At 43.6% G+C, this 72,089-nt stretch overlaps 1 protein-coding gene across 1 annotated transcript; it reads left to right on the top strand.

Annotated features, from left to right (window-relative positions):
- Nucleotides 1-32,182: 32,182 nt before the first annotated feature.
- mpeg1.1 (macrophage expressed 1, tandem duplicate 1) lies at nt 32,183-35,986 on the top strand. Its single transcript, XM_060931906.1, has 2 exons — nt 32,183-32,660; nt 33,725-35,986. Exons 1-2 carry the CDS (start codon nt 32,211-32,213, stop codon nt 35,432-35,434), a joined length of 2,160 nt encoding a protein of 719 aa, XP_060787889.1. The 5' UTR covers nt 32,183-32,210; the 3' UTR covers nt 35,435-35,986.
- The last annotated feature ends 36,103 nt before the right edge of the window (nt 35,987-72,089 follow it).

Below are 72,089 nucleotides of genomic sequence, written 5' to 3'. Positions count from 1 at the left end.
ATTGTTGATTTTTCTTAAGGAACAGATTTTTTTTTCATCGTGTTTGGATTGAAGCGGTTCTTTTTCTCACATACTCAGGATGAAACACTGACATGAACCAAACAAATCAAGACCTTGTCTGTCACCAGTCACGTGGTTTTCTGCTAAACGATACATGCCTTGGAGCAGGGCTTTGTCTGACATGCCCCCTTATACTCAATACACGCTAACATACAGTGGTGCTTGAAAGTTTGTGAACCCTTTAGAATTTTCTATCTTTCTGCATAAATATGACCTAAAATATCATCAGATGTTCACACAAGTCCTAAAAGTAGATAAAGAGAACCCAGTTAAACAAATTAGACAAAAATATACTTGGTCATTTATTTATGGAGGAAAATGATCCAATATTACATGTCTGTGAGTGGCAAAAGTATGTGAACCTTTGTTTTCGGTATCTGGTGTGACCCCCTTGTGCAGCAATAACTGCAACTAAACCTTTCCGGTAACTGTTGATCAGTTCTGCACACCGGCTTGGAGGAATTTTAGCCCATTCCTCCATACAGAACAGCTTCAACTCTGGGATGTTGGTGGGTTTCCTCACATGAACTGCTCACTTCAGGTCCTTCTACAACATTTCGATTGGATTAAGGTCAGGACTTTGACTTGGCCATTCCAAAACATAAATCATCTAATAATGAGCAATCAGTGCATCACTGTCACAATTTCCTATTATTTATTGCTTAAATCTAGAAAGGCAAAATGCTACAGTTTTGGGTTCATATGATGGAATTCATGTGGGTTTTTTTTTCTGCTCTGGGTATATTGTATGAGCATCTGCTAAATGCCATTAATGTAATGTAATAGTATCCATTAAAACATACTCATGATCAATAAAAATTCACTGTCAAAATTGTCTGTGAAATTTACAGTGAAACACTGTTAAACAGCAACAGTAAAGAAACTGTAAATGGGAAAATGGAGGAAAAAACATTTCTGAAACATCAAAACACCTTAAAAATGAATAAAAAAACAATCCTGTTCTTTTTACTGTAGCAATTTGTAAACGTGTGTGTGTTTGTGTGTATTATCCCCAATCCAATGCACAATGGCCAGTTCTGCATGCAGGTTTTCATTTAACCAAACAGGAGCTGCACCTGATTCCACCTGTTTAATCAGCTGCTCTTGTCTGACCCCTGCATGCCTTTTTGAGTATTTTTGTTTTGGAGGGTTTTTTTTTCCATCCATAATCTTAACAGCTACTTCAGCTAATAATTATTATTTGGATCTTGCACCTTCGGTACTGGAAATAAATTAAGCATTTTTTTCGTACCAGAGTATTAGCTTATTAAAAAGTTGTTGCTTTGTTGTAGTTAAAAGGAATAAACTGTATATTTTTTATCACTACAAACTGACACTAATGAAGCAGGTTTTTTTTAACCAAGTAATCAATAGATCACATCAGTGCATCATTTTTGTACAAATTTCATGTTGCACTTTTTTTGTTCCTTTGTCTGTATTTACTGTTTGCTTTTCTCTTAAACAGTTATATGATGTTTTGTGGGGCGGCACGGTGGTGTAGTGGTTAGCGCTGTCGCCTCACAGCAAGAAGGTTCGGATTCGAGCCCCATGGCCGACGAGGGCCTTTCTGTGCGGAGTTTGCATGTTCTCTCCATGTCTGCGTGGGTTTCTTCCGGGTGCTCCGGTTTCGTCCAAAGACATGCAGGTTAGGTTAACTGGTGATTCTAAATTGACCGTAGGTATGAATGTGAGTGTGAATGGTTGTCTGTGTCTATGTGTCAGCCCTGTGATGACCTGGCGACTTGTCCAGGGTGTACCCCGCCTTTCGCCCGTAGTCAGCTGGGATAGGCTCCAGCTTGCCTGCGACCCTGTAGAACAGGATAAAGCGGCTAGAGATAATGAGATGATGTTTTGTTTCTCTTCGTTCTCCATCGCTATGATTCAACAATAACCAGTTCCAGGTGACAGATGATGATCCACCTGCTTTAGGAGATGATCTTGTAAGCACTTGAATCCATTCACAGTCTTTATCTTTATCAAGATCTTACTTTCACTATATTTATGAGTTTTGTCTTGCTTAAGCTGCCTGGTTTTATTATAAATTGAACCGATTATTTTTAAAACACATAATCTCCAAGGTTCATTCAGAAACTATCGATATGTGCAAAATGTTTTGGTATATTAGAAAATATTGTAGAAAGGAAATGGAAACTGGTTATTCAAGCTCTCCTGAACTTAGTTTCTTCCTTGTGGTGTGTTAGTTTGTAAGTTTCACTTGTAAACTAGTAAATTGGCCAACATGCTGCAGTCACTTGTGAGAATTGACTCTTAACAGTAAAATTCTATCCATCAGTTTATATGGCATTACAACAACACTAGATTATTAATTATACAGATTTAACAGTTCAGACTGTTGGCTGAATTGTGAGAGGAAAACAGTATAATTCCTTCAAGACATCAAGGTTTCAACTGAAGGTGTATTTCTACATTGTAATTCCAGTCCATGTGAAACCAATGCTTATAGTGTGTTTATAAGAAAGAGACCCTTGAGACATGGATGTTGAACAAAATTAAAGATAATTTATTTATTATTTAAAAGTAAAACAAAACCTGCAATAAAGCTGTTATAAACATAAAATAACCTAGACATTTATGAGATATTAGTATATTTTATACAACAGGGAATGCTCAAATCTGATTGGGTAGTTCCAGCTGTAATGATAGGTTAATATTAATGTGCTCCTTTTAATATGTTATTGTTAACAGCATAGACTTGTATGGTGGACATAATCTAAAACGAATAATAAACAGATTCAAAAATTGATTTTTGTTTAACAAAGTAATTCTCATACTCTGTGATGTGACTAATTTTTTTTAGCAGACTAAATTTAACATTTATGGATCTTTGTTTTACATGCTCTGAGTCTCTGTTACACTTTCTGAAATCTAACTCTAAATAGTTAAAACATGCAATGTGTCATTCATTAACAAATTAAATATTATCATTGGAAAATCACTGTGTTTTAAGAGGATTAACACACTCTAGACCATGGAGGGGGTGGGGTGGGGCATGCATTACTTTTGTAGAACAAGTTTTTGAAAATTGTCTTGTGTGTTAGTCCTTAAAATTAAACTCCTTAATCTTAAAAATATATATACTGTATATCTATACATATTTATGTGAGCACATAAATATACCATACTTTAGTACTTGGGGAGACCAGGGACAGTTGTAATATTTTTCTGAATTTTTCTCAAATCAAAACCATTTACACTTGAATAGCTATTCATTTAAAAAAAGATTATTTATCATTCACATTATTGTGACTATTATTTTTTAAAAATAAGGATTACCTTTTTTAACACTAAATGACAGAGGGGAAGCATTCAAATTATAATGTGAGTAAATTATTTAATGAGTAGAACACATCCTCAAAAAAGTTTAAAAATGAAATCAAAATTTATGCATTTGAGGACAACATTAGGAACATGGGAAATGCATTCGAGGACAACATTAGCAACAGAACAGCACAAAATTCACAACGAGAGAGAGAGAGAGAGGGAATTGACGCTAAGTTCAGAATCATTCAGAGTCATAGTTGTGGCAAGTGTAATGGTCACTTCCATCTGTGCAGTCCTTGTGTGCCCAATCTTTACAGGACCAGCACTGGAGCCAGACCTCCCTTGACCTATAGCTCTCAAGGCATAAAATGCAGAACTCCACTTCATCAGATGAGTCCTGAATTTTCTACTTCTTGTTGGGTTTGCTTTTTTCCGTCAATGAAATTAATTTTTCTTTTTGCTTTCAACTTGCTTTTCTCAGCCTGCAGTTGTTGTTTCATAGGAGTATCTGTCAGGACAGTGGCTTTTCTTCTTTTTTTCCCCTTTGTGGTCTGCTTTCTTCATCCAACTTTTGGATGTGGATGGATGGATGGATGGATGGATGGATACACGTAAAAAGGTATCCAAGGTATCCATGATGGCTCTGGCTCAGGCATCACACATGCTTTGACAGGGGAGAATGCTGCAGTTGGTGAGGAAGAAGAAGAAGAAACCTTTATTTGTCACATGCACACTTCAAGCACAGTGAAATTCATCCTCTGCATTTAACCCATCTGAAGCAGTGAACACACGCGCGCGCACACACACACACACACACACACACACACACTCAGAGCAGTGGGCAGCCACACCAGAGCGCCCAGGGAGCAGTCAGGGGTCAGGTACCTTGCTGAAGGGCACCTCAGCCCAAGGCCGCCCCATGTCAACCTAACTGCATATCTTTGGATTGTGGGGGAAACTGGAGCACCTGGAGGAAACCCACGCAGACACAGGGAGAACATGCAAACTCCACACAGAAAGGCCCTCGCCAGTCACTGGGTTCGAACCCGGAACCTTCTTGCTGTGAGGCGACCGTGCTAACCACTACACCACCATGCTGCCCACCACCGGCCAGCACCCAGTGGATACCACTGTTTCCACTGTGGGTGCTGGAGCTGCATTCACTGCAGTGGAAGATGGGACCTCTGGTGTCACTACTGGCAGTGGGCAATGTATGACTTGTGATGGTGCAAAGTCACAAGGCATGTGAACCCTCCATCCATCCATTATCTGTAGCCACTTATCCTGTTTACAGGGTTGCAGGCAAGCTGGAGCCTATCCCAGCTGACTATGGGTGAGAGGCGGGGTACCCCCTGGACAAGTCACTAGGTTATCGCAGGGCATGTGAACCCTGCCTGAATATTAGATGGTGATGCAGCCAGGGGAAGGACACTCTTCACAATGCTCGGCAGAGCATAAATGGTCATTGTGACTCCTAGATAAGCTTTCATCCAGCTGTCACAACAGTTTTTGATGAGTCTCTTCAGTGGCCCATGAACACTGCAATCTAATGGCTGCAGCTTATGGGAACAGTATGTGAGTGTGTAGGTGGGGGGATGAGAAGAGGATGACCCCGTGGCTCTTGCAAAAATCAATCCCCAGAATGGTGGGAGGAATGATTGTATGGAATTAGCAGTACTTTTGACTCCAGTGAGGACTTGGTGTGAGTCTGGAAGTGCTTGAGGAAGACCAAAAAGTCTTTCTCTTGCATCCATCCAGACCCATTTACTGTACAGCCAGGAGGGCCATTGTTGATAAAGTAAAGTTCGAACCTTTTGCAGGGGAATATGAAGAATGGTGGGATGAAATTCCCCAAAGCATTTACAGCATATGCAAGTGTAATGAGAGCAACCCATTCTTCAGACGTCACTGCGCTGACTTGTTTGACTCCCTTTCTGGCTGTAATTTTTCCAGAATTTTGGACAGTGGTGATTCCTGTCTCGTCCATATTCCAGATGTCTTGTGCGGCAAATCTGTGTTTGGTTGGGACAGCAGACAGGTTGTCAAAAATTTGTTGACATTTGTTTTATTGAAGCTAGCTTGTGAGAGGCTAGTAGCGTGAGGGCTTCATATAGAAAAAGTAGGGTGCCTTTTCAAAAATGCTGTAAACCAGTCAGCTCCAGCCATCCCGTTCTCTGCCCAGGTTTCAGGATAGTTTCAGTTGTAGGCAAATTTCTGTACCTAAAATTAATAAATTATTGTGAATTAGTTGAGTACAAGATAAATCTACATATAGATTTTTATGTAGATTTACAAATCTACATAACCCAAAGTATACATCAACTGTCTGTATCAAGTAGTTTCTCAGAAAGATTTCCTGCTCTGTGGAAAAAAAAAACAAAACTTGGGATTCCAGTACCCTACCTTAGGAAATGATTTGGATCCCTGGTTTGCCAGCCTCTGTTTCTTCTTGTAAAAGAGGTACAGGGTCACATGGCAAATGCCATATGATTTGGCCACTCCTCTGACTGATTTGTCCTGTTTTATGTCATCTGAAGCCCTCTCCAGCAAAGGAAGAGATACTCTCCTGTCTTTCTTCCTCTTTCTGATATTTGTCATTCTGTAAGTAAATACATGTTTCCACTGCATGCAACTGATTATAATTAACTTAGCATGTAATATAGTTTATGTCGGCCTTTAGGTTTTTAAAATATTAATGAAAGTATTTCAAGGAAGGTTGTAATAAAATGCTACAACTGTCCCCACACTCCCAGCCATGCTTTTACCTCATGTGACTTTGCTTGACTGCTAGCTTGACACATAGAGTGGTGCTTGAAAGTTTGTGAACCCTTTAGAATTTTCTATATTTCTGCATAAATATGACCTAAAACATCATCAGATTTTCACACAAGTCCTAAAAGTAGATAAAGAGAACCCAGTTAAACAAATGAGACAAAAATATAATACTTGGTCATTTATTTGTTTAGGAAAATGATCCAATATTACATATCTGTGAGTGGCAAAAGTATGTGAACATCTAGGATTAGCAGTTAATTTGAAGGTGAAATTAGAGTCAGGTGTTTTCAGTCAATGGGATGACAATCAGGTGTGAGTGGGCACCCTGTTTTATTTAAAGAACAGGGATCTATCAAAGTCTGATCTTCACAACACATGTTTGTGGAAGTGTATCATGGCACGAATAAAGGAGATTTCTGAGGACCTCAGAAAAAGCATTGTTGATGCTCATCAGGCTGGAAAAGGTTACAAAACCATCTCTAAAGAGTTTGGACTCCACCAATCCACAGTCAGTCAGATTGTGTACAAATGGAGGAAATTCAAGACCATTGTTACTCTCCCCAGGAGTGGTCGACCAACAAAGATCATTCCAAGAGCAAGGCGTGTAATAGTAGGTGAGGTCACAAAGGACCCCAGGGTAACTTCTAAGTAACTGAAGGCCTCGCTCACATTGGCTAATGTTAATGTTCATGAGTCCACCATCAGGAGAACACTGAACAACAACAGTGTGCATGGCAGGGTTGCAAGGAGAAAGCCACTGCTCTCCAAAAAGAACATTGTTGCTCGTCTGCAGTTTGCTAAAGATCATGTGGACAAGCCAGAAGGCTATTGGAAAAATGTTTTGTGGATGGATGAGACCAAAATAGAACTTTTTGGTTTAAATGAGAAGCGTTATGTTTGGAGAAAGGAAAACACTGCATTCCAACAGAAGAACCTTATCCCATCTGTGAAACATGATGGTGGTAGTATCATGGTATTATCCCATCTGTGAAACATGGTGGTGGTAGTATCATGGTTTGGGGCTGTTTTGCTGCATCTGGGCCGGGATGGCTTGCCATCATTGATGGAACAATGCATTCTGAATTATACCAGCGAATTCTAAAGGAAAATGTCAGGACATCTGTCCATGAACTGAATCTCAAGAGAAGGTGGGTCATGCAGCAAGACAATGACCCTAAGCACACAAGTCGTTCTACCAAAGAATGGTTAAAGAAGAATAAAGTTAATGTTTTGGAATGGCAAGTCAAAGTCCTGACCTTAGTCCAATCAAAATGTTGTGGAAGGACCTGAAGCGAGCAGTTCATGTGAGGAAACCCACCAACATCCCAGAGTTGAAGCTGTTCTGTACAGAGGAATGGGCTAAAATTCCTCCAAGCCGGTGTGCAGGACTGATCAACAGTTACCGGAAATGTTTAATTGTAATTATTGCTGCACAAGGGGGTCACACCAGATACTGAAAGCAAAGGTTCACATACTTTTGCCACTCACAGATATGTAATATTGGATCATTTTCCTCAATAAATAAATGACCAAGTATAATATTTTTTGTCTAATTTCTTTAACTGGGTTCTCTTTATCTACTTTTAGGACTTGTGTGAAAATCTGATGATGTTTTAGGTCATATTTATGCAGAAACAGAAAATTCTAAAGGGTTCACAAACTTTCAAGCACCACTGTATTAGCCATTTAAAGTGCACCTGACACCAAAAAACATGTTAATTTGTTAATTTCCGCCATATTGAGTTGAATAAAATGAAAGATTTACTTCACACATCGCGCGACAGAATAGTAACAAACATCGTTTTGAATGGCCCGCCACGCAGATAAATCGATATCACAGCGAGCCAACCCATGGCCGAGGAAGAAGGCGGATATGACGTCACATGCAGAACCACTGACAGACATTTTCTCAGCTTCTCGTTGTTCACCAGTGCTTTTGCAAGTGAATATTTTTGTGCCTGACTTGTGGATTTTGGTGAATATGCCTGCTCGTTGTGTGGCTGGGTTTTCTCCAACACCAGGGAAGCCGGGTATAGTCTGTATACCTTTCCCAAGGATCCCATCAGATGCGAAGAGTGGGCAAAACAAGTGTGCCGGACACGGGACATGTGGACTCCCAATGACAGGTGGGCCTCTGACAGACTTGTGACACTTGTTTGATTAGCTGTTGATTGATGATTTTTTGGTGTAGATATCCATCTTGTAATGAGATATTTACTACTAAATAATAGCAATAGATGAATTTGTTCATGATTCAAAGTTCTGCCACAGTTCCGCTGCAATACCGTGTTGGCTGGACCTTATAGGCCTAACATGCAATTGAATTTCATCAGTTCATAGAAGTTTTTATTTTTATCAAATAAAAATGTGAGAAAATGGCCCAAATCTAAAAGACCATGAACTTTCAAGAGAGAATATTTTTTTAAAAGGAAATAAGTGCAGTAACATTGTCAATGATTGTCAATTTTATATGATAGAATTATTTTATCCTGTTATGAAAAATAACATTTTGTATTATGAATATTCATAATAACACAATAGTTCGCAAATTTACTGAATCTTCAAATCATCAATCTTCAAATTTGACGTGAATCAAAGGGTTTGTATGCAAACCTAAGGCGATTTTTGGTAATTATATCAATGAAAACCAGTCCAATGCATACAAATAGGATGTTGTTGTATACTGTAAGATATGGGCAATCTTACTACTTGCATGGATATTTCACAATATTGTCTCTTGAGAGAAATGTTGAGAGAATTCAACATACTAACTCTGTTTAACAGGAAGTGATTAACACAAACAAGTGAAATGACCTAATCATTATCACGTTGCCATTGATGGCAGGATGTGTAAGGCAAACAAATCCCGCTCAGGCAGCAGCCGGGATGTGTACCTTACCAACCCCACTGTCAATGGCAACTAGGAAATTGTTGCAGAATAATACAGAATAATACTGACTTGCTACTTGTGTTACAAATTTATTATTATTATAATAAATGTTCAATCACTCAGTCATAAACTCTGTACTACACAGTACATCTATATCCTAGGTAAGTTTTTAGATGCTTGGTTACAGTAATAGGGGAGAGGCCTGGATTTATGCACCAGTCCACGTCAAGACCCAGTGTGTGTGTGTGTGTGTGTGTGTGTGGGGTGGCGTAGACCGGGCAAGGGGTCATTCCCTGCCTAATCCCCACCCCCACCCCCGCGCTTTCCTCCCTCATCCTTCATGCCCCCCCCGAGGACTAGATCTATTATTATTATATTACCATTCAGTGCTTTGGAGCCTCCCGATGTCAGCTGGGATCACAACGTCCTCTGCATTGGTCCCGTCATCATCGTCTGTGTCCGAGTCGGAAATCTTGCTTTCTGCAGGCAAATCGTCCAGATACGGCTCAAAACGATAAGGAAAAATGCCACCCACTGCTTCGTCTTCATGTAACCTGACATGTCCAGTGTCAACCTCAAAAAGGGCCTCAGTTTCTGAAGACTGATCAGAAAATCACTCTGTTTTGTTGGCCATAGCTGTATAGAAGGCCAAGCAGTCATTCTGCATATGACGTCACGGCAAATATGGCGGCCACTGACAGCGGCTTGGTGCTTGGCCAGATTGATGCAGCTGCGCACAAAGAGTTTTGTTTTGTTGGTGGTTAGTTCTATCATGAAAGTGATCAGTGGTGTTTGTAGTTTTATTACAGAAACCTATTTTAGAACATAATTTTGCTGTCAGGTGCACTTTAAATTTTTAGCTTGTTTGTGATTCTAACAATACTTGTTTGGATTGGATAATACTTGTTTGGATCTCAGGACAGTGTCCAAAAAAATACATCTGATAGAAAAGTGAAATTTCCACCTCAAAAAATAAAATAAAATAAAATTATAAATAAATACTTTTGCTGGCAACTTTCTCTGGGTGTTTCAAATGTGCCTCTTTTTTTGTAACCAGGAAGACAGTCTAACTTAGCAGAGTGTACCACTCTAGCTTGTTTCTGATTGGAGGAATTCAAGGTGTTACAACTGTCACTTGTTACAACTGTTCCTGGTCTCCCCTACTTTATGCATAAATTTGATTACTATTCATTTATAATATTCATTATACTAATGCATGTCATAAATACACATCCTACTATAAAAAGCCAATACATTTAACAATAACTAGATGTATATAAACCTACAGAATAATTTATTTAAATAACTACTATAACTGTTTTATTCTAAAATATATTTTTTAGATTAAAAAAAGGATAAATTTGCATAGACACTTTCGTGAGCACACTGAGAGATTAAAGTCATAAAGTGACCGTAATCACTCATGATGTTGGAATGGCCTTGTATGGCATACCAACCAGGGAGGGAAAAGCTATCACGTGTTTCCTCTGAGGCATGTGAAGCCAGCCAATAGCATCTTTTCAAACTGTAAACCTATCTAACAGGGAAACCCAGAAAAACTAGTACAAAAGGAATTCTAAACGGCTGTAAAAAGTATGATTTAAGAGAAGAAAGGAGATGATGGGAGTCTATCACCAACTTTGGAGGACAGGTTATCTGTAGCTCCCACCACAGAAAAAAGGATTCGAAAGTATCGAGATGATTCTCATCGGCCCTCATAGTGAAAGGGGATGAAATACAGTGGGGCAAAAAAGTATTTAGTCAGCTGCCAATTGTGCAAGTTCTCCCACTTAAAAAGATGAGAGAGGCTTGTAATTTTCATCATAGGTACACTTCAACTATGAGAAACAGAATGGGAGGAAAGAATCCAGGAAATCACATTGTAGGATTTTTAATGAATTAATTGGTAAATTCCTCGGTAAAATAAGTATTTGGTCACCTACAAACAAGCAAGATTTCTGGCTCTCACAGGCCTGTAACAACTTCTTTAAGAGGCTCCTCTGTCCTCCACTCGTTACCTGTATTAATGGCACCTGTTTGAACTCGTTATCAGTATAAAAGACACCTGTCCACAACCTCAAACAGTCACACTCCAAACTCCACTATGGCCAAGACCAAAGAGCTGTCAAAGGACACCAGAAACAAAATTGTAGACCTGCACCAGGCTGGGAAGACTGAATCTGCAATAGGTAAGCAGCTTGGTGTGAAGAAATCAACTGTGGGAGCAATTATTAGAAAATGGAAGACATACAAGACCACTGATAATCTCCCTCGATCTGGGGCTCCACACAAGATCTCACCCCGTGGGGTCAAAATGATCACAAGAACGGTAAGTAAAAATCCCAGAACCACACGGGGGGACCTAGTGAATGACCTGCAGAGAGCTGGGACCAAAGTAACAAAGGCTACCATCAGTAACACACTATGCCGCCAGGGACTCAAATCCTGCAGTGCCAGACTTGTCCCCCTGCTTAAGCCAGTACATGTCCAGGCCCGTCTGAAGTTTGCTAGAGAGCATTTGGATGATTCAGAAGAGGATTGGGAGAATGTCATATGGTCAGATGAAACCAAAATAGAACTTTTTGGTAAAAACTCAACTTGTCGTTTTTGGAGGAGAAAGAATGCTGAGTTGCATCCAAAGAACACCATACCTACTGTGAAGCACAGGGGTGGAAACATCATGCTTTGGGGCTGTTTTTCTGCAAAGGGACCAGGACGACTGATCCGTGTAAAGGAAAGAATGAATGGGGCCATGTATCGTGAGATTTTGAGTGAAAACCTCCTTCCATCAGCAAGGGCATTGAAGATGAAACATGGCTGGGTCTTTCAGCATGACAATGATCCCAAACACACCGCCCGGGCAACGAAGGAGTGGCTTTGTAAGAAGCATTTCAAGGTCCTGGAGTGGCCTCGCCAGTCTCCAGATCTCAACCCCATAGAAAATCTTTGGAGGGAGTTGAAAGTCCGTGTTGCCCAGTGACAGCCCCAAAACATCACTGCTCTAGAGGAGATCTGCATGGAGGAATGGGCCAAAATACCAGCAACAGTGTGTGAAAACCTTGTGAAGACTTACAGAAAACGTTTGACCTCTGTCATTGCCAACAAAGGGTATATAACAAAGTACTGAGATGAACTTTTGTTATTGACCAAATACTTATTTTCCACCATAATTTGCAAATAAATTCTTTAAAAATCAGACAATGTGATTTTCTGTTTTTTTTTTTCTCATTTTGTCTCTCATAGTTGAGGTATACCTATGATGAAAATTACAGGCCTCTCTCATCTTTTTAAGTGGGAGAACTTGCACAATTGGTGACTGACTAAGTACTTTTTTGCCCCACTGTACCACAGAAAAAAATAGCATTCCTGGAGCCGAAGAATGAAACACTTACCATAACCTCCTTACCATGAATCCTTATTAAGCCTGGAACATAAGGCTGATCAAAAATGTCGTTTGTGTTAATTTGTATGTGAAGAGGAGTAGTAGATGGGGACGGGGTCCTTGAAGTGCATGGCCTCCTTCAAGGGGTCCTTGAAGTTGTGTTTTATATATGTACTGTGTATATATATATATATATATATATATATATATATATATATATATATATATATATATATATATATAAAAACACAACTAACATAAGACATAAACTATAGTTGTCACTTTCACCGCAACAAATTCTGCGGTGGAAATGACATGCTAACATTTTTTTTTGCACTATATTAGCATACTCCTTTGCCATGCTATGCCACTTTTGGTGTTAACACATAATGTATCCAAAATACATAAAAATGCTATTTTTTTCACTTATTTTACATAGTTTTACAGATTTGGGATTGATGCACAATAAAAATACTCTGTTTGCAGGTAATAGTTACCTGGATTTTTCTCTTTTTTTGATCACCATGTCTCTCATATTTCACCTCAACCTTGCTCTTCACTGACACTATTGTTTCCTTGGTAACCACATAAACTATTTTTAAGATGGCTCTGGTTGTTTAAAATAGTTGGCTGTGGTGGAAATGACTGATAATTGTGGGACACTTGTTTTATTTTAAAAATAGTTTAAAAATTAGCTCATGGATTAGAAATTGAAATTGTATGTGCTTATTTTATGCTTTCTTAAGACAAGTTTTGTGATGATTTTTAACATTTTAAGATTGCATTTTAAGTCTGGGTCTGGGACAAGCATAAAACAGCAAAATTAATTGATAAAAGGCACATGAAGAGCAGTAAAAATATACGTACAAGCATGATTAGATGTCTATTAGGATGTTGTGCTGTGAGCATCATAAAATTAAATGATTAAAATAAAAATCTGGTAGTTTTGGTGAAAAACACTGGGACTTAAAAGTGCCCTGAGTTGTAGAAAGACCCATTTATGCAGAAATATTGAAAATTTTAAAGGGTTCACAAACATTCATGCACCATTGTATGTGCTCTTTATGAAAGTGGTAGATCTTGTTGGTCTGGTTGGGGAACTTTAGAAACTTGTTGTTTAGAGCCATGTACAGGTTCGTCATACATTTCCAGAAACTAAACAAGATAATTGACATTATGCAGACCATGTCTTATCGTCAAGGATATGTGCAAGGTGAAATTATGTGAGAATCTTCATAATATTTGACAATTGCTAAAATTTATATCAGTACTGCTTTGCGGATGTGTTCAGAATCAAGTTTATTGCCAAGTATGTTCTCACGTACTAAGAAAAAAAAACTAAGAAACCTTTATTCGTCACATGCACACTTCAAGCACAGTGAAATTCATCCTCTGCATTTAACCCATCTGAAGCAGTGAACACACACACTCAGAGCAGTGGGCAGCCACACCAGAGCACCCGGGGAGCAGTCAGGGGTTCAGTACCTTGCTCAAGGGCACCTCAGCCCAAGGCCACCCCACATCAACCTCACTGCATGTCTTTGGATTGAGGGGGAAACCGGAGCACCCGGAAGAAATCCACACAGACACAGGGAGAACATGCAAACTCCACACAGAAAGGCCCTTACCGGCCGCTGGGTTCGAACCCGGAACCTTCTTGCTGCGAGGCAACTGTACTAACCACTACACCACCGTGCCGCCCATACAAGGAGTTTGCTTTGGTGGTTGATACTTGAACAGTTAAAATAGAAGAATTTAGCAAAGTAGCTATATACATAGAATAAAAAATAGAGGAATCTGAAATATACAAATTTGAAAATGGACGTATTTAAGGGGTATGCACATGAGTTGAAGTCCAAGCTGTACAGTATGCCCTGGAATGTGCAAAGATAAGTCACATGATGAAGATGGAGAAGAGACGTGATAAGAATGTGTGAGGGGAAGAGATATGTGTAATGGACTAAGTCAATAACCAGTGTGTTATTACAGTATTACAGTACAGTGTGTGCTAGAATGTGCAATAAAGGTTCACAGAATAGAGATGTATTACATGACCTTGAAATGTGCAAAATTGCAGTTCAGAGACAAGGTGCATTAATGTTACAGATTGGAAGTGTGAGCTTAGAATCAGTGGGGGTCTCTGACCTTATTGACAAGGCCAGCTGCAGTGGGGGGAAAAGCTGGCCTTATGGTGTGAGGTTTTGGTTCTAATGGGCCGCAACTTCCTACCAGAGGGGAGTGATTTCAAATGTTTGTGTCCAGGGTGAGAGAGGTCGGCCACAATCCTTTCAGCTCTCCTCAGGGTCCTGGGCTCGTAGAGATGGAAGGTGGCAGCCAATTGTCCTCTCAGCAGAACAAATGATGCACTGCAGTCTTCCCTTGTACCTGGCAGTGGCAGCAGTGTACCAGATGGTGCTAGAGGAGGTGAGGATGGACTCAATGATGGTGGTGTAAAAGTGCACCATCATTGTCTTTGGCAGATCAAACTTCTTCAACTGCCACAGGAAGTACATCCTCTGCTGTGCTTTCTTGGTGAGAGAGCAGGTATTTGTCTCCCACTAGGTCCTGAGTGATTATAGTGCCCAGGAAGTGGAAATACTCCACAGAGATTACTGGGGAGTCAAACAGGATGTTGGGGGGATCCAGTGCTGATGGTTCAGTGAAGTCAGTGTTCTAATCAGGAGTCAGAGATGTGTTTCCCCAGCTTCACATACTGCTTCCTGTCAGACAGGAAGTCAGTGATCCACCTGCAGGTGGAATCAGGCACGCGCAGCTGGGAGAGCTTGTCCTGCAGAAGAGCTGGGCTGATAGTGTTGAAGGCAGAACTGAAATCCACAAACAGGATCTTAGCATAGGTTCCTGGGGAGTCCAGGTGCTGGAGGATGAAGTGAAGAGCCATATTGACAGCATCATCTGCAGATCTGTTGGGTCTGTAGGCAAACTGCATGGGGTCCAGGAGCAGGTCAGTGATGGCTTTGGGATGGTAAAGCACAAGGCGCTGGAAGGATTTCATAACCACAGAAGTCAGGGCAATAGGTCTGTAGTCATTCAATCAAGTCAAGTCAAGTCACGTTTATTTGTATAGCACTTTTAACAATAAACATTGTCGCAAAGCAGCTTTACAGAATTTGAACGACTTAAAATATGAGCTAATTTTATCCCTAATCTAGCCCCAATGAGCACGCCTGTGGTGACAGTGGCAAGGAAAAACTCCCTCAGACGACCTGAGGAAGAAACCTCGAGAGGAACCAGACTCAAAAGGGAACCCATCCCCATTTGGGCAACAACAGACAACATGACTATAACATTAACAGTCCTAACATAAAGTCAGCTTCGTTGATGCTATAAACCCCCCACTGACGGAAACCCGAGCGCAAAACCGTTCACGACAACCACAGTCCCAAAGTCAGCAAGTCAACTGTAGTCCTAAAGTCAGCAAGTCAACTGCAGTCCCCAGCCACAAAAGCACCACTGCAAGAGTCCAGAGCGTCCTCCAGGTGCGACCAGTCTACCAGTTTTCTGGAAGACCTCTCATACTCCCGCACCAGTCGAAGGGTTCTCATCCCAAAGTGCGTGTCATTAGGACACAATTGGGGGTCATTAGGACCTTGCAACACAGGGCTCAGAACATCCCTACAACGGTAGAGAGAAAAGAGAAGGAGCAGAATCACATCAAGAAAGCACTTCAGAACTGCGGGTATCCCAACTGGTCTTTCTTCAAGAGCAGAAAAAGGAACATAACGGACAAGGAGGATAACAGGAACAAACACAAGAACATTGTCATTCCCTACATTTCTGGTCTATCTGAGAAACTCAGGAGGATCTTCTACAAACACAACATTCCAGTACATTTCAGACCCAGTAACACCCTGAAGCAGAAACTGGTCCACCCTAAGGACAGAATAGCCAGACACAAACAGGACAACGTAGTGTATGCAATTCAGTGCAGTGAGGAATGCATGGACTCATATATTGGGGAAACAAAACAACCGCTTCACAGGCGCATGGCTCAACACAGGAGAGCCAGTTCCACAGGCCAAGACTCTGCTGTCTACCTTCATCTTAACAACAAAGGACACTCATTTCAGGATTGCAATGTACGCATTTTAGCCAGAGATTATCGTTGGGATGAACAAGGAGTTAAAGAAGCCATTTTTGTCAACCTGGAACTGAACAGAGGTGGGGGTCTAAGGCTACATCCACAAGACAACGGCAACAAGATTTTATTTAAAAAAATATCGCATCCACATGGGCAACGGATCAGTAAAATATCAGGTACATATGGCAACGCAACGCTTGCTGAAAACGATGCAATACACATGCCACACCTCTACGTGCACTGTAAGACGGTCCCATCGGAGACACCAGAACAATAGAAGAAGTAGGACGCATGCGCATAAACCCCTTCTTCTACCCGCACTCACAGGAACAAGCACACAACAACAAGAAGATGGCTGCAACTACGCGAGGAAATCGTGCCTTCTGTGTGTAGAAATTAGTTTTATTAGTGTGCATAGTTTTATATAACTTTATTTTCTTATTGTGTGTGAACATTTTGAAAAGCATTTTTATATAATTTATATAACTTTATTGTGTGTGAACATTTTGAAAAGCAGTCTTATCCAATAAAAAAAAGAAATTCAAGAAATGGTTCAGTTACTTGTTTATTTAAAAGAAAAGCTGTATACAAAAGTGAATGCAATGCAGTGGTTCATACAAAACAGTGAGAGTGCTGCTTGTTCTAGTCATGTGGTTGTGATGTCATCATAAACAAATCCGTTCTACTCATCCAGACGACTTCGCAATGGCGCCGTTGCCAGATTTTTCCACTCTGGAACCTGTTCTCGTTTTGGGGCACCCAAAACGCCGGTGCCGTGTGGACGCCAGGCCGAAATGATAAACAATTTTATCAGATTCACCTGAATCCGTTGCCGTGTGGACAGCCTCTAAGACATCATTTATCAGCCACCTACAATGCAGTCCTTGGCACACTTCCCAGACAACTGAGGCCCTGTCCACACAGCAATGGATTCAGGTGACTCCGATACAATTGCTTATCGTTTAGGCCTGGCGTCCACACCGCACCGGCGTTTTGGGTGCCCAAAACGCAATCTTTTTGAGAACGGGTTCCAGAGTGGAAAGATCTGGCAATGTTGCCGTTGCGAAGTCGTCTGGATGAGTAGAACGGATTTGTTTACGATGACGTCGCAACCACATGACTGTGAGTGCTTCACGCCGGGTAGAAGTGTAACGAACTCGATGCAAGTTGTCAACAAATCCTATAACTTGGTTCATGAAATGTGCTTACAAAATATTTTCACTGTGAATATTTATTGTGTAATGGTGCAAAGTGAGAGAGAGAGAGCAAATAGCCCTTAGGGCAGAGTCAATCCCGCCAGCAAAAATAGGGAAAAAAAGGAGCGATCTCACCTCTTCAGATGTTGGTTTAAGTCCTACAATACATTCCTCAAAAAGGGCGTAGAACAACAAATTAATCCATCAACGTGTAGCATTCAATTTATTCTGGACCATTAAAGACGCCGCCTTCCGCGTAGAATCATACGTCATCCTCGCTGCCATATTGGATAGGTCAAAGCGGAGAATAAAGATGGCTCATTGATGTGCTGCGTTTAACTGTACCAACAGGTTTACCATCCAAACGAGATCACATGGGATTACCTTTCACAGGTGAGACTGGAAAAATACTTTTCATTGTATTTGGTCATTATAATGTAATTTTACGAACAGATTTTCCTGACTTTGTGGCTAATATGAAGTCTCGCTCATAATAGTTTATGCGCATGCATCCTTACTTCTTCTATTGTTCTGGTGTCTCCGAAGGGACCGTCTTACAGTGCCTCTAGAGGTGTGGCATGTGTATTGCATCATTTTCAGCAAGCGTTGCGTTGCCATATGGACCTGATATTTTACTGATCGTTGCCCATTTGGACGCGATATATTTTTAAATAACATCTCGTTGCCATTGTCATATGGATGTAGCCTGAATGCACACCAAAACCCAGCTGTTTTCAGTGGCTCACAGGAGGACAGAGAGAATCAGCATTCCATTGATCACCCTAATGACTCTCGAGGCCATTCACATCCAGCCCCCAGTGACCCACACCAACAGGATGACTGAACGACACCTTAGATGAGCTTTTCATCCATGAGAGGATAAATACCTGATACTCCCTATTAGGCTACATCCACATGACAACAGCAACAAGATGTTATTTAAAAATATATCGCGTCCAAATGGGCAACGATCAGTAAAATATCAGGTCCATATGGCAACGCAACGCTTGCTGAAAACGATGCAATACACATGCCACACCTCTAGGGGCGCTGTAAGACGGTCCCTTTGGAGACACCAGAATAATAGAAGAAGTAAGGACACGTGCATAAACTATTATGCGCGAGACTTCATATTAGCCACAAAGTCAAGAAAATCTGTTCGTAAAATTACATTATAATGACCAAATACAATGAAAAGTATTTTTCCAGTCTCACCTGTGAAAGGTAATCCCATGTGATCTCGTTTGGACAGCAAACCTGTTGGTACAGTTAAACGCAGCTAATCTTTATTCTCCGCTTTGACCTATCCAATATGGCGGCGGGGATGACGTATGATTCTACGCGGAAGGTGGCGTCTTTAATGGTCCGGAATAAATTGAATGCTACACGTTGATGGATTAATTTGTTGTTTCTCACCTGTGAAAGGTAATCCCATGTGATCTCGTTTGGATGGTAAACCTGTTGGTACAGTTAAACGCAGCACATGAATCTTTATTCTCCGCTTTGACCTATCCAATATGGCGGCGAGGATGACGTATGATTCTACGCAGAAGGCGGCGTCTTTAATGGTCCGGAATAAATTGAATGCTACACATTGATGGATTCATTTGCTCTTCTACGCCCTTTTTGAGGAATGTATTGTCGGACTTAAACCAACATCTGAAGAGGTGAGATCGCTCCTTTTTTTCTTTATTTTTGCTGGCGGGATTGACTCTGCCCTAAGGGCAGAGTCTCTCTCTCTCTCTCTCTCTCTCTCTCTCTCACTTTGCACCATTACACAATAAATATTCACAGTGAAAATATTTTGTAAGCGTGTTTCATGAACCAAGTTATAGGATTTGTTGACAACTTGCATCGAGTTCGTTACACTTCTACCTGGCATGAAGCACTCACAGTCATGTGGTTGTGACGTCATCGTAAACAAATCCGTTCTACTCATCCAGACGACTTCACAACGGCAACGTTGCCAGATCTTTCCACTCTGGAACCTGTTCTCAAAAAGATTGCGTTTTGGGCACCCAAAACGCCGGTGCGGTGTGGACACCAGGCCTAAACGATAAGCAATTGTATCGGAGTCACCTGAATCCGTTGCTGTGTGGACAGGGCCTTAGTCAGACAGAACTGAAGAAGCCTTTCGGATGAGAGGTGAAACATCAAGAATCTTCAAGCAAGTCCAGTTGCTCTCTTTTACCACCCACAGTCACGGGGGATGTTATCAGGACAGTCCTATTGAGTGTGTTTACATGCACATAGAGAAAATCGAATTTCTGCCGTAGCTCGACTGAAATCGATGTTCTAAATGCCATGGATGCACCTTAGCTCGGCTGAAATCGAAACGAACTGGATTTCTCGTAATCGAGCTACGCGACCTAGATTATGCGATTGTAGCCGAGCTACTTAGTGCATGTAACCCTATCGAGCTACGTAGTCGAGCTACTTACTTCCCTTCCGGAAGTGATGAGTGACGAGACCCAAGCGGGAAACACAACAGCCTCGGTCGGCATGACAACAGTAGTAGTAGCGAGCAGCAGAAGAGGTCAGGAGGAACAAGGACACAAAAAACAAAAACAATTGAACTTTTTGTGTGTTTATTAAGACATATGTGGCCACTGCTATAACAAAAGTGACTACGCCACTCTCAGTTTCAAGGATGAGAGAACCCTACAATAAGGCACCTGGATTTACTTCCCCACAACAGTTCAACATAAATAACTGAAATACAACTGTCATATAAAAAGCTTTTATTTTCTTTTAATTTCTCTTTTTAATTTAAAAAGAGACTACTCATGGGCACTAGGCTCTCAACCACGTAGACAGAGGGTAAGGTGACAATGTGCCTATTGGCAACAGGAATGTGCAAATAGCAAAAATAAATAATGTATGGTATAAATAGTATAGGTGTTCATGAGAGGAAAACCAAAAGACAATACACAGCAAACGTATTAATCAACAAGGCACAAGAAAAAAATAAACAAAAAAATACAAAACCACAAACCCAAAAAAAGAAAAAAGTTACTGCCACGTGGGCACAGTCTAATTTGTTAAATATTAACACACACACCTGCACACACGTACTACTCTAAGAATATTTGTTTTCCCCCAACGATAGCCTAAATACTACTAAAAGGATGGAACTACAGCCCATAGGCTGCACACTTTAAATGCACAAACCTAATACCTAGTCACGACACACAGGATCACCAAAGCTCAATTTCCTAATTGCCCAGAGTATTAAACCAACAAAAAGAAAATTGATTAAAACTCAATAAGGAAAAAAACAGTGGTGCCCCATCTACCGTTGCTGTGGCACCAATGGTGATGACGATGTGTTCCTGCATGTTTTTAACAAGAAGGATGCCATTAGGAAAATACTATGGTTACCCACTTACATAAAAAAAAAAACATTGACCACTCCCACATAGTGCAGGGCACCGTAGTACTTTCACGAAATATATTACAAAACAAAGGCAACATTACCTCCCGCTTGGACAGCTACACAGAAATGAATTTTACTCATAGAAGGTCAGGTTCCAGCTGGGTCCACCCCATCAGTAATACTGTGATAAATTTAATAATTAAAATCAACAACAAGAAAACATTGTTTAAATTTGGCTAAAGTCAGACATGACGTTACCTTCCGTTTGCTCGTCAAATCGCATGAGCTGTTACCCACACACAGGCTTCCAGCTGTAGGCCACTGGCAATACTGTGATTAAATTAAGCGAGGTCAATAAACTTGCAAACATTTACATGAAACAAATGCATGGACCGAATGCAAACAGACGCAACTTTACCTTCCGTTTGCTTGTCCAGGCACTGAAGTCACTACACACACAACCAGCTGGGCTCACACCACCAGCTTCTTTGTAAAAAAGACAAAAATAACAACCACGGAGAGGAGACACAACATATACCACCGCAGGTGCTCAGCATCAACTCAGCGTCTCTTCCCAGGTGAGCTAAAGTCGTGACGTTTTAAACTCTACATGAGACCAACAGGGAAAACAAGAGGCCAGCTGCCGTATCAAAATAAAAGTGCAGTGCTCCCATAGGCTACATTCACCCCCACATTGGAAGGGAACTATCCCGGTGACCCACCCTCTCTATACTGACCCACTACAACTACGCCAGTCTAAGATTTCCCCCCCAACGGGTGAGCTGCCGCCCCTAACCCCTCCCCAATCCCCACTGCAGTCACAGACCATGGTAATCGATGGGGGTTAGAGTGATGGCCCCGTTGTGCTCTGGACGACCGTCGAAGAATGGCCTCGACTGGGATGTCACTCCCCACAGGCCGTCTCCCTAAGGTCTGTGGCAACAAGACTGGGATCTGCAAGGGCTCACTGGGCTGGCCTGTGCTGAGGGCAGGTGATGTGTCCTGTTGTAGGATCGGGCCTCCTAGGTTGCCATCCATCCTGAAGGGGTTGGTCCTTGTCACAAGGTTTGGGGCACTGGGCTCAACAGACCCCTGACCTTGAGGCTGACCTTGCGATGAGCAACAACTCCGTATCCTCTTCGGAGTCGACTTCCTGGTTGGACACACCTGGCTCGGTGTGCATTTCTATCGCACTTGGGTCCGCCTCCGATTCAGGACAAAAGTCAGTTGGGGAGACCCGTAACTCCGTCCGATGGATGTTCTTCACTGGTCCCTCACCATCTAAGGGACTGATGGCATAGACTCTTCCCTCATCATCTAAGCACCTCACCACTTTATATTTAACTGGACCCCATACATCCTGGATCTTATTGCGGCCTTGCACATAATTGCGTCGATAAACAACTGTTCCAGGAGGAAGAAACTCGGCATTGGCCTGGGGCTGTTGGACCGCTCTTTTGACTGCAGCCTCTTCCAGGTGGCGCCCTGCGAGATCATATGCCACCCGGAGGCGTTCTTGGTGTTCTTGCACCCAGTCCTCTATTGAACCCTCCTCAGCACAATCCTCTTGAAAGCCTAGCAAGGCATCCACAGGCAGAAAAGGTTTGCGCCCAAACATGAGCTCGTAGGGAGAGTACCCGGTAGAAGAATGCACTGTAGTGTTTTAAGCAAAAACTACTTGAGGTAAGTGTTTTGGCCACTGTCTCTTCTTCACCGCTGGGAGAGTACGCAGAAGATTGTGCAGGGTGCGGTTGAACCGCTCGGATTGTCCATTCCCCTGAGGGTGATAAGGGGTAGTGTGGCTCTTCCGCACCCCATAGAGTGTAGACAGATTCTTCAGAAGGTCACTCTCAAAACTTCGCCCCTGATCTGAGTGGATGCGTTGCGGAACATCATAGATGTAAAACCATTTCTCAGTTAGAATACGGGCCATGGTGTTTGCCCTCTGGTTAGATGTGGCATACGCTTGGGTAAACTTGGAGAAAACGTCCGTAATTACCAACACATTCTCTTGGCCATCACTGGCTCGCTCTAACATGGTGAAATCCAGTGCTACTACTTCCAATGGCCTGGAAGCCAGGAGATGCCCCGGGAAAGTTCTCAATCTTGGCTGGCCCGCCTTGGCCACAGTGCACCGCTCGCAGTTCAGACACCACTGCTCCACGTCTTTTCAGAGTCCAGGCCAGTAGCAGCGCTCTCGCAACAGCTGGGAAGTTCTCTCACATCCCTGATGGCCATGATCATTATGAAGGGCAGAAAGCACCTCGCTGTGCAGAGACTGGGGTAACAGCAACTGGAGGACATCGATGACACCATCTGGTGATTGTACCAGCCGGTACAGAACCCCATCCCGATCCCGGATCCTGTCCCACTGGCACACTAACTCCTTAACAGCTGCGGGCTCCTGCCCATGTTCAGCTGCGGATGGTACCACTCCCCTCTTCCAATACTTCAAAAAGGAGCCCAGAACCGGATCAGCAGCTTGTAAGACTCTAAGTTCTTGCTTTTCTCGAATGACACCACAAGAAGCACTGTGGGTGCTAGCAAGAACAGCACTGGCCTGCTGGATAGCCAAGGGAATGGCTGTGCCTGGGACTAGCTCCGACATGGACATTGGAGTGGGTTGGCCTGGCAACCGGGATAGAGCATCTGCATTTCTGTTCATAGTCCCTGGGCGATACTTGATGTCAAAATTGAACACCGCTGAGAGGCCCAGCGCTGCTCAACGGCACCAAGCTTAGCTGTCTGCAGGTAGCTAAGGGGATTGTTGTCAGTATACACTGTGAACTTAGCACCTAGCAGATATTCTCTGAATTTCTCCGTAATTGACCATTTCAAGGCGAGAAGTTCAAGCTTCATAGCACTATAATTAGACATGTTATGCTCTGATGGATGCAATCCCCGGCTTGCAAATGCTACAGGCCTCTTCTTGCCTTCGTATTCTTGAGACAATACTGCCCCAGACCAGCATGACTGGCGTCTGTTTCCAAGATAAATGGCTTGGAAAAGTCTGAATATTGCAGCACAGATGCGCTTACTAGCTTACTCTTCAACCCCGAAAATGCAGCCTCACAGGCATCGTCCCAATGTCCGTCTAATGAGCCAGACTCATGCTTCTTCTTGGAGCTTTGCAACACCCCAACTACCTTATGCAAAGGAGCCGCCAATCGAGCAAAGCCCTCCACAAAGCGCCTATAGTAAGAAGCAAAGCCCAGAAAGGACCGCAGCTCTGTCAGCGTCTGTGGGCGCCTCCACTCTGCCACTGCCCTAATTTTCTCTGGGTCGGTCGACACTCCTGCAGCCAAGATGACATGCCCCAGATACTTCACTTCGGACTGGAAGAAACTACATTTCTTTAGTTTCAACTTTAGGTTATGGTGCTTCAGTCTCCCCAAGACAAGCTCTAAACGCTGCAGGTGTGATTCAAAGTCGCAGGAGAACACTACGATGTCATCCAGATAAAGCAGTAGGGAATGGAAACGCTCATCTCCAAAAATACGTTCCATGAGACGTTGAAAAGTCCCAGAAGCGTTGCACAGCCCGAATGGCATCCTATTAAAATTCAAACAATCCGAATGGTGTACAAAAAGCTGTTTTTGCCTTATCATGCTCAGCCATTGGCACTTGGTTGTATCCAGATGCCAGATCAAGGGTGGAAAAGAGAGTGGTCCCGGTCAAGGCATCTAATGACTCCTCTATATGGGGGAGAGGAAAAGCATCCTTTCGAGTCTGTGCATTTAGCTGTCTATAGTCGACACACAATCGGATGGTGCCATCCTTCTTCTGCACGACCACAATAGGGGAAGAATAGGGACTGCAGCTCACCCGCACCACCCCCCTGTCTAGAAGCTCACCAATGTGGGCCCTAACAAGATCGTACTGTGAAGGGGGAAGTCTACGATAGGGCTGTCTCACAGGTGCAGTGTCTAGTAATGGTATTTCGTGATGTATGAGGTCAGTACACCCAATATCTTCTTCACTCTGGCTAAACACACAACTGTACTGCTGGAGAAGTGCTCTACCCTCCTGATCTTGACTGGAACTGAGATTGGGCCACGAGATGGCTGACAAGTTGAGGGGACTATGTTGAGCCTGAAGTGTATTAACCTGCACAATACATGCTGTGTCCCCTGCTCTCTCCAGTGTAATAGCACTACTGTTGGTCTGCAGTTCTACAACAAACAATTCACCTAGAGTGGCTCAGCGTGGCAGCCAAACATCCTGTACCCCGACATTAACTATAGGCACCCATACCCTCCCCCTTTCCACTGAGAGGTAAGCCTTGGAAGCCAAAAGGCCAGCTGGCAGGGTTCAAACAAAGCGGAGTGAAGAGCATGACCAAAGTGTGTGGCACAAGTGGCAGCTACCATCTTCAGCGACCCAGCTGGCACACACACAGACAAATGCCCACTCATTTTAACATGCCCCAAAAGCCCCGTTTCTGGGTTTCTGGGGCTTCCGTTTGCTTGTCAAATCGCATGAGCTGTTACCCACACACAGGCTTCCAGCTGTAGGCCACTGGCAATACTGTGATTAAATTAAGTGAGGTCAATAAACTTGCAAACATTTACATGAAACAAATGCATGGATCGAATGCAAACAGACGCAACTTTACCTTCCATTTGCTTGTCCAGGCACTGAAGTCACTACACACACAACCAGCTGGGCTCACACCACCAGCTTCTTTGTAAAAAAGACAAAAATAACAACCACAGAGAGGAGACACAACATATACCACCGCAGGTGCTCAGCATCAACTCGGCGTCTCTTCCCAGGTGAGCTAAAGTCGTGACGTTTTAAACTCTACATGAGACCAACAGGGAAAACAAGAGGCCAGCTGCCGTATCAAAATAAAAGTGCAGTGCTCCCATAGGCTACACATAAATTAAATTTTAAGCAAAAAATGGACTTTAGAAAAATATACAATTGTGCAAAATAAGTTGTCTTACAAAACAGTGGTCTGCGCAGGACAGTTTGTAGCCAACAGGTGGCAATGACATGTGGTGTGACTGTAAAGTGGAAATCACTCCTCTTCTTCATGACGACAACTGGAAGTGTACCAACACGATGGGGCATGTAGCGCCACCTGTGGCTCGGGTGCACAATGTACCTCACACAATAGCTCGATTTCCTTGTGTGCATGTAGGATTGGATTTCTCTGGCACCCCTGCTGGGACCCTTAGCTCGATTACCGACAGTAGCTCAATTTGGATGTGCATGTAAACGCACTGAGTGTCTTTCAAAGCAGAACAGACAGCAGAACTCATTCATTCAGAACAAAGCAGACAGCAGAACTCATTCAGTTGGTTGGCCAGGCACAAGTTGTTAACAGAGTGGGGGGCTGAAGGTTTGTAGTTAGTCTGAACCTTCATTACCATGGCAGTGAAGTCACCTACAGCCACTGTAGTGTTCATCAGTAGCACAGACTAATGACCGAGAAACTATGCTTTCTGTCCCAAGACTCTTCTTCCATGCATACTCGCCATAGCATTTTTCACTCAGACTTAAATATTCATTTCCTGATGTAATTTACTTAGTTACTTTTAAAATCAACATCGACAACTGCACACAACGATGCGCCCTGGCAGGCAAAATTCTTTCAAAATCTTCCGCTTTTAATGAAGCAAACCTTGCAGCCATGTTTGTTTACAAACTGTCACAGTCACTCGCTAGCACAGAAGTTTTACATCTCTGACATGTCTCTTTTCCAGTTTTTCGATGTCCATTGGTATGTTTTTCTCTTGTGTGAAGAATATATAATGAAGTTTTGGTAGCCTTTGAGGTGTTCAGGGCGTCTTTAGTTTCAGTTTTTAGTTTATTTATTTAGTGCTTAAACCTAGCACTGGATTAGCCTCGTCTCCTCTCTTTCCCGGCCAACAAAGAAATGACTCTGCACATGCACAACAGAAAAGTTTTGTCATTGGATCATCGCATGAGCTCCAATGTGTGACATCATGTTGTCTTGACAGCGTGCAATATTATAACAATATTGTATGCTCATTCTCCATTGGGGAGAGTGGCGTAATACATGGAGGATAAGTGATAACAATATTGCATGCCATCAATAAACCCACTAGAAGGGAATAGAACAAGTTTTTATTCCATGGAAAAAGTGGCCCGTATGTATAATAATTCCCGATATTTCATTCCGATGACGTCACTCCCAGTGTTTTCCCGCTGACTTGATGCACGTTGTCAAAATGGCAAACCAGTTCAAAATTAAAGTTCTTGTGATTAACTTGTGTATTTTTTCATGGACATGTCCAGATAATATAAAGAACATTATATGGTGGTGTGAAGATCTGAAGTTTATCTTCTCATGTTGAAAAATATTTCACTTGTTTGCATCACTCACTTGTGAAATATACATTCACCACTCAAAGATAAAATTCATATCTTTGCACCACCATGTAATACCCTCTATATACAACCCCGATTCCGAAAAAGTTGGGACAAAGTACAAATTGTAAATAAAAACGGAATGCAATAATATACAAATGTCAAAAACTGATATTGTATTCACAATAGAACATAGACAACATATCAAATGTCGAAAGTGAGATATTTTGAAATTTCATGCCAAATATTGGCTCATTTGAAACTTCATGACAGCAACGCATCTCAAAAAAGTTGGGACAGGGGCAATAAGAGGCTGGAAAAGTTAAAGGTACAAAAAAGGAACTCATTAGGTCAATTGGCAATAGGTCATTAACATGACTGGGTATAAAAAGAGCATCTTGGAGTGTCAGCGGCTCTCAGAAGTAAAGATGGGAAGAGGATCACCAATCCCCCCTAATTCTGCGCTGACAAATAGTAGAGCAATATCAGAAAGCAGTTCGACAGTGTAAAATTGCAAAGAGTTTGAACATATCATCATCTACAGTGCATAATATCATCAAAAGATTCAGAGAATCTGGAAGAATCTCTGTGCGTAAGGGTCAAGGCGGGAAAACCATACTGGGTGCCCGTGATCTTCGGGCCCTTAGATGGCACTGCATTACATACAGGCATGCTTCTGTATTGGAAATCACAAAATGGGCTCAGGAATATTTCCAGAGAACATTATCTGTGAACACAATTCACCGTGCCATCCGCCGTTGCCAGCTAAAACTCTATAGTTCAAAGAAGAAACCCTATCTAAACATGATCCAGAAGCGCAGACGTCTTCTCTGGGCCAAGGCTCATTTAAAATGGACTGTGGCAAAGTGGAAAACTGTTCTGTGGTCAGACGAATCAAAATGTGAAGTTCTTTATGGAAATCAGGGACGCCGTGTCATTCGGACTAAAGAGGAGAAGGACGACCCAAGTTGTTATCAGCGCTCAGTTCAGAAGCCTGCATCTCTGATGGTATGGGGTTGCATTAGTGCGTGTGGCATGGGCAGCTTACACATCTGGAAAGACACCATCAATGCTGAAAGGTATATCCAGGTTCTAGAGCAACATATGCTCCCATCCAGACGACGCCTCTTTCAGGGAAGACCTTGCATTTTCCAACATGACAATGCCAAACCACATACTGCATCAATTACAGCATCATGGCTGCGTAGAAGAAGGGTCCGGGTACTGAACTGGCCAGCCTGCAGTCCAGATCTTTCACCCATAGAAAACATTTGGCGCATCATAAAACGGAAGATACGACAAAAAAGACCCAAGACAGTTGAGCATCCTACATTAGAATAGAATCCTACATTAAACAAGAATGGGTTAACATTCCTATCCCTAAACTTGAGCAACTTGTCTCCTCAGTCCCCAGACGTTTACAGACTGTTGTAAAGAGAAAAGGGGATGTCTCACAGTGGTAAACATGGCCTTGTCCCAACTTTTTTGAGATGTGTTGTTGTCATGAAATTTAAAATCACCTAATTTTCTCTTTTAATGATACATTTTCTCAGTTTAAACATTTGATATGTCATCTATGTTCTATTCTGAATAAAATATGGAATTTTGAAACTTCCACATCATTGCATTCTGTTTTTATTTACAATTTGTACTTTGTCCCAACTTTTTTGGAATCGGGGTTGTATTATGTGGTGACCCATGCTGCTTTGCAGCAAGAGTCTTGGTGTTCGTTGGTTGAGCTTGTTGGTGGGGATCACCTGGGCCCAGTTAATCCCTGTCTATAAATTAGGCCAGCATTAATTCTGTCTCTCTCTCTCTCTCTCTCTTTGCAGCAGTAGCAACCCCTCTGTGATGTGGCAGCTGATGTTTTCTTGAGTGTCCTTCTTCTTATTTTATTGATGTTTAATAAATTCCTTTTGTTAAAATCACAGTGTCCTCTTCCTCCTTTGCTATAACCAAGAGCCAGGTTCTGACAAGTGGGGGTGCGTCTGTTTTTTTTTTTTTCAAGTAATCCAGTTTAATTCAGACTGTTTGCTTAGTTAATTGTTGGATTTGTTTAACATATGTCTGCAATTATGTGTTGATCAGTTGATGAAATCTTGGTGTGTGCTTGAATTACCGAGTGTGTGCTGTTTTGTCTTTTGATTCTGCTGAATGTTTGGAAGATGTATTATGTTTTGAAGTTTTGTTGTAGTGCCTGTACATGCATTTCTTTTGCTTTAATCTCTCTTTAATAGAAGCCGTCTGATTGTGGTCTGAAGAGAGGGTAAGTATTGCTTCCCTGATTATGCAAGGCCTGGAATTTCCCCTGTTAGGCTTAAGTGGCATTTCCTTTTTAGGTGATGTCAGTTTGTTTTTTGTTCTGTAGTGTTGTGGTGTCACGGTTGGTGTCAATTGTTTTCACATCTGTGGGATTTTGTGAGGTTGTCTGCATTCTTTTTGAGAAACAGACACAGGCCAATCAGGTGGAGTAACTGTAAACTGTGGTTCTTTCTTCCCATACAGATCGTGCTTAACCACGTCAATGCTCCAAGCGCTCGTCACAGTGCATGCTGGAAAGACATCAAGGTAACTCTGAACACACTCATCATGCTTCCCAGACACAAGTGGATCAGTGTATCTTGTAATAAGCAGCAGTACGGTTGGCTACAGTCACAGAGAGGTATCTGGTCATTTAGCACAAAAGTCTTTTCGCATAAGTCATTTGGCACAAATCTAAAGTCCTTTATACTAAACTTTCGTTTTCTGCTGCTCTGCATGTTATGGATTAGTTGTTGACAAGTTATTCTTGAAATGTGGACTGAAAATCCGTTTCTTTGATATGTATAGAGATTTGTAGTGAAGTCATAAGAAACCTTGAATTGTGGGCACCTTCATAACTTCACTGTCACTTCTGATCATATCACAAACTCCCCTGACAGTCAATAATTTATATGCTTCCCAAAATAATTCAAGTCAAGTTTATTTGTATAGCACTTTTAACAACAAACACTGTCACAAAGAAGCTTTAAAAGTAAAGACTTTAAACATAAGCTAATTTTATGCCTAATTTATCCCCAATGAGCAAGCCTGTGGCGATGGTGGCAAGGAAAAACTCCCTCAGATGACACAAGGAAGAAACCTCGAGAGGAATCAGACATAAAAGGGAACCGACCCTCATTTGGGTGATAACAGATAATGTGATTATAAATAACTCGCTTCTATAACAGTGTCCTATAGTCACAAAGTATAGCTGTGTAAGCAGGAAAATCATTGTAGTTTTAACATGAAGTCTGTTTTGTTGATGTTATAAACTGTTCATTGATGGAAACTTGAGTGCAAAACTGTTTATGACAACTACAGTCCTAAAGTTAGCAAGTCAACTGTAGTCCTCAGTCATAAATGCATTACTGTAAGGGTCCAGAGCCATCTCCCAAGTGCGACTTTTGACTGTCCATATGGGGCCATCCTCCACAGGAGCGATGTGATGAGACAGACATAGGGCATCAGGATGGATCAGGTGGGTCCAAGAGCAGAAGAGTTCAGCACCACTAAGAGAAGAGATGGGGGGATGACACAGGTTGTTAGGTATGCCCAATATTACCTAATGAGTAAGAACAGTACACATTTTGCACTGAGTGCAAGCAGGGACTCTGGTAAGACTAACTATGACAGCTTAACTAAAAGGGAGCACCAGAAGGTAACACAGTCATGAGGGAGTCCCAGGACATAAAGCAGTCAGCCACTCCATTGTCAACAAACCCGGGTGAGTGAGCGAGTGAGTGGGGGGGCGACAGCGTCCATCCCAGTTTACCAAAACACTCTATGCCTGAGGACCCTCCAGATCTGCTCCTTTACCTAATAAAAAATATTAACAAAAGGCTTGACAAAACAGATATGTTTTCAGCCTAGACTTAAACACCAAGACTGTGTCTGAGTCCTGAACACTACTTGGAAGGCTGTTCCATAACTGTGGGGCTTTGTAAAAAAAGGCTCTGCCCCCTGATGTAGCCTTCAGTAAACAAGGTACCAGCAGATAGCCTAATCTAATTCATTGGAGGATTGTCTCTTGCCCCGCTTAACAACATGTGTTTTGCTGACTAAGAGCTAAATCTAAACCCAAAAACTTACTCAAAATTATTACAAGTCCATTTGATATCACATATAACTGTTTTTCTTTGTATTTTACTCATAAAGCCACAAAGTAAAGCTACAGGTGAGGCTCATCAGTGAAAAGAAGCTGACAAGAACCCCAAATCCATCAAACATCTTTAAACATGATTAGTAGGTATTTATAATAAAGATTAAATGTTGTTATAACTTGTGCGAAAGGACTTTAGAGTTGTGCGAAAATAATTTTGTGCTAAATGACCGTAAACCCCCAGAGAGATAAGAATCAGACATATCTTAACAAGTCTTCCTAGAACTGGCTGTACATTGCTTTGCAAGATTTTGTCCATGAGGATTTCAGTTTTGTTTTTAATATTAAGATTCCCTTATTCTACAAAACAGTATGTTGATTACATATTGTATGAAACTTTGTTGGAACAATGCTCCAAAACATTGTTCCAAACATGCACATTTAAATATATATATATATATATATATATATATATATATATATATATATATATATATATATATATATATATATATATAAAAAGAGGACATGGTTAAAGATCTTATGACTTTTTTTTGGTTTGTTTTTGGAAGTGAAACTAAAGTTCTTGTTTGAAAGTCTCCAGATGAAAGCTAAGACCCGCCTATCACGTGAGAACAAGAGTATATAATGCTGACATAACTATGACTCACAGTAGTGTCTCCTGATAATCATGGACTCAAAATGCCTCTCTCTGTTGGCTATCTTTGCATTTATCAGTACTGCTGATTTTCATCCAGTTATTCGTTCAAGCAATGGGCTTCGTGATTGTCGCAAAAACCTTAGTACACCAGCACTCGAGGTTCTCCCTGGTGGAGGCTGGGACAACCTACGCAACGTGGATATGGGTCGAGTGATGAACATAAGCTATTCACAATGCCAGACCACAGAGGATGGCATCTACCTCATTCCAGATGAGACATTTGTCATTCCACAGAAGGTGAGCTCAGTAGAGATGAACTCTGAGATCATCAGCTCATGGCTTGAACAGAAAAGCTCCACTTCACGATCAATCAATGTTGAGGCTTCCTTTGGAACATTGGTGAATGGCAAATTCTCTACTGAGAGCAAACGCATGAAAACCCATCAAGTGAAGGATAATTCAGTCACAGCTCGTGTACAGGTAAGGTACAACAAGGTATATATATATATATATATATATATATATATATATATATATATATATATATATATATATATATATATATATATTTTTTTTTTTTTTTTTTTTAAAGAATTTTAATTTTGAACCAGTTCTCCATTTTGACAACACACATCAAGTCAGTGGGAAAACACTGGGAGTGATGTCATCGGAGTGAAATATGAGGAAATATGTCATTCAGAGCCACAATGAATTTTGTAAGAGAAATACAAGTTTTTCAGTATGAGAAGATAAACTTCATATCTTCAACCCAGTGTGTGATGTTCTTTTTATTATATGGACACATTTGCAAACAAAAACTACCCAAACTTATCAAAACAATTTATGAATTTCCTCACAAGTGAGGATATTGAAAAATGTCATGGTTGTAGTTAGTTGACAATGTCCCAGATGTAGTTTGTATGAAAAACGAGTGGCACATTTCCCAGTAAAACGTGTGTGTGTGTGTGTGTGTGTGTGTGTATATAATATATATCACATAAAAAGTGTTAGCGCTGTCGCCTCACAGCAAGAAGGTCCGGGTTCGAGCCCCGTGGCCGGCGAGGGCCTTTCTGTGCGGAGTTTGCATGTTCTCCCTGTGTCTGCGTGGGTTTCCTCCGGGTGCTCCGGTTTCCCCCACAGTCCAAAGACATGCAGGTTAGGTTAACTGGTGACTCTAAATTTACCGTAGGTGTGAATGTGAGTGTGAATGGTTGTCTGTGTCTGTGTGTCAGCCCTGTGATGACCTGGCGACTTGTCCAGGGTGTACCCCGCCTTTCGCCCGTAGTCAGCTGGGATAGGCTCCAGCTTGCCTGCGACCCTGTAGAACAGGATAAAGCGGCTAGAGATAATGAGATGAGATGAGATAAAAAGTGTGTGAACCAGAATGTTTTGGACAAAAGTTCTTTGTCAGCAGTGTGAGCAGAGTGCTACTGAAGCTTAATCACAACACTGCAGAGAAAGATGAAACACTTACCTTAAAGCCAACAAATGCAGCAATTCCAGATATTTCAATTCCATATTCCTTCTTCTTTTTCCTTTTGCAGGTGCGTAACCATCTGTACACAGTAAAGGCATATCCTGATTTCACTCTGGATGTACGTTTTGCCCGACAGGCAGAGGAAATTGCAGATGCCATTGAGAACAACCAAACTCGCCAGGCAGCCTATCTGTCTGAAAAGATGGTGCTTGATTATGGTACACATGTCATCATAAGTGTGGATGCTGGTGCTACTTTGGTGGAAGAGGACTATTTAAAATCATCTTATGTTTCTGATGCACAATCCTCTCAGTCCTCTGTCACAGCATCAGCTGGTGTCAACTTTTTTAACAAAGTTACATTTGGTATTGGCAGTAAGAGTTCACAAGAAACATCTGAAAATACGGCCTACCTGACCAATATTACATACTCCATAACTTTGAGTCATGGTGGCGCTTTGTTTTATCCTGGCATTACTTTACAAAAATGGCAAGAGAGCACTGTAAACAATTTAATTGCTATTGACCGTAGTGGATTACCACTTCATTTTTTTCTCAACCCATCAACATTTCCAGACCTCCCACTTCCAACTGTAAATAAATTAGCTCTGTCTGTGCGTAAGGCCATAGAGCGTTATTATGAAATTAACACCTATCCTGGGTGTGTTAAACCAGACTCTAAAAATTTCAACTTCCAAGCAAATGTGGATGATGCATCATGTGAAGGTCCAAGCACCAACCTTAGTTTTGGTGGTGTTTACCAACAGTGTACCCCACTGACTTCAGATGGAAACATAATCTGCCAGGAACTTGCTGTGAAAAATCCAGCCACTGGCTCATACACCTGTCAACAGCCATACACTGCAACACTATTGCACTCTGAAGTGCAGGAAAGACCATATAATAATTATGAGTGTCACCGGCAATGTCATTCATGCTGGCTTATTCTCCATTGTTGTAAAGATGTATGTGGAAATGTGTATCGTGTTCGACGTGCACAAGTCAAAACTTATTGGTGTTCCACTAATGAGAAAGCTCCAGAATTCTCTGGATATCTCTTTGGTGGTCTATTTGGCCCATTATTACAAAATCCATTAACCAAATCCAAATCCTGTCCTCCCAATTTCTTTGCCCTAAATTTTTTATCTAGTGGCATTATGATCTGTCTAAGCAATGACTATGAGACAGCTACAAGATTCTCTGTACCCTTTGGAGGTTTCTTTAGCTGCAAGTCTACCAATTTGCTTGCAGGGAACCAATCACGCTGCCCACCACAGTTTAGCCAACATCTTGTTGCCATAAGCGATGGATGTCAGGTACTGTACTGTGTTCAGTCAGGTATTTTCACTGGAGGTGAATTACTTCCCATCCACCTCCCACCTTTCACAAGACCTCCAGTGATCAGTATGATAGCCACAAACACGGTAGCTGTGATGACTGAAGGAGACCGGGCCTGGGTGAGAGTCAAAGACACAATGACATGGAAGGTGGCTAAGCCTGAGGACATTGCAAAAATGTCTCAAATATTTGAGGACGATTCCTCTCAGTCACAAAATAAAATGGTTGGCATTGTTTTTGGTGCTCTAGCCTTGATTGCTCTTGTTGTGGCAGTAGCAGTGTTAGTGGTGAGAAAGAGGAAGAAGATTCTTCTTCTCAGAAGAAGTCGAGGCTACGAAGAGATTCAAAGTGAAAGCCTGTGTGAGACGACTGTAGAAAGCCAGACAGAGCAACAGCCTGACAGTCTGACTGAGGATCATAATCAGCGTCTCCTGGCATAGTGGGCAGCCATGGCCGAAGCAGCCTTGGGCCCAAATTATTGCTGGTTTGATTCCCTAGACTGGCAGGAAAAATCCATGGCTGAAGTACCCTTGAGCAAGAGACCTAACCCCCAACTGCTCCCCAGGCTTTGTGTGTGTGTGCACGCGCACGCTTGTTTTGGATAAGAGTGTCTGCTAAATGCCTGTAATGTAATGTTATAGTGCTCCTGTGCAATAAATACTTGAAAATGATTTACATCAGCGATACACCATTATCTAATAACTATAACTTTTAACTGCTTTAAGCTATTAATATTCTATATTAAGCAGAATATATTGATTGTTGTTGTCCTTTTACCTATAATACATTTATACATAAAATCGCATGAAATCACAACACTGAAGTCTTGTAATAATTTATTTCAATGTTATGCTTAATCTGTAATCCAATGTGATTTGATCTGATTTACAGTGGCTGTGTACCTTTATCATCTAGAGAATTTTATGATGCACCTGAAAATTAAGAACCTTTTGAAAATGGTTTGATTTTATTAAAGATTTCTGTAAGAAAAAGAGTATGTATTTTCATTATATGTGTGTGTACACACACACACACACACACACACACACACACACACACACTGTATATGTCTACACACACACACACACACACACACACACACACACATTATATATATATATATATATATATATATATATATATATATATATATATATATATATATATATATATATATATATATATATGTGTGTGTGTGTGTGTGTGTGTGTGTGTGTGTGTGTGTTTACACCCAGACAGACACTTAACCCATAAAAATCAGTCTAGAATGAGGAAGTTGGAAAGTACCTAAGGCAGTACCAGTTTCCAAGGCTCTGTAAGTCAATATTTACTGTTGAACACACAAATGCACGTGATTAGTAATTAAATGGATCTAGTTTTGTTTCACTTGGATTTCAGATCTGAATTAGCCATTCAGATCATCATTCAGATAATTTTTATTTTGTACATTAATAAAATACAGAATTTGTAATTAACACAAATTCGTTGAGGGGACAGTGGAGAGGGCGAATGAGCTGAATGACTTTTTCAATCGGTTCAACTAGCCCACGTCCCCCCCACCCTCTCCCTCACTGCAGCCATCTCTCCTTCTTCCCTCAACACACCTCCCCCCAGTCATCACAGTAGCCCCCTCCTCCCCCACCTCAACACAGACTCCTCCATGCATTACTGCAGACCAGGTCAGAGGTCAACTGAGGAAGCTTCACCCCAGGAAAGCAGCAGGCCCAGACAAGGTGTGTCCACAACTACTGAAGACCTGCGCTGCTGAATTGGGTGAACCACTCCAACGCATCTTCAACCTCAGCCTGCAGCTGGGGAGAGTGCCAACCCTCTGGAAGACATCATGTATCATTCCAGTTCCCAAAAAGAATCGGCCCAGCGAGCTGAACAACTTCCGACCGGTGGCACTCACTTCACATTTGATGAAGACGTTGGAGCGGCTCTTCCTCAGCCTCCTCAGACCCCAGCTACAACGTGCCCAGGACTGTCTGCAGTTTGCATACCGGGCAGGTGTCGGTGTGGAAGACGCCATCCTCTACCTGCTACACTGAGCCCACTCGCATCTGGTTAAGGGAAATGGCACAGTGAGGATCCTCTTCTTGGACTTCTTGAGTGCCTTCAACACCATCCAGCCCCTATTGCTTCAGGACAAACTGAACAGGATGCGAGTGGACCCCTGCCTGGTCACCTGGATCTCCAGCTACCTCACTGACAGGCTGCAGTACGTCAGGCTGAAGGACATCATGGCTGACACTATGATTAGCAGCACTGGAGCACCCCAGGGCATGGTGCTGGCCCCTCTTCTCTTCACCCTGTACACCACAGACTTCTGCTACAACTCGGAGTTGTGTCACATTCAGAAGTTAGCCGATGACACAGCCATCATTGGGTGTATCAGTGACGACAGAAAGGAGGAGTATAGGAGCCTGGTGAGGGACTTTGCTGTGTGGTGCAACAGGAACCATCTGCAGCTCAACACCTTGAAGACCAAGGAGCTGGTCATTGACTTTGGGAGGTGCAGACCAAGGTCACAACCAGTTCTGATCGAGGGAGTCGAGGTGGAGGCTGTGGATTCCCACAAGTACCTCGGGCTGTGGCTGGACAGCAAGCTGGACTGGACTTGCAACACCAAACACTTATACAGGAAGGGACAGAGCAGGCTATACTTCCTTAGGAGGCTGTGGCCCTTTAACATCTGCAGGAAACTCCTGTAGATGTTCTATCAGTCTGTGGTCACCAGTGTCCTGTTTTACACCATGGTGTGCTGGGGGGGCAGCACATCCAAGAAGGACACATCCAGGCTGGACAAACTGATCAGGCAGGCCAGCTCTGTGGTCGGCATGAAGCTGGACTCTATGGTGATGGTGGCAGAGAAGAGGTCTATGGACAAACTATTGAACATCATGGACGATGCCAGTCACCCTCTGCACACCGTCATCAGCAACCAGAGGAGCCTGTTCAGTGACAGAATGCTCCTTCCCAAGTGCAGGACGAACAGACTCAAAAACTCCTTTGTCCCTCACGCCATCAGACTGTACAACTCCTCTCTGGGGGGGGGGGGGGAACAGGAGGACCGAGGATGGGAAGGAGCAGTAGCCTAGCCTAAAAATAAGCAATACCGGACAATGTGCAATATAATGTGCAATATCTCTCCTGCCGCCCCCCCCTTTTTCTCCTTCCCCCTCCTCCTCCTCCCCCCCTTCCCCATATCTTATTCTTTTTATATTTGGGTCATTCCGTGCCAACTCACCTAAGGGTCCCCACATCACCGTCTCAGATTTTGCTCAAAAAATTCTATAATCAAGAATCATATGTTTGTACCACACATGCAAAATATTAGCTCCCAATTCATTGTAGTTTTGGAACTACTGGCCTTTGAAATTTTGATGTCAAAATACCACATGACGAAATGGCTCTTTCCCCAACTTCAGAGACCCATAACTTTTTATTGCAGCTATCTAGACAGTTGTGTTTGCAGATTCTTACTGAATGATACCCACTCTTTTCAAATCTGTTGTCAGAAAGCCTCTGAAGGACATACGTTTTGCATAATGGGAAGCCAAAAATGACGTTTTGGCCAAAATCACATAAAATTCATTAAAACTCTAGGGGGCATAGTAGAAATATGAAGCTAGTTAGATTTTTTTCCTCACTACATAGTATTTGTAGGGTTGTTATCTGTTCACAGAAACATATTTTGCCATGAAATTTCAATTCCTGAATTTACAAAAAAAATTTTAACATCTTACGTCCTTTCCGAGGGGGCTAAAATAGGGCATTTTCGCCATCTTATTTGGTCATGTGGCTAGGGGTTTAGGATCTTCAAATTTTTTGTGAAGATGCTCTCATATAAGATGTAACTACTCCCTGATTTTTTTTAACAAACGCCCCTTGCTTCATATTTTAATAATTTTTTTTGTACATGGACAGTTTCATCATTTTTCACTTTTTTCCACATTCAGAACTCTGTAACTCTAAATTGGAAGATTCCTACTAGCAGCTATTTCAGATTTACATACACTGACACACAAATTTTCATATTTTAGTAGTTGTATGCCCAAGAAATTCATATTTTTCTTTCTATTGGGACCTAAAAACAGCTATTTGGCCAAAAATGACAAAAACGCTGGGCAGCTTTTAATAAACAAGGGAATAATAAAGGGGTGTTTTGCACACAAATTAAGGCTTATAAGAACCTAATCTAGGCATACACATTTCCTGAACAACTTTTTCTGTATTGTATATTATTTTTTGCAATTAGAAAATTTTAGGTATAATTGCAATTTTTGTTGAATATCCTTGGAAAATATAGAAAAATAACAACAAAATTCTGGAGTAGTATTTTTTATATACTTCAAGGTTGTGTAAGCACAAAACATTTAGCAATGAGGTTTTATTTACATATTAACACATTCAATGATCCATGATCATGATGTTGAAAAACATCACAAGATTTGTACATAATTTAAAGTCAAATATGGGCATCCGTGATAATGGGTAATTCATTCACAGGCAGTACAGTTTCATGTGATGTGCTAAGACACTCATAAACTGTCATCTAGTAGTACATAAGTTAAAACTTAAGTCTTTCACAAGTTTGAAGTCATCCTCTGTTAGTTGGTAATGGCGTCCCCCACTTTTTATGTTTGGGGCCTCTACCACACAAAGGACATGAAGCAAAGGCACCCAACATTCATCTTTCCTGCTTTGTGGTGGCCATGAGAATGTGTTGCCTCGTCCTTGTCTCATGAAATTGACATACACATCATTTTCTTCTTCATTTCTGGTGACAATATTTCCAATGTACCATTTTCTGTCATAAACACAGGCAATATATTTGCCTGGCTGGTACATATTTGGTGCAGATTGGGACATTTGGCTTGGGGCCTGTAACTGGGACTGTAAAACTGGTGTGGTTTCAGGTCCTATGTCCACTACCGATGATGGTACCACATCAGAAGAAACCCTTCTCATCTCCAGCTGAGTGGGTGCAATTGGGCAGAAGCTGTGATGAGATCTTGTTCCAGGATAGAAAAAGTCACCACATCTTTAATTTATGAGGAAAATAGCCCATTCCCTCCAGAACTTGAAAAATATCAAGTCAACATTTTTGTCATTTTTGGCCAAATAGCTGTTTTTAGGTCCCAATAGAAAGAAAAATATGAATTTCTTGGGCAGACTACTACTAAAATATGAAAATTTGTATGTCAGTGTATGTAAATCTGAAATAGCTGCTAGTAGGAATTTTCCAATGTAGAGTTACAGAGTTCTGAATGTGGAAAAAAGTGAAAAATGATGAAACTGTCCATGTACAAAAAAAATTATTAAAATATGAAGCAAGGGGCGTTTGTTAAAAAAAAATCAGGGAGTAGTTACATCTTATATGAGAGCATCTTCACAAAAAACTAGAAGATCCTAAACCCCTAGCCACATTAACAAATAAGATGGCAAAAATGCCCTATTTTAGCCCCCTCGGAAAGGACGTAAGATGTTAAAAAAAATTTTAAAAATTCAGGAATATAATTTTCATCGCAAAATATGTTTCTGTGAACAGATAACAACCCTACAATTACTATGTAATGAGGAAAAAAATCTAACTAGTTTCATATTTCTACTAGGCCCCTTTGAGTTTTAATGAATTTTAAGCGATTTTGGCCAAAATGCCATTTTTGGCTTCCTATTATGCAAAAAGTATGTCCTTCAGAGGCTTTCTGGCAACAGATTTGAAAAGAGTGGGTATCATTCAGTAAGAATCTGCACACACAACTTTCTAGATAGCTGCAATAAAAAGTTATGGGTCTCTGAAGTTGGGGAAAGAGCCAATTTCGACATGTGGTGTTTTGACATCAATATTTCAAAGGCCTGTAGTTCCAAAACTACAACATAATTGGGGGCTAATATTTTGCATGTGTGGTACAAACATATGATTCTTGATTAGAGAATTTTTTGAGTAAAATCTGAGACGGTGATGTGGGGGAGTTCCTGAAATTTAGGTGAGTTGGCACGGAATGACCCATTTGTATATGTAAATAATTTATTTTAATTTATCTAGAAGTTTTCTCTATTTATTTTCTCTGTTTATCTGTAATAATGCTGCTGGAATCTTAATTTCCCTGAAGGAACCCACCCAAAGGGATCAATAAAGTTTTATCTCATCTAATCTAATCAAAATATTTTAAATATATTTAAAATATTTTTAAATAAGTATATTGAAGAGGAAGTATGTTAATGGAGGATGATGAGGGATAAATAGAATAGGGTTGATTGTTATATTAGAACTAACTTAGTATATGGTATATATTTATTTATGGGGATAGATATCTTCATATTTACAGGGATAGGTATGTAGTAGATATTTATTTTTGTAATTATATATTTATATAGATATTTATGAAGTGTATGTGTATGTGTGTATGTATGTATATGTGCATGTGTATGTGTGTATATGCATGTATGTGTGTGTGTATATATATATATATATATATATATATATATATATATATATATATATATATATGTGTGTGTGCATATATATAATATGTGTGTGTGTATGTATATATATATATATATATATATATATATATGGATATGGTATGTAGTATATATTTATTTTTGTAATTATATATTTATATGGATAATCATGAAGTGTATATATGGTATATATTTTTATAGGTGTATTAATGTAGTTTGGATTTCGGGGTAGTTAAAAAGGGGCGGGAAATTAAAAAAAAGTATTGTACTTCTTCCCACTCCTTTTTCGAACAATGTGCGGTGTATTGTAATGTCTTAGCTTTTTATGTTATTTTATTTATTCTTTTTTTGTCACTTTTTTCATTTTCTTTCTTTTGTATGTACAAATGGTTACATACATTTTTATACATGTTCGAAATAAATAAATAAATTCATTCATTCATTCATTCATTCATTCATTCACTCATAAATAAATTCATTCATTCATTCATTCATTCATTCAAAACAAAAACTTGTCTCCTTGCCCAGGACATAGTGGGGTATGAGTACCTTTTATAATGGTAAGTGGGAAAGCAAAGGCAATGCAAGAGTAATAAAAATGTAGTAAAGTTTAGTGAGTGACAGAAGACCAACAGTTAGTTAACCTTACATATTCTGTAATGTTCTCATCCTTCAAATAAGCTATGGAAAAGGAAGTACATTTTTCATTAGTTCCCTAATTTTACCTTAACATGCTCTTTACAACTCATGACAAGCTCACTAAAGATATAATGAAGTAACATTACGACATTTATCAATAACTAGCACTAGCAATCTCTAATACAACTCATTTTAATAATATCTTATCTTTGATAGGAAAACACACTGTCATAGAGTTCTACATTTATGGGTTTCATTAACCATTAACTGTTCTATATTTAACCTTCAACCTTAAAACAAGACAGCATACAAGATACAGTGTCTTGCAAAAGTATTCATCCCCCTTGTTGTTTGTCCTGTTTTATCGCATTGCAAACTGGAATTAAAATGGATTTTTGGGGGGTTTAGCACCATTTGATTTACACAACATGCCTCTCACTTTAAGGGTGCAATTTTTTTTTTAAATATATATATTTTTTTTATTGTGACACAAACAATAATTAAGATGAAAACACATAAATCTGGAGTGTGCATAGGTATTCATACACCCCCATGAATAAATAAATAAAAATAAAACCATACAAAAAAAAATTCAATACTTTGTAGAGCCACCTCTTGCTGCAATTATAGCTGCAAGTCTCTTGAGGCATGTCTCTATTAGCTTAGCACATCTAGTCACTGGGATTTTTGCCCATTCCTCAAAGTAAAGCTGCTCCAACTCCTTCGAGTTAGATGGATTGTGTTGGTGTACAGCAATCTTCAGGTCATGTCACAGATTCTCAGTTGGACTGAAGTCTGGGCTTTGATTAGGTCATTCCAACACATTTAAATGTTTCCCTTTAAACCACTCCAGTGTAGCTTTAGCAGTATTTTTAGGGTCATTGTCCTGTTGGAATACAAACCTTCGTCCCAGTCTCAAACCTCTGGCCGACTCAAACATGTTTTCCTCTAGAATTGCCCTGTATTTCATGCCATCCATCTTTCCTTCATTCCTGACCAGCTTTCCTGTCCCTGCAGATGAAAAATATCCTCACCACCATGCTTCACTGTAGGAGTCATGTTCTCAAGGTCATGGGAAGTGTTGGGTTTGTGTCACACATGGCATTTCCCATGATGGCCAAAAAGATAAATTTTAGTCTCATTTGACCAGAGAATCTTCTTTCATGTGTTTAGGGAGTCTGCCACATGCTGTTGGGCAAACTCCAAACATGTTTTCTAATTTTTTCTTTAAGCAATGTTTTTTTTTTTCTGGCCACTCTTCCATAAAGTCCCGCTCTGTGGAGTGTATGGCTTAAAGTGGTCCTATGGACAGATACTCCCATCTCCACTGTGGATCTTTGCAGCTTCTTCAGTGTTATCTTTGGTGTCTTTGTTGCATCTCTGATTAATACCCTTCTTGCCTGGTCTGTGAGTTTTGGTGGGCGGCCTTCTCATGTCAGGTTTGTAGTGGTGCCATATTCTTTCCATTTTGCTATAATGGATTTAATGGTGCTCTGTGGGATATTCAAAGTTTGGGATATTTTTTATAACCCAACCCTGATCTATACTTCTTCACAGCTTTGTCTCTAACCTGTTTGGAGGCTCCTTGGTTTTCATGTTGCTTGCTTAGTAGTGTAGCAGAGTCAGGGTCCTTCCAGAACAGGTTGATTTATACAGACATCATGTGACAGATCATGTGACACTTTGATTGCACACAGGTGGATCTTAACTAATTATGTGACTTATGAAGTAAATTGGTACTTCATAAGCTCTTATTTAGGGGTTTCATACAAAAGGAGGTGAATACCTATGCACACTCCAGATTTCTGGGGGGGGTTCATCTTAATTATTGTGTGTCACAAAAAAAAAACCCCACCTTTAAAGTGGTAGGCATGTTGTGCAAATCAAATGGTGCTAAACCCCCCCCCCACACACACACACACAAATAAATAAATAAATAAATAAATAAATAAATAATCCATTTTAGGGGCGGTACGGTGGTGTAGTGGTTAGCGCTGTCGCCTCAGCAAGAAGGTCCTGGGTTCGAGCCCTGGGGCCACCGAGGGCCTTTCTGTGTGGAGTTTGCATGTTCTCCCCGTGTCCGCATGGGTTTCCTCCGGGTGCTCCGGTTTCCCCCACAGTCCAAAGACATGCAGGTTAGGTTAACTGGTGACTCTAAATTGACCGTAGGTGTGAATGTGAGTGTGAATGGTTGTCTGTGTCTATGTGTCAGCCCTGTGATGACCTGGCGACTTGTCCAGGGTGTACCCCGCCTTTCGCCCGTAGTCAGCTGGGATAGGCTCCAGCCTGCCTGCGACCCTGTAGAAGGATAAAGCGGCTAGAGATAATGAGATAATGATAATCCATTTTAATTACAGCTTGTAATGCAACAAAACAGGATGAACACCAAGGGGATACTGTATCAAAAGCCAAACTGGTCTTGACATTGTTTAACTCATTTTTTAATAAATGAGAATTATGGTTTATTTGACAACTCAAACCTGTCACTGTTATGTAAAATAACATTGTCAGAGTGGAACAGCCATATTTTACAGAATAGAGATTATTTCTCCAGTCATTTAAAAGCAATAAACTAAAAAAACCCTCTAAAATTCATGTCTAAATTTTATGTCTAAGTCCCACTGCATGAAAATGTATGTTGTACAGAAATGTTATGGTACAGAAATAATGCAAGTAATAGTGTTGACTAAGTTACTTTATAAAAAACATTATATTTTACATCAAGTCCAATACAGGACCTGATCACTGCCTTAAATTCTTAAACAAGAAGTGCAACTTTATCTGCGTGAATAAACATACATTACATTTATCCACACATTGGTTTTTCCTCCCCTTGGTAGGGGTTAATCTTGGTTCCAGAACATTTGTGGTGCAATATCTGTATTTCTTTGTAAAGTCCAATCTGGCCTTCTGATTCTTATTGCTGATGAGTGGTTGACCTGTGGTATGGCCTCTATATTTCTGCTCTTGAAGTCTCTTTCAAATGGTGGATTGTGATACCTTCACTTCTGTTCTGTGGAAGTTGTGGATGGACGTGACTATTGTTTTTGGGTTTTTCTCCACAGCTCTCACATTGAGCCTTATGCAAAAACCTCTTTCACGAACAGACTCTTTCTTAAGTGGCTTGTATGAGTGATTTAGGAGAACTTGCTGCATTCAATGTTCTTGTATTTTTCAATTTTCTCTTGGGCATGAACACAAGTTACAAGAGGTCCAGGCCTGTTGTAGGAGTTATGTGCAATTAGTCTGCTAAATTTATGTTTCTCACTAATGGATTGTACTGTATATTTCATTACTTTGAAGCAATTTTGAGTCTGAAAATCTTATACAGGTATATTTCCTAATTATGTTGATAATCCTGTTTGACTCAACAAATCCAATTATAATATAATTCTAAATGTATTCATATACAGTAGCTGTTAATGATAGCATCATGAAAGTAAATTTGCCGTTGATGCTATTGTGTAACAGTACAATACCAATATGAACATCTCAAACTAACAAACGACTTAAAAATGACAGTAATTTGTAGGTTAATTGAATCTCTGAAAACAGGGCTTCAATCTCAGAACTCCTAAATTTCTTCTCTTAGTCTTTGATTTCATTTTAATGAATGAACACTTCCTGACATATGGGGCAGGATGCTAGGCTTTTTTTCACAATTATTCGCTGAAGGTGAAGTGACTCTTCTTCTTCTTTTGGCTGCTCCCAATTAGGGGTCGCCACAGCAGATCTTTTGTCTCCATTGTTCCCTGTCTTCCGCATCCTTCTCTACCACACCTGCCACTTTCATGTCCTCTTTCACCACATCCATGTATCTCCTCTTTGGCCTTCCTTGTTGTCATTTGCCTGGCAGCTCCATCCTCAACATTCTCCTTCCAACATGCTCTGCATCTCTTCTCAGGATGTGTCCATACCATCTCAGTCTCATCTCTCTTAGCTTAATTCCCAAGCTCTCCACATGTGCTGTCCCTCTGATGTGCTCGTTCCTTATCCTGTCCAACCTAGTCACTCCCATCGCAAACCTTAACATCCTTAACTCCGCCACCTCCAACTTTGCCTCCTGTCTCTTCGTTAAGGGTACGGTATCCAATCCATACATCACAGCTGGTCTCACTACTGTCTTATACATCTTACCTTTCACTTTTGCTGGGACTTTCCTATCACAAATGACTCCTGAGATCTTTCTCCAACTGCTCCACCCTGCCTGCACTCTCTTTCTCACCTCACTATCGCAGCCCCCATTTTCCTGCACAGTTGACCCCAGGTACTTGAATTCACCAACTTTCTTTACGTCTACTCCTTGCATCTTCACTACACTCTCATCCCCATTCTCATTGATGCACATGTATTCTGTTTTGCTACTGCTCACCTTCATTCCTCTTCGTTCCAATGCATACCTCCATCTCTCCAAACCCAACTCAACCTCCTTTCTACTTTCACCACATATCACAATATCATCCGAAGGTGAAGTGAATATTTAACCGAAATGAAGTTAAGCCTGAAACCTGAGGCAGATAATTGTTTTAGTATAAATACACAGGTGATTATTTCAATAAAAAATTTAAAAAATCATATTAAAAAAATAATTTATTTCAAACTTCAAAAGCAGCATGCATATGTAATAAGGGCATGTGCAGACTTGTGTCACTTATCTACACCAACTCACATAAAATACTTTATTTTGAAATATATAAAATAAATCACAATTCCACCTTTGAATAGTTTTAAACCAAACTGTGTAGCATCTTTAGTGCTTTTAGGAACCACATTTTCTTTAATAATTTGTAATTCTTCCTGACTTACGGTGACAAAGCGATTGGCTGCCATTTTGCTGAGTCACTGGGGGTGATTATCAAGAAATAGTCTGAATTTCTTGACCAATCAGTGTGTGCAATTTTCTATAATTGCCTGTGTATTTATACTAAATAGTATTATTGGGGCATTAATTATTCTAATTTAAAATTAAAATGTACAGGTGGCAGGTTCAGTGGCATCAGTAAGGGAGTGTGGGCCACACCAGGTGACACCATCAGAGGGGGTGACACCAAAATTACTGTCTATAACTTTTTTGTGCAGTGATCAAGCAGAAATTTACTAGTTTTTTACAAAATTACCTGTGTAGTTAGTTATAACGAGGCATGTAATGATATATTGTGTGATGATAAATCACAAATTTATGACGATTCAAATCAAGAAAATAAATAATGAACTGTAATGATTATTAGGCTGCGTAATTTTAGTTTTCCTAGTGGTAATTGCGTTGTTTATACAGCAGGGGCTGGAATAACATATAATAGAAGGAATGCATGTTACATCATTGTACTGTAGGTAGAAGTAACATAGCTTGAATGTCGTGAAAACACAAAAAAGCATAGCTAAAATGGGAAGGACATGTTGTGCAATTGACTGTACAAACAGATTTGACAGGAAATCAGAGCTATCTTTTTACAGACTGCTGAAAGTAAAAGAAAAAAGACCCAAAGTTTCTGTCATCAGCTGTTATTGTTTTCCTTGGCTGAAGTGTTCCACATCTGGTTGTTAGTACAGTAGTTCTTTTTCAGGACATTCCAAATTGTTATCTCCCTGGCATATAATGTAAGGGAATAGAGCTATTGCTCTGTCTGTCTGTCCGTCTGTAAACATTTTAGTTTCTGGAGCATAACTCAAAAACTATTAGGAATTTTTTCACGAAACCTGACAGTTATGTTAAGTGCCTAGAGGAGTTGTGCCTTTTGACATTTTGGGATTTCTGTGATTTTTATGTTTTTCCATATTTCCATGGCAACAAATTCAACTTCGGAAAATTTGGAGTTGGGTTTCATGTGGGGGCCGGGGGGGATATGTCATCTCCTGGTGACTCTTGTTGTATTGGCTATGCCCAGTGCTTGTGCAATGGCTCTGGTAGATTTACTCCCATAGATGACACTCTTGCTGTCTATGTCTTGTTTTATTCTTTATAACAACAAATGAACCCCAGGGTGAAACCAATGCTGTGTTTGGATTGTCAACTTGTCTACTCACTCATTATATAATGTTTGTGATATAGAACACTCACTAGGGGATAATGGCAGACAGCTGTTACGCTGCTACATAATTATGCAACGGATATTTATAATTATTACCTCTGTCACATAAACAAACACCAGAACATGGATATTACGTTCCTATTTTTGGATAAGTACACGTAATTGACAAATCTCTTCACAACATTGAAATACAAATAAAATAAAACTTTGATGAAAACTTTTAGTAAAACTCTACAACTCACATGACAGGCTGTAATGCGTGGCAATCTAAGTCGACCGATGTAGAGTACAGATTCTGGACACTACATTTTGGTGTGCCTCATGATGTTTTTGTAGTGCACTATATAGTGAATGAAATTAACAGCTGAGGATTCGAACAGCACTACAAAATAGCTGATTCACTGTATGGACCCTTTTTACGTGACGTCACGACAAACGCGGCCGCCATTTTGGACATGAACTACCAGTAGTCTACCACAGCCAACAACGAAGAACAACGGCGAAGCATCGAAAGGAATATAGTCATCAAAGAAACTTTTTACTTTCAGCAAGACTTCCATCATGCCATTATATTGTTGTGTACCTGGATGTAGTAATCATCAACACACAAGGCAAGATTTATCATTTTATCGGATCCCGACAGATGCTGACCGACGGAGAAGATGGATGGTCTCTAAAATATTGGCAAAATGATGTTTATTGACATAGCAATCGTGTGTAACGGGAAGCATTTGCATATCCAAAGTGTTGTGTTTACATCAAAGATAAAATAAACCGATATAACAACGACTGCTGCTGCCAGGTTGGGGACACAAACTAGTAGAAAGGAAGTGTGCCAACAGACTTCCTTTGTGGTCGATTCTGCTTTAAGGTAAGATGCATTTAATTATTCGTCTGCTGTGGGTTTGGAATCGGTAGCCTGACCGATTCGTTCATGTTTGTGGTGCCATTTGTTTGTTGACACGTGTTGAAATGGAAGATTGGTTGTTGACATGATTTCCAGTGATGCTTTGGTGCTGCTGTGGATCAGATGTGTTGAGTAGCCTGACTGTTTTTTTTTTTTCTTGCGTGTGGTATCATTGTTGACGCGAGGTTGTTTTTTGAACATGCCAATGCGGACACGATTTCCCCTGATGAGTTATGACTTCAGACGCGATGCGTGTGTGGAGGTGTGGAGTCCGCGTGATATGTGCGTATGATAGGCTTCTCATGTGTTTGGAGATCCGTGCTCTGAAGCACCCCCCCCCCCCCCCCAAGGGAAAAAAGGGGACCCCCCAAAAATATCGGCATAGTTCGAACACTGGGTTGGAGAAAGTAATGGCAAATAGTGAGTGCACAAACCATAGAAGGTAAACTGTACACAGCGCCAGGGCAGTGTGATGGTATGTCTACTTTTAGATTGTGTTAGCTTATCAATGAACACACTCGTCACTCGACGAGTTTCACGTCTTTACGACGGATACTTAAATGTGTGTTACGTATTATTGTTGCAGTCTAAGCAGTCATTGTAGCAGCTAGATGAGCGAGAACCGAAAGGGTCTGTGCCATAAACCGTTATTTCTTCATGTCCAAAATGGCGGTCGCGTTTACAAAGGTCACGTGAGTGAAAAGGGTCTATAGTGGACTACATAGTGGGAAAATGGATGTTCCAAACACAATACAAGAGTAGACATTCAGAGCTATGAATTGTTTAAACAATCAATCCAACAAGAACAACAACCTGCCAGACACATGTTCCAATATTTTTGATCACTTAAAAAATAGGTGGGTTAAAACAAAAGGTGCCATGTTCTAAACTAGTGTTTCTCAACCACTGGGCCGCAGCCTATTAGTGGGCTGTGCAGCACCATTTAGTGGGCTGCAAATTTCTTTTCAAATTGAAGCTAATTTTTAGTAGGATACAATTGCTGGGCTGCATTCGACATCACTAGATATGCCACCTCATTAGATTTGCAAGATGGGGGGGCTCCGGAGCACAGATGATGTCGGATGTCTTTGATGGTAGCTCCTCAGGAATGTGTTAATCTATATTTTTTATTAATTCATTGTGTCTGTCCATTGTTCATTTTTGTTAAATATTGGGACTGCTTTTACTACCTTGCTTCTTTCTGGGGATAAACCAAGATGAATGGTGAGTTCTCAGTCGAAAAATGAGCCTGCCAAGCCTGGCTGCAGTAAGCCATCACAGCAATCCCTGAAGCCTGAGTCCCCGGTGAAGCCAGATGCTAAATGAGGATATACTACAACCCCAATTCCAAAAAAGTTGGGACAAAGTACAAATTGTAAATAAAAACGGAATGCAATGATGTGGAAGTTTCAAAATTCCATATTTTATTCAGAATAGAACATAGATGACATTATCAAATGTTTAAACTGAGAAAATGTATCATTTAAAGAGAAAAATTAGGTGATTTTAAATTTCATGACAACAACACATCTCAAAAAAGTTGGGACAAGGCCATGTTTACCACCGTGAGACATCCCCCTTTCTCTTTACAACAGTCTGTAAACGTCTGGGGACTGAGGAGACAAGTTGCTCAAGTTTAGGGATAGGAATGTTAACCCATTCTTGTCTAATGCAGGATTCTAGTTGCTCAACTGTCTTAGGTCTTTTTTGTCGTATTTTCCATTTTATGATGCGCCAAATGTTTTCTATGGGTGAAAGATCTGGACTGCAGGCTAGCCAGTTCAGTACCCGGACACTGCTTCTACGCAGCCATGATGCTGTAATTGATGCAGTATGTGGTTTGGCATTGTCATGTTGTAAAATGCAAGGTTTTCCCTGAAAGAGACGTCGTCTGGATGGGAGCATATGTTGCTCTAGAAGCTGGATATACCTTTCAGCATTGATGGTATCTTTCCAGATGTGTAAGCTGCCCATGCCACACGCACTAATGCAACCCCATACCATCAGAGATGCAGGCTTCTGAACTGAGTGCTAATAACAACTTGGGTCATCCTTCTCCTCTTTAGTCCGAATGACACGGCGTCCCTGATTTCCATAAAGAACTTCACATTTTGATTCGTCTGACCACAGGACAGTTTTCCACGTTGCCACAGTCCATTTTAAAAGAGCCCAGAGAAGACTTCTGTGCTTCTGGATCATGTTTAGATAGGGCTTCTTCTTTGAACTATAGAGTTTTAGCTGGCAACGGCGGATGGCACGGTGAATTGTGTTCACAGATAATGTTCTCTGGAAATATTCCTGAGCCCATTTTGTGATTTCCAATACAGAAGCATGCCTGTATGTGATGCAATGCCGTCTAAGGGCCCGAAGATCACGGGCACCCAGTATGGTTTTCCGGCCTTGACCCTTACGCACAGAGGTTCTTCCAGATTCTCTGAATCTTTTGATGATGATATGCACTGTAGATGATGATTATCTTCAAACTCTTTGCAATTTTACACTGTCGAACTCTTTTCTGATATTGCTCTACTATTTGTCGGCGCAGAATTAGGGGGATTGGTGATCCTCTTCCCATCTTTACTTCTGAGAGCCGCTGCCACTCCAAGATGCTCTTTTTATACCCAGTCATGTTAATGGCCTATTGCCAACTGACCTAATGAGTTGCAATTTGGTCCTCCAGCTGTTCCTTTTTTGTACCTTTAACTTTTCCAGCCTCTTATTGCCCCGTCCCAACTTTTTTGAGGTGTTGCTGTCATGAAATTTCAAATGAGCCAATATTTGGCATGAAATTTCAAAATGTCTCACTTTCGACATTTGATATGTTGTCTATGTTTTGTTGTGAATACAATATCAGTGTTTGAGATTTGTAAATTATTGCATTCCATTTTTATTTACAATTTGTACTTTGTCCCAACTTTTTTGGAATCGGGGTTGTACACTGCATTAAGGTTATGATCGATGATTTACGGGCCGAAATCATTACAAAGTATGAGACTATAATATCGGTGTAGAACTTTGAGTGGGTGGGTGGAGCACAGAAGTACGGCAGGCCAGAACTGAGTTTCCAAAACTCTTCATTTTTGCACTTTCCAGTGACAAACGTACACTCTCCCAGCCACACGTATACACACACACACATCAGACATCTGGTTCGGGAGAGAGCTAACTTATATAGGGCGTGATTGCTTGGAAGACACACAAACACAGGTTAATTCACATCAGGTATAGTGATTCTGCCACTTACCTTCCCTGACTCTGCCCTCCGATCACAGACCGACGCATGACCACGCCCCACTGCCACACACCCCCAGCATCTGACTCAGGCCGGGCAGCCGTCCGGCCCGCAGCCAACCCCCCCCCTTGATAATAATAAACCTACGATAATAGCCAGCCAGCCCCAGGAACTGTCTCACCCCCTTTTTGGTCTTGGGCCTCGGGCAGGCCGCAATCGCTGCCGTCTTGTTAATTTGGGGACGCACCTGCCCATTGCCCAAGTGGAAGCCCAGATACCGTACTTCCACCCGCCCAATCGCACACTTCTTCGGGTTGGCTGTGAGACCTGCCCACCTCAGTGACCTAAGGATGGCCCTCAGGTGTTGTAGGTGCCGCGGCCAGTCATTACTATAAATAATGATGTCGTCAAGGTACGCGGCCGCATAGGTGGTGTGGGGGCGGAGGACCCTATCCATCAGCCGCTGAAATGTAGCGGGAGCCCCAAACAGCCCAAAAGGAAGTGTGACAAACTGGTGTAAGCCGAACGGTGTGGAAAAGGCCATTTTTTCTTGGGATAATGGAGTCAAGGGGATCTGCCAATAACCCTTTGTCAAATCCAGTGTCGAGTAAAAGCAAGCTGTGCCTAGTCGACAGAGCAACTCATCAATACGAGGCATTGGGTACGCGTCGAATTTAGACACCACATTGACTTTTCTATATTCTACACAGAACCGGACCAACCCGTCGGCCTTGGGTACCAAGACCACCGGGCTGCTCCAGTCGCTGTGGGACTCCTCGGCAATGCCCATTTTGAGCATGGCCTCGAGTTCTTCCGAACCACTTTTTTCTTGTGTTCGGGCAGCCTGTAAGGGCGGCTATACACTACCGCCCCCAGAGGTGTCTCAGTGTGGTGCTCTATGAGGTCGGTGCGGCCGGGCAGGGGTGAGAACAAGTCCGAAAATTCGGTCTGCAACTGGGCAACCTCCGCGAGTTGTGTCAGGGAGAGGTGGTCTCCATAGGGGACCGGAAAGGTACGCATTGCCAATGCTCCCTTTTGAACCTCCGGCCCCAGCTCCGCCTTCTCCGGAACCACCGACACCAACGCCGTGGGGACCTCCTCGTTCCAGAGTTTGAGCAGATTGAGGTGGTAAATCTGTAGCGCCCCACCCCTGTCCATTCGGCTTACCTCACAGTCGATGTCCCCGACTCGCAGTGTGACCTCAAAGGGTCCTTTCCACTTGGCGATCAATTTGGAGCTCGATGTGGGCAACAGTATGAGTACCTTATCTCCCAGTGTGAACTCTCTAAGGCACGTACCCTTGTTGTACAGGCGGGCTTGCCGTTCTTGGGCCTGCCACAAATTCTCCTGGGTTAGGTGGGTGAGTGTGTGGAGTTTTGTGAGCAGGTCCATAACGTATTGAATTTCGTTCTTACTTTGTGAAGGTCCCTCCTCCCAATTTTCCCGCAGCACGTCGAGAATGCCGTGCGGCTTACGCCCATATAATAATTCGAACGGGGAGAACCCCGTGGAGGCTTGGGGAACCTCTCGCACTGAAAACAACAAGGGCTCGAGCCACTTATCCCAATTATGTGCGTCCTCACTTACAAATTTTTTAATGATATTTTTGAGGGTGCGGTTGAACCGTTCCACTAAACCGTCCGTTTGTGAGTGATACACGCTGGTGCAGATCGGCTTAATTCCCAATAACCCATACAGTTCGCGCAGTGTCCGTGACATAAATGTGGTGCCTTGATCAGTTAGAATCTCTTTCGGGATTGCAACTCGGGAGATAACGCGGAAGAGCGCCTCTGCAATACTGCGTGCTGAGATATTGCGCAGAGGCACTGCTTCCGGGTATCGCGTTGCATAGTCCACCAGAACTAATATAAAGCGGTACCCTCGTGCTGACCGATCTAATGGTCCGACGAGATCCATCCCAATCCTTTCGAACGGGGTCTCGATTAATGGTAGAGGGCGCAAAGGCGCTTTTGGAATGGCTGCTGGATTTACTAACTGGCATTCGTGGCACGCCGTACACCACCTACGAACATCGTCGCGAATCCCCGGCCAATAGAATTGGGCCATTATTCGGGCTAGTGTCTTATCCTGCCCTAAGTGTCCAGCCATGGGATTAAAGTGAGCCGCCTGGAATACCAATTCCCGGCGGCTCTTTGGAATTAAAAGTTGCGTGACTCGCTCTTTAGTTTGAGTGTCCTGCGTCACTCGGTATAGCCTATCCTTCATAATCACGAAGTAGGGGAAGGACGGGGTGGCGTTCGGCTGGAGCGTTTGACCATCGATTACTCTCACTTGGTCAAACGCATGTCGCAGAGTCTCGTCTCGCGATTGTTCTAATGGGAAATCCGCGAGGGATTCCCCAATAGAGAGAGGAGGAGCCGGCGGCTCCTCACTCTGATGTGGAGATGACGTGGATGGCTCTGTGACAGCTGCTCCCACCAAAGCGACACCGGGACCTCCCCCTGTCAAATGGCAGGACCCACTCTTTACTAAGCCTGTCATTAAATCCCGAAATCCCGGCTAATCAGTCCCCAAAATTACAAATTGGGTAAGGCGAGGATTAACCGCCGCCTTCACTATAAATTTTTCCCCTCGGAAAAAAATGTGGACCGACACCAAAGGGTAGCTGTGAACGTCCCCGTGCACACACAACACCTTCACCCCCTGTGCTCCCCCCAATGCCTCATTTTGCACCAGGCTTTGGTGAATTGAGGTCTGGTTACAACCAGAATCCACCAACGCCTGATATGTATCCCCTTGGATACTCACCGGTATGCGATACGCTCCGGCCCGATCGAGGGCGGCCTCTGGTGCATCAGGGATCCGAACCACCGCGCCCACTTCCATCGCCGTGCACTGCTGTTGAAGGTGGCCCGGCTCCCCGCAGCGCCAGCAGACCGGCCCAGGCTTTCCCTCTGCACCGGTGTTCTGGGGCTCACTCACCTGAGGTGGGGGAGAGACAGACACAGAAGGGAGAAACGGGAGGGCACCGCGGGTGCGGCGGGCCGGCTGGGGAGGTGCCAGCCCCCGCCTCCGCTGTGGGGGAATGGGGCGAGGACGGGACACAGGAGGAGGGGGAGAGAGAGAGAGAGAAGAGGAGAGAAGAGAAGATGCCATCTGCTGTCCTGCCGCCGGGACAGCCGCCAAATGGTCCTCCGCCAGCTCCACTGCCTGGTCCAGCGATGCCGGGCGGTGGCACTGGACCCACTCCGCGGTTCCTGCTGGCAAGCGAGCGATGAACTGTTCCAGCACCACCTGGTCGATGATTCCCTCGGCGTCGCGGTTGTCGGCCCTCAACCACCGCCAGCAGGCATCCCGGAGCTGCTGGCCAAACGCGAACGGCAGGCCGACTTCCTCCAAGCGCAACGCGCGGAAGCACTGGCGCTGCTGTTCTGGGGTGCGCCCCACGTGCTGGAGGACGGCCCGGCGGAGGTCCGCGTAGGCCAGCCGGCGGTCGGCAGGGAGCTGTAGCGCGGCCAGCTGTGCCTCTCCCGTTAGCAGGGGGAGGAGGCGCGCCATGCGCTGCTCCATCGGCCACCCCGAGGCTTCGGCGACTTGCTCGAAGAGCGTGATGAACGCCTCGGGGTCATCCTGCGGGCCCATCTTGGTGACGGTGAGGGGAGACGGGCCCGTGGTAGGAGTGCTAGTGGACCCTGCTGATGCGAGGAGGTGCCGGAACGCCTCTCGATCTTCTTGTTGGGCCAGCACCAGGGCCTCGAAGCGTCGCTCTTGCTCCTTCCGGAGGGTGACGAGCGCCTGGTGCTGGCTTTGCTGGGCCATGGTGAGGGCGTGGACCAGGTCGGCGAACGGGGAGGACTCCATGGGGCTGCTCGGCTGGTGCTCCACTTTTCCCCGGGTTTCGGCACCACTGTAGCAGTTCGATAGGGGTGAGTGGATCACAGAGGATGGCAGGACAGAGAGCAGGTTTGCAAAGGGCTTTACTGCCACACTTTTCAGTGAACAACTTTTCGAATGAACAGACACACATCAACACAACCAGCGTCTAGTTCGGGGATCAGCTCCTCTGCTCTCGCTCTCCCTCCTTAAATAGGGCACGGTCACTGGGAAGACACAGACAAACACAGGTTAATTGCTGTCAGGTGTAGTGATTCTGCCACTTACCTTCCCTGACTCTGCCCTCCTGTCACAGACCGGCGCTTGACCACGCCCCCGCTGCCACAATGGTTTATTTCTTTGATTATAAAGAAAGGTAAAAATCCCTTATAGTGTGACTCATATCGCCCTGTTAGTGTGCTTAACATCAATTTTAAAATATCGTCCAAGCTTTTGGCTTGACGTTTAGACCACATTCTTCCATCTGTTATATCTTCTATCTGTTATATGAATAAACAGGGTTTATTAATAATATATTGTGGCAGTGGAGGTGTGGTCAAGCGTCTGTCTGTGACAGGAGGGCAGTGTCAGGGAAGGTAAGTGGCAGAATCACTACACCTGATGTCTGTTAATCTGTGTTTGTGTGTCTTCCACAGTGACCACGCCCTATATAAGGAGAGAGAGAGCAGAGGAAGGAAGCTCTCTCCCCAACCAGACGGCTTGTGTGTGTATGGCTGGGAGTATAAAAGCTAAATAAAAGAGTTTTTTTGCAACTCAGTTCTGGCCTGCCATACTTCTGTGCTCCACCCACCCGCTCTTATACTACAGTGGTGCCGGGACCGGAGCACAGAGGAGAATAGCCCCATGGAGTCCTCCCCCTTCGCGGACCTGGTCCACGCCCTCGCCACGGCCCAGCAGAGCCAGTACCAGGCACTGATCACCCTCTGAAAGGAGCAAGAGCAAAGGTTCGAGGCCCTGGTGCTGGCGCAACAGGAAGATCGTCAGGCGTTCCGGCACCTCCTCACATCGGCGGGGTCCACCACCTCCACCGCCGCGGGCCCTCTCCACCTCACCCTAATGAAGATGGGCCTGCATGACGACCCCGAGGCCTTCCTAGCGCTCTTTGAGCAAGCAGCAGAGGCCTGGGGCTGGCCGGTGGAACAGTGCGCGGCGCGCCTCCTCCCCCTGCTAATGGGCGAGGCGCAGCTGGCCGCGCTACAGCTCCCTGCCGACAGCCGGCTGGTCTACGCGGACCTGCGCCGGGCCGTCCTCCAGCGTGTGGGGCGCACCCCAGAACAACAATGTCAGCGCTTCCGCGCTCTATGCCTAGAGGAGGTCAGCCGGCCAGCCGTTTGCGTTTGGCCAGCAACTCCGGGACGCCTGCCGGCGGTGGCTGAGGGCTGACAACTGCAACGCCGAGGGAATCGTCAATCTGGTGGCACTGGAGCAGTTCATCGCACGACTTCCCAAAGGGACCGCGGAGTGGGTCCAGTGCCATCGCCCGGCATCGCTGGATCAGGCCATCGAGTTGGCGGAGGATCATTTGGCAGCTGTTCCTGTGGCAGGATCGCAGATCTCCTCTTCTCCTCTCTCTCACTCTCTCTTCCCCTCCCCTTCTGTGTCTCGTCCTCGCCCCGTTCCCCCACCGCGGAGGCAGGGGCCGGCTCCACCCCAGTTGGCCCACCGCACCCGCGGTGCCCTCCCATTTCCCGCTTCCATGTCTGTCTCTCTCCCCCCTCAGGTGAGTGAGCCCCAGAGCACCGGTGCAGAGAGAGAGCCCGGGCCAGTTTGCTGGCGCTGCGGGGAGCTGGGGCACCTCCAGCATCAGTGCTCGGCAATGGAGGTGGGCGCGGTGGTCCGGATCCCTGACGCGCCAGGAACCGCCCTCGATCGGGCTGGAGCATATCACATACCGGTGAGTGTCCAAGGGGATACGTATCAGGCTTTGGTGGACTCCGGCTGTAATCAGACCTCAATCCACCAAAGCCTGGTGCAAGACGAGGCATTGGGGGGAGCACAATTGGTGAAGGTGTTGTGTGCACGGGGGTGTTCAAAACTACCCTTTAGTGTCGGTCCACATTCTATTTCGAGGGGAAAAATCTAGTGTAAAGGCGGTGGTTAATCCTCGCCTTACCCACTCGATAATTTTGGGGACTGATTGGCTGGGATTTAGGGAATTAATGACTCATTTAGTGAAGAGTGGGTCCTGCCGTAGTTCAGCAGGGGGAGGTCCTGGTGTGGCATTGGCGGGAGCAGCTGTCACAGAGCCGTCTACGTCATCCCCGCGTCAGAATGAGGAGCCGCCGGCTCCTCCTCCCTCTCTAGGGGAATCCCTCACGGATTTCCCGTTAGAGCAGTTGCAAGACGAGACTCTGCGGCATGCGTTTGACCAAGTAAGAGTAATCGATGGTCAAACGCTTCAGCCAAACGCCACCCCATCCTTCCCCTATTTCTCCATTATGAAGGATAGGTTATACCGAGTGACGCAGGACACTCAGACTAAGGACCCAATTACGCAACTTTTGATCCCAAAGAGTCACCGGGAATTGGTCTTCCAGGTGGCTCACTTTAATCCCATGGCTGGACACTTGGTGCAGGATAAGACACTAGCCCGAATAATGGCCCGGTTTTATTGGCCAGGGATTCAAGGCGATGTCCATAGGTGGTGTACGGCGTGCCATGAATGCCAGTTAGTAAATCCAGTGGCCATTCCAAAAGCGCCTTTGCACCCTCTACCATTAATCGAGACCCTGTTCGAAAGAGTTGGGATGGATATCGTCGGGCCATTAGATCGGTCAACAAGAGGGTATCACTTTATTTTAGTTCTAGTGGACTATGCAACGCGATACCCGGAAGCAGTGCCTCTTCGCAATATCTCCGCACATAGTATTGCAGAAGTGCTCTTCTGCGTCATCTCCCGAGTCAGAATCCCCAAAGAGTTCTGACTGATCAAGGCACTTCATTTATGTCACGCACACTGCGCAAACTGTATGGGTTACTGGGAATTAAGCTGATCCGCACCAGCGTTTATCACCCACAAACGGATGGTTTAATCACACCCTCAAAAACATAATTAAAAAGTTTGTACGCAAGGACGCACATAATTGGGATAAATAGCTCGAACCCCTGTTATTCGCAGTGCGAGAGGTCCCACAAGCCTCCACGGGGTTCTCCCCATTCAAATTATTATATGGGCGTAAGCCGCACGGCATCCTAGATGTACAGCGGGAAAACTGGGAGGAGGGACCTTCATCAAGAAAAAATGAAATCCAGTATGTTATTGACCTGCCCGCAAAACTCCACACACTCACACACCTAACCCAGGAGAATTTGCAGCAGGCCCAAGAACATCAAATCTGCCTGTACGACAGGGGTACGCGCCTTAGGGAGTTCGCACCAGGAGATAAAGTACTCATACTGTTGCCTACGTCGAGCTCCAAATTCATCGCCAAGTGGCAAGGACCCTTTGAGGTCACACGGCGAGTCGGGGACATTGACTATGAGGTGAGGCGGACGGACAGGGGCAGGGCGCTACAGATTTACCACCTCAATCTGCTCAAACTCTGGAATGAGGAGGTCCCCATGGCGTTGGTGTCAGTGGTTCCGGAGAAGGCGGAGCTGGGGCCGGAGGTTCAAAAGGGAACATTGACATCGCGTACCTCTCCGGTCCCCTGTGGAGACCACCTCTCCCCGACCCAAATCACGGAGCTTGCCCAGTTGTAGACCGAATTTTCGGACGTGTTCTTGCCCCTACCCGGCCACACCCGCCTCATAGAACACCACATTGAGATGCTCCTGGGGGTGGTAGTGTGCAGTCGCCCTTACAGGCTGCCCGAACACAAGAAAAAGGTGGTTCAGGAAGAACTCAAGGCCATGCTTAAAATGGGCATTGTCGAGGAGTCCCACAGTGACTGGAGCAGCCCGGTGGTCTTGGTTCCCAAGGCTGACGGGTCGGTCCGTTTCTGTGTGGACTATAGAAAAGTCAACGCGGTGTCTAAATTCGATGCGTACCCAATGCCTCGTATTGACGAGTTGCTGGATCGACTAGGCACAGCTCGCTTTTATTCGACACTGGATTTGACAAAGGGTTATTGGCAGATCCCCTTGACTCCACTTTCCCGAGAAAAAACGGCCTTTTCCACACCGTTTGGCTTGCACCAATTTGTCACTTCCTTTTGGGTTGCACGCTACGTTTCAGTGGCTTATGGATAGGGTCCTCCGCCCCCACGCCACCTATGCGGCTGCATACTTAGATGACATAATCTATAGTAACGACTGGCCGCGGCACCTGCAACACCTGAGGGCCATCCTTGGGTCACTGAGGCGAGCAGACCTCACAGCCAACCCAAAGAAGTGTGCGATTGGGTGGGTGGAAGTACGGTATCTGGGCTTCCACTTGGGCAATGGGCAGGTGCGTCCCAAAATTAATAAGACAGCAGGGATTGCGGCCTGCCCGAGGCCCAAGACCAAAAAGGGGGTGAGACAGTTCCTGGGGCTGGCTGGCTACTATCGTAGGTTTATACCTAATTATTCGGACGTCACCAGCCCGCTGACTGATCTCACTAAAAAAGGGGCACCAGATCCGGTCCAGTGGACGGAGCAATGCCAGCGGGCTTTCTCTGAGGTGAAGGCTGCACTGTGCGGGGGGCCACTGTTACACTCTCCTGACTTATCTCTCCCCTTGATGTTGCAGACGGACGCCTCGGAAAGAGGGCTGGGGGCCGTTCTGTCCCAGGAGGTGGAGGGGGAGGACCGCCCCGTGCTCTATATCAGCAGGAAGCTGTCGGTGCATGAGTGGCGCTACAGCACCATAGAGAAGGAGTGCCTGGCGATCAAGTGGGCGGTCCTCGCCCTACACTACTACCTTCTGGGGCACCCTTTCACCCTCTGTTCGGACCACACGCCCCTCCAGTGGCTCCATCGCATGAAGGATGCCAACGCGCGGATCACCCATTGGTATCTGGCACTCCAGCCCTTTAATTTCAAGGTGATCCACAGGCTGGGGGCGCAGATGGTCGTGGTAGACTTCCTCTCCCGTCAAGGGGGGGGGGGGGTTGGCTGCAGGCCGGATGGCTGCCCGGCCTGAGTCAGGCGGTGGGGGTATGTGGCAGCGGGGACGTGGTCAAGCGTCGGTCTGTGACAGGAGGGCAGAGTCAGGGAAGGTATCGTAAGTGGCAGAATCACTACTCCTGATGTCTGTTAATCTGTGTTTGTGTGTCTTCCACAGTGACCGCGCCCTATATAAGGAGAGAGAAAGCAGAGGAAGGAAGCTCTCTCCCCAACCAGATGACTTTGTGTGTGTATGGCTGGGAGTATAAAAGCTGAAAAGCTAAATAAAAGAGTTTTGTTGGAGCTCAGTTCTGGCCTGCCATACTTCTGTGTTCCACCCACCTGCTCTTATACTATGAATGAATGAATGAATGAATGAATGAATTAATTAATTAATTAATTAATTAATTAATTAATTAATTAATTAATTTTTTTTTTGAATGAATGAATTTATTTTTATTTCGAACATGTATAAAAAATGTATGTAACTGTTTGTACATACAAAAGAAAGAAAACAAGAAATTGACAAAAAAATAAATAAAATAACATAAAGAGCTAAGACATTACAAAACACTGCACATTGTTCGAAAAAGGAGTGGGAAGAAGTACAATACTTTTTTAAATTTCCCACCCCTTTTTAACTACCCCGAAATCCAAACTACATTAATACACCTATAAAAATATATACCATATATACACTTCATGAATATCTATATAAATATATAATTACAAAAATAAATATATACTACATACCATATATATACACTTCATAAATATCTATATAAATATTTAATTACAAAAATAAATATATACTACCTACCATATATACACTTCATAAATATCTATATAAATATATGTAGCAGTTCATATGGGTGGGTGGAGCACAGAGGACGGCAGGACAGAGATCAGGTTTTGGAAATAGGGCTTTTATTGCCACACTTTTCAGTCTAACAATATTTATTCTAAACAGACAGACACACACGACAGGTGTCTTGTTCAGGGATCAACATCTCTGCTCTCACTCTCCCTCCTTAAATAGGGCGCGGTCACTGGGAAGACACACAAACACAGGTTAATTGCTCTCAGGTGTTGTGATTCTGCCACTTACCTTCCCTGACTCCGCCCTCCTGTCACAAACCGGCGCTTGACCACGCCCCCGCTGCCACGTACCTCCACCGCCCGACTCAGGCCGGGCAGCCGTCCGGCCTGCAGCCGACTCCCCCCCAACGGGAGAGGAAGTCCGTCACGACCATCTGCGCCCCCGGCCTGTGGACCACCTTGAAATTAAAGGGTTGGAGTGCCAGATACCAACGGGTGATCCGCGCATTGGCATCTTTCATGCGGTGGAGCCACTGGAGGGGCGCGTGGTCCGAACAGAGGGTGAAGGGGCGCCCCAGCAGGTAGTAACGGAGGGCGAGGACCGCCCACTTGATCGCTAGACATTCCTTCTCAATGGTGCTGTAGCGCCCCTCACGCACTGACAGCTTCCTACTGATGTAGAGGACGGGGCGGTCCTCCCCCTCCACCTCCTGGGACAAAACTGCCCCCAGCCCTCTGTCCGACGCATCGGTCTGCAACACAAAGGGGAGAGAAAAGTCAGGAGAGTGTAAAAGTGGCCCCCCACACAGTGCAGCCTTTACCTCTGAAAAAGCCTGCTGGCATTGCTCCGTCCACTGGACCGGATCTGGGGCCCCCTTTTTAGTGAGATCAGTCAGCGGGCTGGTGACGTCCGAATAATTAGGTATAAACCTACGGTAATAGCCAGCCAGCCCCAGGAACTGTCTCACCCCCTTTTTGATCTTGGGCCTTGGGCAGGCCGCAATCGCTGCCGTCTTATTAATTTGGGGACGCACCTGCCCGTTGCCCAAGTGGAAGCCCAGATACCGTACTTCCACCCGCCCAATCGCATACTTCTTTGGGTTGGCTGTGAGCCCTGCTCGCCTCAGCGACCTAAGGACAGCCCTTGGATGTTCAAGGTGCCTCGGCCAGTCATTACTATAGATGATTATATCATCTAGAAAAGTGGCCGCAGAAGTGGCATGGGGGCGGAGGACTCTATCCATCAGCCGCTGAAATGTCGCGGGTGCCCCAAACAGCCCAAACAGAAGTGTGATGAATTGGTGTAAACCAAACAGTGCGGAAAAGGCCGTTTTTTCTCGGGATAGTGGAGTCAAGGGGATCTGCCAATATCCCTTCGTCAAATCCAGTGTTGAATAGGGATGCACCGAAATTAAAATTTGTGGCCGAAACCGAAACCGAATAACAATTAAAATGCTTGGACGAATACCGAAACTGAAACCGAATATCAAATGCAGTTAAGTTTTACATTTTTTAAATATTGCATAATAGCCTAAAATAATTGTAGATATGTTTTTTCAAAGAAAGTAAATGTTTATTTAATAGTCTTGAAATGTTCCCGTAGAACTGCCAGTAGGTATAGTTGTTCATTTGATTTTTAATTTCCTTTTTTCCCATTTTCATTAGACAAGGCATTCAAACAAAAAACTCCAAAACAACACAATCCAAATCAAGTGTATAATTAACTCAAACACTTAAAAAGCCTGTATGAATCATGTATTCAACATATTACTCTCTGTTCTGCCCTGGGGTATGACGGTAGACAAATATAGACCAAACATTAACCACTGCACCTGTGTATCAAGCCCCAAATAAAATGTATAAAAAAACTATTTGAACTTAGGTGGACCTCATCTGTAAGCATTCCAACAACAACAACAAAAAAGTGCATCATTGTGCAAAATCGCAAATGAATTATGGAGTGTCCTTCTGGCATAGAGTCTACTTAGCCTACTCCTTCAGGAACAGTGGCAGGTTCTTCTTTATGAACAGTAACTTCTCTGCTTTGTCACATGTCAGTCTGTTCCTCCTCTCATCAAGAACATTGGATGCAGCACTAAACAGCCTCTCGCTATCTGTGCTTGTGCATGGAGCAGCCAAGTACCTTGGATGGGAATAACATTGTAGGTTCAGTTCTTTATTATCAAGCAATAAAAAAAGACATACAGAGAATAAACCATTCCATTATTGTTTTAAAATATTGTGCTTCATTTTTGTGCACTGTCGTTGTTGTATTCCAATATTGTTTTATATTACATTCATTAAATTAAACCTTTTGTTTTGTAAAACCTATTGACTTCTGACCTGCGTGCCATCCATGCCAACTCAGGAAAGCGCCCTCGACTGGTCCTCCAATATGTTAGAGGATCATCATTCCTGGGGATCAGGACTTCTGACAGGTAACAGTCCAGCTGCTGAGCAGTGGCACTCGGCTGCCTGAGATTTGGGTCGCTTTCCTGGATGATTTCCTCGAACATGTCCGAGAGTGAGGGCACACGCACTGACTCTGTAGTGCAGATTCTTTTTGTTTGAGTACCCTTAGTAATCCCTGTTGCTTTGGGACTCTCCGAGGCAAATTTTTTTGTCTTTTCAAAGACGTCGGCCACAGATGGTGCGCTGCTAGCCTTTCTCTTAGCTGCAGCAGCAGCTGACTCTCTCACGTATTCATCATGTTTTGCTGGATGGTTGGTTTTTAAATGGCTAATTAAACCTGAAGTGCTAAACGTCTTAGCATTAATACCCCCTCTAGACACTTTCGTGTCACATTCATTGCAAACTGCAACCCTATTCTCGCTCTCAGATACTTTAAAATATTTCCACACTGCTGACATTTTCAAGAAGGCGCCAGTTCAATTTTGCCAGGTCTGACAAGATGAATAAAGAACTGGCACCACGAAAACAAGACAAAAAGCTAATGGGAAATGGGTCTCACAAAGGGAGAGGACGTTTGTGTTTTATTTTATTAGCATGTATCATTTTTATACCACTAAGTTAGTGAGAGAATGTGAGAAAGAAAAAGTTAACATTCAGAAACGTTTCAAACATTCGCGACTTCAGTGCTGGCAACCCTGGCCAGATCATCGCATTGTGTTGTTTCATTGCGTCTTTGCGTCACACGTGACTTTTCGGCCTCACTTCTAACTCAGTCCACCGCAAACCGAAAGTGGATTTTTTTCCATTTTCGGCCGAAAATTTTCGGTGGCCGAAAATTTGGTGCATCCTTAGTGTCGAATAAAAGCGAGCCGTGCCGAGTCGATCGAGCAACTCATCAATACGAGGCATTGGGTACGCGTCAAATTTAGACACCGCGTTGACTTTTCTGTAGTCCACACAGAACCGGACCGACCCGTCGGCCTTGGGTACCAAGACCACCGGGCTGCTCCAGTCACTGTGGGACTCCTCGACGATGCCCATTTCGAGCAAGGTCTCAAGTTCTTCCCGAACTACCTTTTTTTTGTGTTCGGGCAGCCTGTAAGGGTGGCTACGCACTACCACCCCCGGGGGCGTCTCTATGTGGTGCTCTATGAGGTTCGTGCGACCGGGCAGGGGCGCGAACACATCCGAAAACTCGGTCTGCAACTGGGCGACCTCCGTGAGTTGGGTCGGGGAGAGGTGGTCTCCACAGGGGACCGGAGAGGTACGGGATGCCAATGCCCCTTTTTGAACCTCCGGCCCCAGCTCTGCCTTCTCCGGAACCACCGACACCAACGCCATGGGGACCTCCTCATTCCAGAGTTTCAGCAGAATGAGGTGGTAAATCTGTAGCGCCCCACCCCTGTCCGTTCGCCTCACCTCATAGTCGACGTCCCCGACTCGCCGTGTGACCTCAAAGGGTCCTTGCCACTTGGCGATCAATTTGGAGCTCGACGTGGGCAACAGTACGAGTACTTTATCTCCCTGTGTGAACTCCCTAAGGTGCGTACCCTTGTTGTACAGGCGGGCTTGCCGTTCCTGGGCCTGCCGCAAATTCTCCTGGGTTAGGTGGGTGAGCGTGTGGAGTTTTGTGTGCAGGTCCATAACGTATTGAATTTCATTCTTGCTTTGTGAAAATCCCTCCTCCCAATTTTCCCGCAGCACATCTAGTATGCCGCGCGGCTTGCGCCCATATAATAACTCGAATGGGAGAACCCCGTGGAGGCTTGGGGAACCTCTCGCACTGAGAACAACAAGGGCTCGAGCCACTTATCCCAATTACGTGCGTCCTCACTTACGAATTTTTTAATGATATTTTTGAGGGTGCGGTTGAACTGTTCTACTAAACCATCCGTTTGTGGGTGATACACACTCGTGCGGATCGGCTTAATCCCCAATAACCCATACAGTTCGTGCAGTGTTCGTGACATAAATGTAGTGCTTTGATCAGTCAGAATCTCTTTCGGGATTCCGACTCGGGAGATGATGCGGAAGAGTGCCTCCGCAATACTGCGTGCTGAGATATTTCGCAGAGGCACTGCTTCCGGGTATCGTGTTGCATAGTCCACCAGAACTAATATAAAGCAGTACCCCTGTGCTGACCGATCTAATGGCCCAACGAGATCCATCCCAATTCTCTCAAACGGGGTCTCGATCAATGGAAGAGGGTGCAAAGGCGCTTTTGGAATGGCCGCTGGATTCACTAACTGGCGTTCGCGGCATGCCGTACACCACCTACGAACATCGCCGCAAATCCCCGGCCAATAGAATCGGGCCATTATTCGGGCTAGTGTCTTATCGTGCCCTAAGTGTCCAGCCATGGGATTAAAGTGAGCCGCCTGGAATACCAATTCCCGGCGGCTCTTCGGAATCAAAAGCTGCATGACTCGCTCTTTAGTTTGAGTGTCCTGCATCACTCGGTATAACCTATCCTTCATAACTGCGAAGTAGGGGAAGGACGGGGTGGCATTCGGCTGGAGCGTTTGACCATCAATTACTCTCACTTGGTCAAATGCATGTCGCAGAGTCTTGTCTCGCGATTGTTCTAATGGGAAATTTGCAAGGGATTCCCCAATAGAGAGAGGAGGAGCCGGCGACTCCTCACTCTGATGCGGAGATGACGTAGACGGCTCTGTGACAGCTGCTCTCGCCAAAGCGACACCAGGACCTCCCCCTGTCCAATAGCAGGACCCACTCTTTACTAGGCGTGTCATTAAACCCCGAAATCCCGGCCAATCAGTCCCCAAAATTAAAGAGTGGGTAAGGCGAGGATTAACCGCCGCCTTCACTATAAATTTTTCCCCTCTGAAAACAATGTGGACCGACACCAAAGGGTAGCTGTGAACATCCCCATGCACACACAACACCTTCACCCCCTGTGCTCCCCCCAGTGCCTCGTTTTGAACCAGGCTTTGGTGAATTGAGGTCTGGTTATAACCAGAATCCACCAACGCCTGATATGTATCCCCTTGGATACTCACCGGTATGCGATACACTCCGGCCCGATCGAGGGTGGCCTCTGGCACATCGGGGATCCGAACCACCGCGCCCACTTCCATCGCCGTGCACTGCTGTTGAAGGTGGCCCGGCTCCCCGCAGCGCCAGCAAACTGGCCCGGGCTTTCCCTCTGCACCGGTGATCTGGGGCTCACTCACCTGAGGTGGGGGAGAGACAGACACAGAAGGGAGAAACGGGAGGGCACCGTGGGTGCGGCGGGCCAGCTGGGGTGGTGCTGGCCCCCGCCTCCGCGGTCGGGGAATGGGGCGAGGACGGGACACAGGAGGAGGGGGAGAGTGAGAGAAGAGGAGAGAAGAGAAGATGCCATCTGCTGTCCTGCCGCCGGGACAGCCGCCAAATGGTCCTCCGCCAGCTCCACTGCCTGATCCAGCGATGCCGGGCGGTGGCACTGGACCCACTCCGCGGTTCCTGCTGGCAAGCGAGCGACGAATTGTTCCAGCACCACCTGATCGATGACTCCCTCGGCGTCGCGGTTGTCGGCCCTCAACCAGCAGGCATCCCGGAGCTGCTGGCCAAACGCGAATGGCCGGCCGACTTCCTCCAAGCGCAACGCGCGGAAGCGCTGGCGCTGCTGCTCTGGGGTGTGCCCCATGTGCTGGAGGACGGCCCGGTGGAGGTCCGCTTAGGCCAGCCGGCAGTCGGCGGGGAGCTGTAGCGCAGCCAGCTGTGCCTCTCCCATTAGCAGGGGGAGGAGGCACGCCGCGCGCTGCTCCATCGGCCACCCTGAGGATTCGGTGACTTGCTCGAAGAGCATGATGAACACCTCGTGGTCGTCCTGCGGGCCCATCTTGGTGACGGTGAGGGGAGACGGGCCCGCGGTAGGAGCGCTGGTGGCCCCCGCCGACGCAAGGAGGTGCCGGAACGCCTCTCGATCTTCTTGTTGGGCCAGCACCAGGGCCTCGAAGCATCGCTCTTGCTCCTTCCGGAGGGTGACGAGCGCCTGGTGCTGGCTTTGCTGGGCCGTGGTGAGGGCGTGGACCAGGTCGGCGAACGGGGAGGACTCCATGGGGCTGCTTGGCTGGTGCTCCACTTTTCCCGGGTTTCAGCACCACTGTAGCAGTTCGTATGGGTGGGTGGAGCACAGAGGATGGCAGGACAGAGATCAGGTTTTGGAAATAGGGCTTTTATTGCCACACTTTTCAGCCTAACAATATTTATTCTAAACAGACAGACACACACGACAGGCGTCTTGTTCGGGGATCAACATCTCTGCTCTCACTCTCCCTCCTTAAATAGGGCACGGTCACTGGGAAGACATACAAACACAGGTTAATTGCTCTCAGGTGTAGTGATTCTGCCACTTACCTTCCCTGACTCCACCCTCCTGTCACAGACCGGCGCTTGACCACGCCCCCGCTGCCACAATATATAATTACAAAAATACATATATACTATATACCATATATACACTTCATAAATATCTATATAAATATATAATTACAAAAATAAATATCTACTACATACCTATCCCTGTAAATATGAAGATATAAACTATCCCCATAAATAAATATATACCATATATACCATATACTAAGTTAGTTCTAATATAACAATCAACCCTATTCTATTTATCACTCATCATCCTCCGTTAACATACTTCCTCTTCTATATACTTGTTTAAAAATATTTTTTGTATCTTTTTTTAAACAGATTTATATTTGCACTTTGTTTTATTTCTGTCTCCAGTCTGTTCCATAAAGTCACCCCACAGCTCGATACACACATGTTTTTCATATTTGTTCGAACCTTTGGTTTTTTAAAATTTAGGTCTCCCCTTAGATTATATCCCCCCTCTCTCTCACTAAACATTCCTTGTATATTTTTTGGCAATAGATTATTTCTCGCTTTGTACATTATTTGTGCTGTTCTGAATTTGACCAGATCCATAAATTTCAACATGTGTGATTTTATGAATAGTGAGTTTGTGTGATCTCTGTATCCTGTTTTGTTTATTGTCCTTATTGCTCTTTTCTGTATTGTACATATCGGCTGCAGAGTGGTTTTGTAGGTGTTTCCCCAGACTTCGACACAGTAAGTCAGATATGGCAAAAATAACGAGTAATATAGAGTATGCAAAGATTTGCAATCAAGAATATGTTTTGTTTTCCACAGAACTGCCGAGCACTTTGCCAGTTTTGCTCGTATGTATCCTACATGAGGTTTCCAGCAGACTTTATGATCCAAAATCACACCAAGAAATTTAATTTCCTGTACCATTTCTATCTTAATATTGTCTTTTATCAATTCTACATTACAATCTATTTTGTGTCTCCAAAGCAACATGATCTTTGTTATGCTTAGATTTAATGATAATTTATTTTTGTCAAACCATAGTTTTAGTTTATTTATTTCAGTTGTGATTGTCTCCAATGTCTGCTGCACCAGAAGAAAAAATATTGGTGTCATCTGCAAACAAAACAAATTTCAGTACTTGCGAAATTCTACATATGTCATTGATATATAATATGAATAATTTCGGACCTAATATTGACCCCTGTGGTACCCCGCATGTAATGTTCATGAAATCAGATTTATGGTCACCTATCTGCACAAACTGTTGTCTGTTTCTTAGATACGTAGCTCGACAGCCAGCTCCACCCAACTCCCCTAACGCCACACTTTTCTAGTTTACTTAATAATATACTATGATCAATGGTATCGAATGCTTTTTTTAGGTCCACAAATACTCCAATTGCTATTTTTTTATTGTCTATACAGTTTATGATTTCCTCTATTAGTTCCATTAGTGCCATCGATGTTGATCTGTCCATTCTGAATCCATATTGACTGTCTGTAAGGAGGTTGTGTTTTTCAATGAATTTGTCCAGTCTATCTGAAAAAAGTTTTTCGAGTATTTTGGAGAATTGGGGGAGTAAAGAAACAGGCCTGTAGTTTGTGAAATGGTGTCTATCTCCGGTTTTAAACAATGGTATCACTTTTGCAATTTTCATTTTGTCTGGAAATGTACCTGATTGAAAAGATAAATTGCAGATATGGGTGAGTGGTTTCACAAGTCCCTCAATAACTGTCTTTACTGTTAACATGTCTATATCATTCCAACAGAACAGGAGTATATACTACATATATACTTTTTTTTAATCTCAAGAGGGTATTAAATGTGCTCTATAATCCTTCACCATCTACTCTCCCAGAAGCCTTGATAGCTCTGGATGCCGAAAAAGTGTTCTATAGGGTGGAATGAGATTATTTGTTTTTTACTCTGAGGAAATCACTTCTTGGATTAAACTGCTATATGCATCTCCAAAGGCTTCTGTTAGGACAAATAATATAAATTCAGAATATTTTAGATTGTATCACTCCACAAGGCAAGGCTGCCCATTAAGCCGTCTCCTATTTACCATAGTCATAGAACCTTTGTCAATTGCTTTACAGTCCCATCCTGATCTTCATGGTATAATTCGAAACGGTGTAGGGTTGAAGGCTGCCCTTTATGCAAATGATCTTTTATTGCTTGTGGCCGATTTATCAAGCTCCATCCCCGCAGCACTTTCAGTCTGAGATGCATTTAGTAAAATTTCTGGGTATAAGTTAAATCTTAGTAAAGGTGAGATATTTGTTGTCAACAAGCATGCAAGACTATCCACTTAAAAATTTGCCATTTAAAACTTCTAATTCTGGCTTTGTTTATCTTGGAGTATATGTGGCTGACATACTGGATAATCCTTTACAAGAAAAATTTTCTTTCTTTGCTTATGCAAATCAAGCAAGATTTCGAGCAATGGTCCCTCCTTAACTTGTCTGTTGCTGCTAGAATCAATACTTTTAAGATGAATATCTTCTTGCGTGGGTGGCACGGTGGTGTAGTGGTTAGCACTGTTGCCTCACAACAAGAAGGTCTTGAGTTTGAGCCCAGTGGCTGACAGGGGCCTTTCTGTGTGGAGTTTGCATGTTCTCCCCATCTGTGTAGGTTTTCTCTGGGTGCTCCAGTTTCCCCCACAGTCCAAAGACATGCAGGTTAGGCTAATTGGTAGCTCTAAATTGACCGTAGGTATGAATGTAAGTGTGAAAGGTTGTTTGTCTGTGTCAGCTCTGCGATGACCTGACGACTTGTCCAGGGTGTACCCTACCTCTCGCCCATAGTTGGCTGGGATAGGCTCCAGCTTGCCCGTGACCCTGTACAGGATAAGTGGTTATGGATAATGGATGGATGGATCTTGTGTTTCTTATATTTATTTCAGTGCATACCTATTTTTCTTTCTTCTACAAAGTAGATAGTCTTATTCTAGAATTTGTCTGGAATAAGAAGACTCCTAGGTTATGATGTCAGGTTTTATACAGATGCAAGGCTTTGGGTGGAATGGCACTACTGAACATGTTGTTCTATTATTGGGCAACAAATATTAGAAATTTGAACTACTGGCTTCTCTATGAAGATATTGAGGCTCCTCTGTCATGGTTGGTCTTAGAGGCAAATTCCACTCATCCGGTAACACTGAAGGCCCTATTGCATGCACCTATTGTTTCCTCTATCACCATCTACACTAAAAATGTAATTGTGGCCTCTTGCCTTAAAATCTGGGTTCAATTTAGACGCCATTTTGGTTTACAGACACATTCTACGAGGGCACCACTTGAGGTAAATCATGTCTTTCCCCCATTTTTATTAGATAATACTTTTTTTCTCT

Source organism: Neoarius graeffei, chromosome 10 (genome assembly GCF_027579695.1).
Source record: "Neoarius graeffei isolate fNeoGra1 chromosome 10, fNeoGra1.pri, whole genome shotgun sequence".
Lineage (NCBI taxonomy): Eukaryota > Metazoa > Chordata > Actinopteri > Siluriformes > Ariidae > Neoarius > Neoarius graeffei.
This window is presented reverse-complemented; position numbering and strand designations above follow the sequence as displayed.

What these genes read in the sequence shown, in the direction of transcription:
- mpeg1.1 (XM_060931906.1), top strand. Translation starts at nt 32,211, where the DNA reads ATGGACTCAAAATGCCTCTCTCTGTTGGCTATCTTTGCATTTATCAGT. An exon ending in CAGTCACAGCTCGTGTACAG is followed by an intron (nt 32,661 to 33,724) that starts GTAAGGTACAAC and finishes TTCCTTTTGCAG; the next exon opens with GTGCGTAACCATCTGTACAC.